The sequence below is a fragment of the Clytia hemisphaerica genome, unplaced genomic scaffold (assembly GCF_902728285.1).
Source record: "Clytia hemisphaerica strain Z4C2 unplaced genomic scaffold, Clytia hemisphaerica genome assembly, whole genome shotgun sequence".
Classification (NCBI taxonomy): Eukaryota; Metazoa; Cnidaria; class Hydrozoa; order Leptothecata; family Clytiidae; genus Clytia; species Clytia hemisphaerica.
Window position 1 is genome coordinate 2,981 of NW_027103571.1, and position 70,105 is coordinate 73,085.

At 35.0% G+C, this 70,105-nt stretch overlaps 5 protein-coding genes across 5 annotated transcripts; 1 reads left to right on the top strand and 4 right to left on the bottom strand.

Annotated features, from left to right (window-relative positions):
* Positions 1-12,805: 12,805 nt before the first annotated feature.
* LOC136801068 (zinc metalloproteinase nas-14-like) lies at positions 12,806-19,013 on the bottom strand. Its single transcript, XM_067057693.1, has 6 exons — positions 18,962-19,013; positions 16,535-16,698; positions 15,148-15,446; positions 14,523-14,636; positions 13,515-13,756; positions 12,806-13,391 (listed from the first exon to the last, which is right to left on the bottom strand). The coding sequence occupies exons 1-6, from the start codon at positions 18,992-18,994 to the stop codon at positions 13,275-13,277; spliced, it is 969 nt and encodes a 322-aa protein (XP_066913794.1). The 5' UTR covers positions 18,995-19,013; the 3' UTR covers positions 12,806-13,274.
* A 7,940-nt stretch (positions 19,014-26,953) lies between these two features.
* On the bottom strand, positions 26,954-29,285 carry LOC136801069 (uncharacterized). The gene is made up of 2 exons (XM_067057694.1): positions 29,054-29,285; positions 26,954-28,533 (listed from the first exon to the last, which is right to left on the bottom strand). Exons 1-2 carry the CDS (start codon positions 29,262-29,264, stop codon positions 27,398-27,400), a joined length of 1,347 nt encoding a protein of 448 aa, XP_066913795.1. The 5' UTR covers positions 29,265-29,285; the 3' UTR covers positions 26,954-27,397.
* A 13,363-nt stretch (positions 29,286-42,648) lies between these two features.
* Positions 42,649-47,008, bottom strand: LOC136801070 (uncharacterized). Its single transcript, XM_067057695.1, has 4 exons — positions 46,948-47,008; positions 45,935-46,069; positions 44,391-44,510; positions 42,649-43,216 (listed from the first exon to the last, which is right to left on the bottom strand). The coding sequence occupies exons 1-4, from the start codon at positions 47,000-47,002 to the stop codon at positions 43,035-43,037; spliced, it is 492 nt and encodes a 163-aa protein (XP_066913796.1). The 5' UTR covers positions 47,003-47,008; the 3' UTR covers positions 42,649-43,034.
* A 4,699-nt stretch (positions 47,009-51,707) lies between these two features.
* Positions 51,708-55,386, top strand: LOC136801071 (uncharacterized). The gene is made up of 4 exons (XM_067057696.1): positions 51,708-51,841; positions 52,370-52,528; positions 53,825-53,950; positions 54,939-55,386. Exons 1-4 carry the CDS (start codon positions 51,787-51,789, stop codon positions 55,127-55,129), a joined length of 531 nt encoding a protein of 176 aa, XP_066913797.1. The 5' UTR covers positions 51,708-51,786; the 3' UTR covers positions 55,130-55,386.
* A 1,162-nt stretch (positions 55,387-56,548) lies between these two features.
* On the bottom strand, positions 56,549-58,799 carry LOC136801072 (calcium-regulated heat stable protein 1-like). Its single transcript, XM_067057697.1, has 3 exons — positions 58,585-58,799; positions 58,039-58,161; positions 56,549-57,040 (listed from the first exon to the last, which is right to left on the bottom strand). The coding sequence occupies exons 1-3, from the start codon at positions 58,773-58,775 to the stop codon at positions 56,881-56,883; spliced, it is 474 nt and encodes a 157-aa protein (XP_066913798.1). The 5' UTR covers positions 58,776-58,799; the 3' UTR covers positions 56,549-56,880.
* Positions 58,800-70,105: the final 11,306 nt, after the last annotated feature.

Below are 70,105 nucleotides of genomic sequence, written 5' to 3' on the forward strand. Positions count from 1 at the left end.
TAGATGAGGAGGGCGGCGTGATGCCAAGGGCACAGAGAGAATTTTTAGTTTTTAAGCCCCAGGGCTTGTCTCAAATATTTAGTGGATGATTGCTTGAAGAGGTCACTTGATCGAAAACATTTATAGTAGACACCTCTACCTTGATTTTTGGGGGTTGCAATTAATTCAATTTTTGGGTTTCTATCTATTACTACCGGCTCCGCCAATTTCGCGAATAAGTTCCCTTAAGTAGGGAGGAATCGAAATTGTTTTGTTCTGTTGCAGCATGTCTTAAAAATACATGCTGGCAGTCGTGCAATAAGTAGTTTTTTCTACCAGGGAACAATTTTGCGCTTGGGTGTTAAGCGCAAAAATAGTTCAGCGAAAAAATTTTTGTCTAAACTTTCGAAACACCCCAGGAAAATGAAGGACTTCGGAAAAATGGTATCACCGCGAAATATTCCATTTAAATATTATGCGCGAATTAAGTTTTAAGTCGTCTAGAACTCCTCTTCAATAACATTAAGCTCAGAAAATAAGCCAAAGTATGGTGCAAAAAGTAATTATTCAAGGTAACTATTTGCTGAGGCAATATCAATGATGTTGATTCAACCACAACACGTCAGAACACCCTAGAACTTTGGCGGAGGCCGCTGAATCAATGGTAGATCCATCTATGCCAGTTCAACAAACACTTACCATCCTCGATAACACCATATGCAGTTGCAGTCCATCATCCAATTCATCTATAACAGTGGGCGCTGAAGCTTCTTCACTACCACTCGTTCACAACAGAAATTGCTTGCGCTCTTGGTCCTCTCTACAACACACTGGTATTGATCTTCTTTGAGTGTACCATGAATGAATTATGAGCTTCTTTCAAGCAACTTTGCCCGCAAAGGCATTAAACAAGGCCGTAAAAATGAGTCTGAACAAGATGCCATGGTGCTTGCCCGGCCCAGACAGGTCAAACGATGGTGCGCAGTGACAGTTAAAGACAGGCCGGCTGGTTTTACGAGGTAAACACAGACGTTGAAATGGACAGAGATTTGCGCGCATTGTGACTAACCAACTTGCCTATACCCAGAAGAAGGGAGCACGGGCTTCGAATCAAAAATAAAGCCTCCAGTGACGCAAAGAAAGCAGATTACAAACATGAATCCTTTCTTCGTCAAAAAAATGACATCACAAATCCAAGCTTGTAATGGTTGCAGAGGCTCTATGCAGTCTGATAAGGGCATTTCATCACCGCCATACGACTTTTGTATAGCCCGCAAAGAAAGTCGCACATACAAAGACAAGGTCACTGGGAGTGACAGGAATTCTGCTCCTTGCGATACACACTACCACCTACAGAAAACTTGTCTACCAAATGACTTTTCTTTGCATTTCTTAAAAATGGACGGTGAGGTACTCGAATCTTATGCTAATTATATTCGATTGAATTTGGCTTAAGATTTTCAGATTGAAGATTTGTTTTGAATTTGAACATCAGTTTAATTGCATGAAAATTAATTATGCTCTCTGGAGATTTCTTTTTGGACCTACCCGGTGGGGTGGAGGTCTATAAATTAACCCGTGTTCGTTAGTTAGTAGTTAGTTAGTTAGTTCGTTCGTTCGTTCGTTAGTTACCAATTTCGGATTGTCATTCAATTTCTGATTTTTTGACAAAGTTGCATTCTATAAACCCTCGAAGTACGGAGCCGTTTCGAAAAAAAAATTTTTCCGGCGGTAGACCGGTAGCGGATTATTTTAACTCCTGTAACTTGACCCCCCGTTAAATAACTAGGATAATGACTCCCTAGAGTAGAAATTTCTAGGAAATATTGACTCTCTTAGTAAATAATTGACTCCCCGTAAAAAGCCGAGGCGTCAAGATAAACTATTTTTCTGCCCCCCCAAGAACTGAAGTATTGCCGTGCTGTTCGATCGATGTTCGAATTTTTGAAAGATTCGGACAATACATAAACATCAAATGAAGTAAATGAGGACTATTGACGTGCGTTCAATTCAGTCAATCAATGTCCAAAGTACAACAACCCCACCTCATTCTGCTCCTTGCAAAATCTAGGCAAAAGTTTCCTAATGAAGAAAATGGCACCTCCAGCAAGAAAATACCACCACACCGCCAACAGAGTTTTTATCCCGATCCGGGGGGGGGGTACTAGGCAAAGGGTGCCGGGTATGTCGAGCCATAGGTACCTTTTCCATTCTCAAAAGTCTAAAGGGTCAAATTCAAAAGTTAGTCTGAAAGGGTCCCAAAACACGAAAATCAAAATTTCTCTTCAACGGTCCGATTTCAAAAGTTTTGCCAAATTTGTGACAATCAAACCAAAATTGGAATGGCCCAAAATTAGGAAAGTCTCTCAAAGGTCCAAATCACCAAAAATTTTGTCTCTCAAGGGTCGATTTCGATTTCGGCTCGGACATACCCGTCACCTCGCCAAACCCCCCCCCCCGGGTCTCAATCATTTTGAACAGAAATACTAGTAATGGATCATTTATTAATTCTAGTGACTCTGTGAGTAAGTCGAGATAGTTCTCAAAAGCAAAAGCAGAAAAAGCTTGTTAAAAAGCATTCTAGTCAAAAAGGCGAATCTCAGGACTCCACCTTAAGGTGATAGTAGGGGAGTCTTTTAAACAAAGGGGTCAAGATTCTAGGAATAGCAACTCTAGGAGTCTCATTTACTGTTATTTGAGGGGGGAGTCACTTTAAGTTTATTATATGGGAGTCATTATTTAGGGGAGTTAATTTTGTGTGACACGGAATGTCCCGAAAAAGCGGTTTTTGAGATTTTCTCGAGATTTTCATAGTTTTGCGATTTTTTGCACATAGATGCACATTTAGTATGCCGAGAGGTGTCGAAACTGTTTGCCGAAAAACAATTTTTCGGTCTGTAGAACCGGAATGGCGGACTCGTGTTTTTTCACATTTTTGCCATTTTTCACTTATTTAATTGTTCTTTACCGCCAAAATTAGCATCGTTGATTTCAAAAAAAATCAGCCTTGACCGGACTCCTTAAAAATCGCCGGAACAGCGAAACGGCTAAAACGGTTTTCTCATTTTTTAACTATACTGGACAGATTTTCAGATTTTTTGCACAATGATGTAAAATGCAATGCCCAAAATGTGACAGAGCCCAATTTCGAAAAGAAATTTTTCCGGCCGCTAGAACCGGAAATGTCCCGTTAAACATCGAGCGTTCTTAATGCTTTCTCGTTCCAATAGATATATAATCGAAATTAAAAATTATACATTACTTCCATTAATTTATTTCGTTTTAAATAGGTAGGTCCATTAATATTACTTTTTTTTAAGAACAAGTCTTTTTGGATGTACTGATTTTTCAAGGATGTTGAGTTTTCATCATTTCATCGTATTTTGTTATGTACTCCTCATCCTTTCTTAAAAACTGTTTTTCTTCCCAAAGTTCCATTTTTACTGAGGCGAGCAAATTGGAAAATGAGCATTATGTAACGTGTGCTTTTATTCATGTTCCATAAATAAGACCCATTTTACGAACTACTCGTCTCAAACGCTTTATCTCTCAATAAATGGAACAATAACCTATTTAGCAATGTTGGATATAGAGGTTTGTATTAGGATGAAATCTACCTATTTGCCCATTTATATCCAAGTTTATTTAGTCAATGAAAAACAATACCTTACGGCATATCACAAGACATCATAAAATAAAGTTTATCATCATTTCCAAAAATTGATCAATCAATACCCCTGATAAAGAGATGATTGTGAATGTTTTTCTCTTTGATCGCTATCGATATAATAAACCCCGATATAATAATAATAAGATTTCTTTCCAAAAACACTACTTTTTCGTGTTGTGAGATCAAAGATTAGGCTATATTTGGAAAAAATATAAAAAAAATCATATCCGCAGAATTGCTATTCCGTCCGGCACTTCGTCATTAGCGTTTGTCTCTAGCCCTCTTTAACCCACAGTCGATGAGCAGTTTAATACTCTAGGGAAAAACCCACAAAATGGAATGTAGAATCTTCTAATTCAATCAAACATTGAAAAAAACCGTGGAATATTGATATTTTATTATATAATTGCACACATATAATGCGCCAAGATTTTCACAATTGAAAAAAAAACGATGTAAAAAGTAAGCGTTATATCAGTTGAGATATATGAGTTGGCAAAAGTACTTAAAATTATGCCTAATAGTGTTCAAAGAAAAAAACGGAAAAAGCAGCGTACATTTTTGGGGACATTCAAAAATGTCATCGGCCAGTTCTCCATTCTAGACCCCTCTCCCTTCTTTCGTCGGCATTCGTTTCCTTTGACGTTGCTTTAATCTCAAAAAGATTTTAACGCTATAATTAAATTGATGAAAAAGTAACTGAAAAACTAACAAGGTAACCTCAAAAGACTTTTTATAAACACTTCATTTTGATATTTTTATTATTCAATAGTCGGTCGTTGTTAAATAATTGCATGCCAACCATAAAAATTATCAGCTTTCTTAAATGAAAATGTCATGTCTATTTTTCCAAAACCGGAAGGTGTTTGCGACATTGATGAGACAGATATCCTTTTTGTATTTGTACAAAGGTACTTGGAGCGTTTTAATACCAATTTCTGGTAAATAACCATGAATATTAATGAAACCTCAATTAGCAGTTTATGCATCAGCTTTTTTCAAAACACCTACTGTTCTTTCAGTTAATATAGATTGCGAGGATAGGCATCTTTAGCCATGATGTATATGTTCTTAAAATTTTGTTTCGTGCAAGGTCGAATCGCTATTATTCACAACGGCCACATTGGCAAAAAGGAAGGAGATCTGAATTGATTAGTATGGATGTGGGTGGAGTATGTAAATGTGGATTATATATTTATACCGATTAGCCAAATATACGGTGTTGAAAGTACTGGACTTATTGTAATACGGTTGAGTTGTTCAAGGTTAGAGACGGATCCGCACTGAGAGAATCAGAAATCTTCATCAACTTGTTCGGTGAATGCATTTATTACGTTTTAGAGAAAATGTACTTTGCCTAAGATTTGTTACGTACATTATTCAAGTTTTCAGATTCGCGTGCTATTCAAAAGGGTTGCCGAAATAAGTTTATTTAAGTCGATATTAGCACTCTCAGACAAGAAGGAACTGGGTGATGATCAGATCGTCCAAAAAGAACTAAAAAGATACAGAAGACCCAAATTGAACTTAGCACAAGAACAAGCCAGGCGATACTAAACAGCTGATACAGGTGAAAACCCATTTATATCTATTCCTATGATGGACAGAAAGAACCTTGGCCAACAAAATTAGATCGAGAACAGTTTAAAAAGCAAGACGAGAACGTAAATTTGACTTGAAACTGAACAACAAAAAACAAAGCAAAAACTGGACATTGTATTTAAATACAAAGTAATAAACTAAATTACAATTTTCCTAGAAGGTCTGTGCGAGTGAGGAAGTTAGTGGAGCTGGATCCAAGAAAGGCTGGCCAGCGCTTGAGATGACGAAAAGGTCTCAAAACGCCAAAAGTCATCGTCTTGCAGAAAATCCCAGGTGTTGGGCACTGTTGACGAATATACACAACTGAAACCGAATGCGACAAGCAGAGAAAGGGCCTACCTTTCACATTACTCCCTATCCACATGCTTTTAGTTTACAGCATTCTCCTTCGACTTTACTAGATTGTTAGGGAGATATTCCGGTCGTGTGGTGGCTTTACACGTTGTTTTGCAAATTGCAAAATTTAAAATTTAATTATCTGATAATTTTGGCCTACCTGGAGGTCCTATAAATTACCGATGTCCGTCGTCCGTCCGTCCGTCGTCCGTTCTTCGTTTGTTCGTCCGTCCCTCTTGTTACAGTTTTCAGGATTGGCTCATTAGTTTTTTTCTGATTTTTGGCACAATGATGCAAAATGAAATGCTCAAAATGTGCGGAGCCCATTTTCGAAAAAAAAAAATGCCTGAAACAACATTTTTTTTTGATTTTCGAGATTGTATTTTCGTTTTTCAGATTTTTTGCTCAAGATGTGTATTAACAATGCCCAAATATGGCCAGTCCGATTTTTAAGAACATTTTTTCCGGCGAAACGCCGGAAATATGCGGAAATTGCCGTTTTTTGGACTTTCCTGATACTTCTATGTTTTTCAGCAAAACACTATTGATACATGCCCACCATCAGTATGTTCAATTGTCATAAAACTGATTTTTGAAGCGGGACTTCTAAAAATCGCCCGAACAGCGATATCGCCGAAAAACGACTTTTTCATGAAATTTTGCACACTGATGCAAAATGACAATACTAAAATTGACGAGCCTGACTTTGAAGAAATTCATCTCCGGGAAATATGCCGGAAAACTGTTTTCTGGATTTTCTCGAGATTTCACATCAGTTTTTCTGAAATTTTGCTCAAATGCGTTTTAGCAATGTTCAAAAATGGCAATTCTGCTTTTGAGAAAAATTACTTCGGCCAAAAATGCCGAAGATCCGGAAATCGCCGTTTATGCCTATTGAATAGAGCTTTTTCCTATATTTCTTTGTTTTTCAATTAATAATTATTGATAACAAGCCATCACAAGATGATTCCATTGTCATAAACTTTTGCAATTTGCAACCGGAACTTTCTTATTATTTTTCCCTACTTCCCCTTCCCTTCCCCCATCACAATCATGATGAAACCCTATATTTTCTAATCGACCGCGGAGCGGTGTATTCAGAGACGTTTTGTATGGTGAAAAATCTCGCATATTTGCGCGCGGTAATCCGTTCTCTAAAGTCACGGAAAGCTGACGAAATCAACAATCTCGTTTCTCTATCTTTGAAGTCTCTGAATAACACTCGCTCGGAAAAAGTAATTATCTTCCTTAGATTTCTGTATGTGCAAAGTATTACGGAGATAAAACAGTTTTAAAGGAAAAAGTACAATATACTCCATAGTTTTTCGACGCGACTGTTACAACAGCATGAAAACAGTGTCCCCATGTGAATTTGTTCCTTTTCAAAAGAAGATCAAGAATTAAAGACAAGACTAGGGAACCAATTAGCACTTAAAAGTAATTATTTTTTAATTATATTTGTATAACTTTAGAAATACAGCTTAAATTTGGGAATACATGTAGCTTTTCATGTGTTTATTAATTGGATTGCAGTGAATACAAAAATCAAAACTTTAGCTCAAATATTTTGGGTATTCACTAAAGTTAAAGAGTATGGAACACAAAACCTAGCATGAAAGCTGAAAAAGAGTATGAAAACTCAAAACTAGCATGAAAGCTAATATGAAAAGCTCGAAAACGTAGCATGAAAGCTAAAGAGACTATGAAAGCTCGAAAACTTAGCATGAAAGCTAAAGAGAGTATGGCCACTCAATCATCTAATGTGAACAGTTCAATTGAAAACCACCTGAAAAAGCAAAGTATTCCCAGATTTACAAATGTTGTAATTCGTGAGTTACATCTTCCTAATTCGGTACGTTCTACCCCAGGGACATACAGTTGTGCGATTGATTCGTTCATTGATCTTTTTTACCATAGTATATTTGGTCTCTTAGACAGAACTTACGTTAACAGTCCACTTTTGATCTCTCTTCTTGATGTGTGTGACAAATATAACAGAATTAAAAACTCTTCACAAAGATCGCATCTATAAAGAATCAGAACTTAAGTATCTAGTGTCTAATGAAGTTCGCAATCCAATTTGGAGCCACATTATTGATCACTGTCCTAGTTTTCAGAGCAAGAGATTGTCATGCCGAGTTTTCACAAATTTTTCAAGAATCTGTCTTTGATTTTAGAAATGACTTAGAGAGGATAATGTTTTGTAGCACTTATAACTTCAATCAAATTTGCATAAATTGTGGCCAACATTGTGTAGACTCGGTCTCACATTTTTGCAATATTTTTCTTGGAATGAAATAAATGATGCGTGATCAATGATGGCCAGACTTATTATTCATCGAATGTAGTTCAAGAAATTGTGTCAAATGCACCAAAATACCGCAGTAATTTAGAACAATGTCAATTACTTGCAGGTATTTTTGGTTTGACAATTTTGACACACAATTTCTTGAACTAACAAATTCGATGAAAATAATAAGTCTGGCCATTCATTGATCACTGCATCATTTATAGTTTCATTCCAAGAAAAATATTGCAAAAATGTTGAGACCGAGTCTACACAATGTTGGCCACAATTTATGCAAATTTGATTGAAGTTATAAGTGCTACAAAACATTATCCTCTCTAAGTCATTTCTAAAATCAAAGACAGATTCTTGAAAAATTTGTGAAAACTCGGCATGACAATCTCTTGCTCTGAAACTAGGACAGTGATCAATAATGTGGCTCCAAATTGGATTGCGAACTTCATTAGACACTAGATACTTAAGTTCTGATTCTTTATAGATGCGATCTTTGTGAAGAGTTTTTAATTCTGTATATTTGTCACACACATCAAGAAGAGAGATCAAAAGTGGACTGTTAACGTAAGTTCTGTCTAAGAGACCAAATATACTATGGTAAAAAAGATCAATGAACGAATCAATCGCACAACTGTATGTCCCTGGGGTAGAACGTACCGAATTAGGAAGATGTAACTCACGAATTACAACATTTGTAAATCTGGGAATACTTTGCTTTTTCAGGTGGTTTTCAATTGAACTGTTCACATTAGATGATTGAGTGGCCATACTCTCTTTAGCTTTCATGCTAAGTTTTCGAGCTTTCATAGTCTCTTTAGCTTTCATGCTACGTTTTCGAGCTTTCATATTAGCTTTCATGCTAGTTTTGAGTTTTCATACTCTTTTTCAGCTTTCATGCTAGGTTTTGTGTTCCATACTCTTTAACTTTAGTGAATACCCAAAATATTTGAGCTAAAGTTTTGATTTTGTATTCACTGCAATCCAAATTAATAAACACATGAAAAGCTACATGTATTCCCAAATTTAAGCTGTATTTCTAAAGTTATACAAATATAATTAAAAAATAATTACTTTTAAGTGCTAATTGGTTCCCTAGTCTTGTCTTTAATTCTTGATCTTCTTTTGAAAAGGAACAAATTCACATGGGGACACTGTTTTCATGCTGTTGTAACAGTCGCGTCGAAAAACTATGGAGTATATTGTACTTTTTCCTTTAAAACTGTTTTATCTCCGTAATACTTTGCACATACAGAAATCTAAGGAAGATAATTACTTTTTCCGAGCGAGTGTTATTCAGAGACTTCAAAGATAGAGAAACGAGATTGTTGATTTCGTCAGCTTTCCGTGACTTTAGAGAACGGATTACCGCGCGCAAATATGCGAGATTTTTCACCATACAAAACGTCTCTGAATACACCGCTCCGCGGTCGATAAGTATAGCGCTATTCCCTTTAAGGGCTCTGACCATAGTCGGAAAATTGATTTTAGTATTTGAACATAAAAGTTATGTTTTAGGTTCTTTAACACTTTCAACAAAGAATTACCTTTATAAATTGCTTTTTAATCAAATCCCTTCAGAGTATTTAAGAATTTAATTGCAGAAATGACGTTATGAACTTTAAAAAGACGTTAATAATATGTTGCATCACCTTCTTTTATAAAAAGTGCTAAGTTTTAATGGGTAATTAGCCTTTTTGTTTCTAAATTTCTTTACAGTGTCCACAAAGAATTGAACTATTTTATATTTTGCGGAAAATTTTTCTAAAAAGATGTGTCAAAAGTTATGACTTTTTTTTTAAGCAAAATCCAGTTGAAAAATTGATAAAAAAACACTATTTCGAAGATTTCGAGACAAAGAAGCATTTACAAAAATTTTCCGCAAAAATTTTTATTGTTCGGTAAAAGATACACCATCTACTGCGAAAAAATTTTCAAAATGTTTTTTCTTCGCCGAAACTAAGCTCTTCAAAGTTGAAATACTCTTCCTCGCAAAAGTCTTCATTTTCTTCTTCATCAAAATTTTTCAATGCCATTTTTGAATTTTCAGATTCAGGAATAGTTTGTCTAACAGAAAATGTATAACATGCCATAGTTTTGTTGGTTACATCAGTCAGAAAACACATTTTAAACACGGCAATTATGAAAAATTCACTATGGTCAGAGCCCTTAAAACTTATGCTGTTCATTTTTGAAAGTGAATGTGGAGATATTTTTTATGAGAGTTGTGAAAAGTGAAAATTCACTCTTCATCCTCGAAAAATAATCTGGAGATATTTTTTATGAAGAGAAGGAGTATAAAATGTTAAAAAGATTTACTCGTTTGTGGTTTAAAAGAGCCTGGTATCTCGGGGTCTTTTGTCTTCATCATAAAGTATGAAAATTTTATCAAAAGGGACTAAAAAATTGCCCTCGCTGATCTGACCCGTACGTCAGCTAGGTACAGTTGCAAGGAAAATCTAGTTGAGTTAGCAAGCTATCGCAAAGTTCCCTACTGTTACTGTACTGACATAATCGTTCCGTTCCGCCTTTCATTTCTCACAATTTTTCTGAAAAAGCAAATCAGACATGATCCCCAACCTCCTCTAAGCCAAACTGAAGCCAAACGGTGAAATATATCTACTTTGCGAGCGTTTTTCTACAAGATCTTGTATTAAAAAAAAAGTTTGTCTTCACAGCTCGAATTTATTCGCTGTGATACTCACTGTAGATACAGTCTGCTAGACATTAATATATGGTAATATTTGCTCTTCGTCTTTGATTCTTTCTACAGTGATTAAATTGACACTTGTGCGATAAAATTTCTATTATTGGTCGTCAGAGGTTGATATATACTTTAAACACTCAACCTCTGCTACTTAGGGTAACTCCCTCCAACTGGAAACATTGGCCAAAAATATCGTCTACACTGAAAATTCATACTTCAATTATTGTTACAGCTAAAAATAATCAAATAATCAAACTCTTAGTGCAAAAAAGTGCCATTTTCCCATTTCAAGTGACTGTTTTTCTTTTTTTGACTTGAAAACAATTTAATTTAAATCCCTATCCATAGAAACATTATGTGGGAATATCAGCTCCCATTGACTTCCAGAGCGTTTATTTTACGAATGACCTGACCGGGTCTTTTAGAAGAGAAGGGTACTTTACGGTCACATTGTACAAGACAGAGGCAGCCGACGAAACAATTTTTTAGAAATTGGGTTCTTATCTCTAGGAGACCACATGTTATGACCTTCAATTTTCTATACAAATGATATGTTTTCTAATTTCTCGGAAACCTTTTTTGAAATACCTGTCTCCTAAAGCTATCATTACTTTATGGTTGAATGTGTTCTGAATTCTAGGAAAATGTTTTTGCAAAGATATACGTGTAAGATATTTGTTTTTTCTACAAAAGATGTGTTCTGAAATTTTCTAGGGTTACTAGGCAACACAAAGATTACATCAATTTTCTCTTGATTCTCCTCCTGTCTCTTTAAAAGATATGCCCTGGAGCTTTCTAGCGTTACCTAGACAACCAGGACACGTTAGATGACCTTGATTATACCCCTGTCTCGTCAGAACACATCATCATTTCTAGCTGATTGATTTACGTAGCCCTAGAGAACAAATCAAAGTTTCTAGCTGATACACACTCTCAGAACTCATCGGGAAAAAAGGTCGCCTCGCCAGCTGCTTTCGCTTTCGACAAGAAATATTTCTCAAAAGAAAACAAAAAAAATAAGTAGGAGAACTGCGTCTAAGTGAAAAATCTTTCATTTTGTATTTCATATTGAACACAATAGAGTGATATTAAGCAGATATTCAATATGTAAAAGTTGGTTATTGAGATTTATCAACCAAGGGTTATGTATAATATTCAACGAGGCGAAGCCGAGTTAAATATTACATCATAATAAATCCAATAACCAACGTAAACCTATTGAATATATATTTTATTATTATACCTAGAGGCAAAAACAAAAAATAGATTATGTAAATCTATGTACACTCCCCGGGCAGTCTGTGCCACTAACTCGATCAGGAAGATTCTTCCAAAATGGGAAGATTCTTCCGAAATGGGAAGAACCTTCCCGAACGGGAAATTAACTTGACTCCCGAACGGGAAGATCTTCCCGCTTTTTTACTTACCTAGGACTTTTCGATCGGGTTGAAACTTCCTGTTTGGGAAGTTAACGCAGTTTTTTCAAAATTGAACCAAATTTCCACGGTAAAGTTTATTTTTCTTTCGGTGAAAAATCTTAAAATTTGATGCTTTATCAGCTCCAAAATGTTTCAACTTTCGCCGGTCATCGTACAGTTTCGCCAAAGATTCAGTCATTTTTCATCTTCCCAAAGAGGAAGAATCTTCCCAATCAGGAAGAAAAAATTCGCCTAAGTTCTTCCCGTTCGGGAAGTTTCTTCCCATTTCGGAAGAATCTTCCCGATCGGGTTAGTGGCACAGACTGCCGGGGGGAGGTACTTGGGTTGGCGAATGATGGGTAAGTGCGGACGGGACCTCCGAAAACCGACCCTTAGAGAGACTGATTTTTGCTGAAAAGGTGACCTTTAGAGAGACTTTATCACAATTTCTTTCTCTGGAAATTAAAAAATTTCCTTAAAATCCTGAATTTGCCGACCCTTAGAGAGACTAATATATAATTTCTGATTTTTTCGACCCTTAGAGAGACGAGAGAAGGTGGAAAAACCGACCCCTATCGTCCGCACATACCCATCATCCATTTTTGCCTAAGTACCCCTAAACGTTCGATTTTTGGAGTGTACCCGGGTGGGGGTTCGAATGTTTTCCTTTTTTGATGATTTTCTTAATTACTTTGATTCATAAAATTTGCTCATGAAATCGAGAATTATTTTAATGAACTTCTTTGATGATTAACAACAAGAGCAACAAAAAAAAAACTTTGAAAGGAAAATTTGAAAAACAATTCTACCGTGGTATAATCATAGAGATATATCAGGAATTATTCAATGGCTGTTTTTGCCTACAGGTATATAATAATTAAACCTTATCTACAATAATTATAACGAGGCGTTGATGTTGAATTAAATATGTGTGCGTGAGATTCTTTTACGGGGTTTTAACTTTGGCAATTATTCTCAAATAGCCTAATAAAGCAAAAACTATTTCAAATTGATGCACTTCCTAAGTAAAATGGCAAAGAATAGTATGATAAATAAATGAGTAGAAACAAATTAAGCCGTTGATTTTGCACAAAAAGTAAAATTTGCAAAGCTTGGTGAGTTGGATCCGCGAAATTTTGCGAAATTTTATGGTTTTGGTTTAGTGAAATTTTTCTGTTTGCGAATATTTCGTCCCTTAAAGTAAAATAATGTATAAAGTATGTGTAAGGCCTAGGTTGTCGGTCAATTCTCGTTAGGATTTTATCAACGTTTACGTCCTTGCTGTTCTCCACATTTGCCACGTGTCATCTGGAGTTTTTTGAAAGTTAACTTATCGTTAACACCTGCCGACCGTGATGTTCTTCTAGTACTCATCCAGATCTGAAATTAAAGATAAGACTTTGAAGGGTTTTTCTTCATTTGTGACTTAAAAATGGGAAATAATTTATAAGTTATTACTGATTGTGAAATGGAAAATAAAGAAACAAAGAAAGAAACACTTACCCTAATTACTCGTTGGGGATTCACATTACCACAATTAAGATAAACACTTCTTTCAAAATTGCCCGAAAGTTTTGTGTCTTCTCTTCCAAGAATAGTTGGTCTAGGTGCCTTGGTTGATGTCCTATCGTACTCTGTATGTATGCAAAAACCTTCCCGTGATTTTGAGTCGCCACATAAAGATGAAGCCTTTTCATAAAAGAAAATGTATGCAGATCTTTGTGTCGTAGTTTCCAATGAGAATTCTAAAGAAAATAATGGATTTTCACTTTTAACAACTAACCAACTTCAAAAAAAATCAGTAAGAGATTCACCCTACTCTACTACTATTCACCCTATTTATATCGTCCAAATTAGTAGGGGGTTCAACCAACCCTTATGAGCCGTAGCCTCTTTCGTGGGACGCAGCTGCATGTGATTGTTTCGAAAGTAGATAGGATTTTGAAACTTTTTTGAGAACTGGTTCTGTTGGAAAAACTATCTGTTTCGGTTAGCGAGCAGGTTATGTGCCTTAGTTTGTCCCAGTTTTCTGGGACAAAATCTGAGAAAACAAAACCGTAAGAGTGCCCCTTTTTATAATGAAAGATACCTTTGCATTGATGCGTTAAATGTAAAGTCAATTTAGTCGAATTAGATTGCTTAAAATAGCTACGCGTAAAAATGTCTGGGACACGGAATGTTTCCTATCAGTAACAAACCGAACTTCGCGTTATTCTTTCATTTTTTCAGTCAGCGAAGAAGAGTTTGGAACAGACTATCATCTATTTGCAAACCAATTAAACGTAGTTGCGTCCCACGAAAGATGGTGCGGATCATAAGGGTTTCCCCTACTAAAAATAAGGAATTTTTTTTAAGTATTGAGTTTTGTTGAAAAATTCAAAAATTAGATTATTTCATGCGATTTCTTTCCTACTTATTGTTGTTTAATTGCATCCACCAGAGCTAATTCTTAACTTTTGCCCAGCTTCATCATAGAGTAATAACTCTTATAAAAAGCGTAAGTGTGTATACCTCCTTTGCATTTTCCACAAGAAGCAGGACATACTCCTTGAAACCAAGGATGCTTGCATCGATACATCGAATACATCGAAATTCCTGGACAAAATCTAAGTTTGTCTTTACAACCTGAAGAAATTATAAAGGAAGAAAAAAAATTAACATTTAACCACTTTAGGTTTTTTGCCCACTGGTTAGGGCTAAAATGCTCATTATTCCTTTTGTTTTCTTTCTTTTTAATATATGATTTGAGAAACTACATTACAGTTACGAAAATATAGTACTTCCAAAACAAACATAGAAAAAATTAAATAGCCCCCCCCCCGCAAGGCACTAAGTGATGTCGTCAAAGGTACTAAGCCATTAAATAAAAGAAAACATTTAAAAAAGGGAAAAGCATCACTAAAAGGATAAACACAAATATTAAAAAATATTAGAGCTGCGTAAGAAGATCATTAAACTAAAAGATGGCACCGCTGAACCTCTCAGAGTCAAGACTAAATTCAATGGCAAGATTAATCATTGAGTTGTTTAGGTTGAAAAGTAATTCTGGATCATGGGGTGATGATGAAATTGTGTAACAGTGAACTTAAAACACCTCAGTAGCGTAGAATAATGAAATGTGTAAGTATTAACTTACCGTCACCATATATTCGTTTCATTCTATGTGTTCGAAAGTTTGCAGCATTGCACACCTTGGCACTGTCTGCATCACCTGTTACAAGTTTACATGATAGGTATTCATCTGGTCTTCCGGGTTCTTCTGTAGAAAGTGTTGTTGGCGGTTTTTGAGTTATTGTAGTCGTTGGTGGTTTTTTTGTTGTTGTCGGTCCTTCTGTAGAAAGTGTTGTTGGAGGTTTTTGAGTTATTGTAGTCGTTGGTGGCTTTTTTGTTGTTGTCGTCGTGGTTGTTGTTGATGGAGGAGGCGAGCCTGAGCAGCTATAGTTTACAATGGTAAAATTGAAAATTTATGGTAAGACCTGACTAGAAAATTGGGATATCATGTTGAAACAATTAGTAATATAAAGTCCTTTTTGAAGGGAAATCTGCCCTGGAAATGAAATATACGTTCCAAATAATATAGAAAAGGAATGCACTAATACCCAATACAATAACCCTTATCCCCGGGAAATTTATTTCATCAACAGTTGAAAATCAATGGAAAATTTCATTATGAAACCATCGATAGATAGATAGAAATGCCAAAGAAACCATGGGACACGCACTTTTTTCTTGTGTTGGTGGGATGGAGTATGTTGCATTGCACCAAAGCGAAAAAAACTTCTCGTGTCTCCAAGTCTTAAGCCCTCTCTTATTAACATCTAATGTAGATTGAAGCATGAGAAATTGAAATCAAAAATCTTACTAGTTCTTCTTGAAGATAACGTTTAACTGTAAAAATTCTCACATATTGTATGAGACTTACATTTTTGACTTACCTAACTAACTTGTGCTTTTATTAAAGAGACTTCACCAATAAAAGGGCATTTTCTTAAATTCATCATTTAGCGGTAATAAAAGGGGTGCTTAATTAGTACTTTTGCTATTGGTAATCAGATCAAAAAAATTCCGAAAAAAATCTTTTTCAAAAAGCGATAGAGTAACCGTTAAGACTGGAATGCTACCGAAACACTTTTTATGCAGAACCAAAATACTTAAAAACAATGCTTTCTTATATACACCATCGCAACTACAAGGGTCGGTTTTATCGTCTCAAAAAGTCTCTTTAAGGGTTACAAAAATCAAAACGAAATTGAATCAGCCACTCTATGGGTTAGAAATTGTTTGAAACATATTTTAGTTGTGAAGGAAAAAATAAAAAAAAGTGCCTCTTAAATTTTTTCGAAATTCTAAAAAAATGTTTCAAAGGGTCAGTTTTTCACTAAAATTTGATCTCTCAGGGTCAGCTTTTGGATATTCGGTCAGCCACTTATCCAAAATTCTTAAGTCTTAGCACCCTTCCCCCAAGGGTATGCGTGAAACTATGAAAGCCATCCCTAAGGAGCTTTAGTCTCACTGACACCTACCCGTAGACAGCTTGTAACTCTTCTCTGTCCAAATCTGTTAGGCCTGTCCTTTGACCAAAAGTGGCAGGTGCATTAATAGCATTTTCAGCGGCTACGATTGTTTCTTTCCCATTCTTTGAAAACGCCTTTTTCGTGTAATGCATCACTGATTTATAATCGTATTTCTAGTGAAAAAATAAAGGGATAATCAGCTGATTTGAGATATTTTGCTTGCAGAAACCATCTGCGGTCCTGAGTTAAATCTCTTGGGGGGAGGGGGTAGCTACCGTGAAAAGCATATGCCAAAATCATAAGTGAGATTATGTATTTACGCTTTTGAGAACGGAAGGTGGCTGAAACGATTTGGAACAACCCGCAACCTACGATAAAATCATCGATTTTGGACGTCTATGACCTGTTAGATATTCAATGTCCACTAATTGGAGAGCCAAAATAGGGGTTTTGGCCATTTCGTGCGAAAAATTTTGTCCGCTAATCAGAGGGTCCGCTAATTGAGTGTCCGCCTTTTAGAAACTTTTTTATGTGGATTTGACTAAGAAACGGCCGGGGAAAATGAAATTGTCCGCTAATCAGAGGTGTTCGCCTTTTAGAGTGTCCGTTAATTAGAGGATTTACTGTAGTAACAAAATGAGATTATTGCTAAAAGTTCTAAAAAGTTTTGGATGACATTAAAATTATATGAAATCAGAGAAAAAATTTATTTCGTTTCACCGTTCGTTTCAAAATATTATCTTTTTTCAGTTCAATTATCTTCTTTTCTTCAGTAATTATCTGAATATATTCGAAACGAATTCGAAACGAAAGCTAAACGAAACGTAAACTAAGCATTCGTTTCTTTTTCGTTTAAAAATTAAACAATATTTGGAGACGCTCCCTTATCGTCAGAGGTTGATATGCCAGCCTCTGATACTCAGGGTAGGTATTAGCTTTCCAAGGGTGACGGATGTATTCGGACTAAAAATAGAAAATCTCCTTTTTTGGGGCCGTTAGATCGAGAGACTTTTCCCAAAAGTTTTTCTCGATTTCCACCAAATATTTGAAAATCACGACCCTTTTGCAAATAAAGGAACGGGTTTGTGCCGCCCTTCCGGCCTTAAAAGTTATTTTGGTCCTTTAAGAGAAAATTGTTTTTAAAGGATACTTTGATAATTGGTCATTTGAAGTAATGAAAATAAAATGCGTTTTTTAGAAAAAGTGGGCGCGTTTACACTGAAAGGTTTCCTTGATAGAAATGTATTTATAGCATCTTTTATGTTTTACAATAGAATCGTGCACGCAACAAAAGGTTAAATGAATTGCTTTTTCATTTTTAAAGTCCCATTGTCTTAAAGGTAGGGTAGAAGTAGCCTTTGAAAAAAAAAATTTATTAAGGAAACATAGAAGAAAGAATGCGCACAATAAACAAAAAGTTTTGCGATTTCAAAACCGGATGACATGGAGAAAGAATCTCGAAACAGTGCAAGCAGTGTTGTTGATGTATAAGACGAATGAAGTTATTGAGTAAAACCATTCCCATTATGTTTACAGATTTCGAGTGATGTATGGATATCAATATCATTCAATTACAGGCTTCTTTGGAAATATCAATAAAAATCAACCAATGAGAAACCTTTGGCAAAATCAATTGATATGTTATAAGAGATCTCGTGAACCTACAAAGAGCTGTCATAAACCAATGTATTCAACCCTAATCAATCTTTTTGTTTGACTTTGATGGATTTAATTTTAAACCCTTCCAGTGTAAACGCTGTAATTTGAATTTAGTTCAACAAAAAAAGCGTCGTTTAAACCAAAATTCAACTCTACAGGGTGTCCCTAATAAAAGTATCGAGTTTGAACATGCGATTGAGTAAAAAAGTTTGTGTGTGTTATCGCTAAAATATAAGAACGTTCTCCATCACATTTATTGTTACGTAATGACAAAGAAAAAAGAGGGAGAGCTTAAAATACAATTTTGTGAATACACACTTAAAACTTTTCTACTCAATCGCATGTTCAAACTCGATACTTTTATTAGGGACACCCTGTAATATTCGAGTATGGCAAATTTTGTCGAACCTAATTTTAAAATTCGACATAAAAACGGGTTAATTTGCTGCCACTCTTAATTCAAACAATAAAGGTTTTATGTGAAATAGTACGAAATGTTTTTGTTTCTTCTGTTAAAGTGGTCGAGTTCAAAATAGAAGCTTATTTAAAGTCAACTTGACTTTAATTTTTAATTTATCTCTCTCGTTTTTTTTTTCTTTCGTTTATTAATTAGCAAAATTATAGAAACTGCGTGACACTCACACAAAATGTACAGAACGACGTATTTTAAACTTGTCAGTTTTTTTTTCCGGACACCCTGTACAATCAAAACCAGTAAATATTTATCTCACCTAAAATAGATATTAAATAAATGTTAAGATAATTTAAGCTAAATACCGATTTTTGGCTAACCAAAGTCATATCACTCATCTTTTTGAAGTTGTTATCCATTCCTAAAAGTGAATTGAAGAAAGGTGATCTCATGATTGATTGAAATTCGATTGATGTTTTTGCTTATATTAAAGTCTGTCCAGATATAATTGGCAGTGGAAACAAAAATGCTTGTAATTTTTGATAGTCAAATATAATTATGGAAATTGTTTTTGTTTGTTTTAGAAAACCAAAAGCGCTATATTTGAATGTATTTTTGGTTGAAAAATTCGCGATTTTTAGCGGTTAAATTTGCGATTGTAAAAATTGAGCTTTTTTTCTACTTATGCTATAACGTTCATTTTTACACCAGTGGTAGTTCAACCTTAGGTTAAGAAGTTTGTTAAATTTCAAGGCGAACAGAAAAGTCCTTCGGAAGATATGGAACCCGAAATACCCCGTTTTTAGTAATAAGTTGGAGATTTGATATTTCACAGAAAAGTGCTACCAAGGGGTATTTCGGATCTCATATCTTCCGAAGGACTTTTTTGTTCGCCTTGAAATTTAACAAACTTCTTAACCTAAGGTTGAACTACCACTGGTGTAAAAATGAACGTTATAACATAAGTAGAAAAAAAGCTCAATTTTTACAATCGCAAATTTAACCGCTAAAAATCGCGAATTTTTCAACCAAAAATACATTCAAATATAGCGCTTTTAATTCTCTAAAACAAGCAAAAAAATTTCCATAATTATATTTGACTATCAAAAGTTACAGGCATTCTTGTTTCCACTGCCAATTATATCTGGACAGACTTTAATTTGTAATTTGCCACGAACTTGTAATTTTCATCCTAGCTTTTGTAATTTCCCTCCTACATTTTGTAAATTCCCTCAAAAGTGAAATTTCCATCGTTTGGAACTTCAACCTTTTTCGAATTTGTTTATTAACTTCGAAAGTATATGGAATTAATATCCAATTAAAATACTTGATTTGCGTTTCTATGACTTTTTTGAAACCCCTTTTTAAATTTCAGATTGATTGATTTCCAGTGTTAAATTGACGTCTTTCAGAATTGTTAGAATTTCAATCCAAACCATGAGATTAACCAGGAATCCCATGCTTGTTTTTGTGAAGTTCTGGATAAATTACCCTCGATCCAATTTCGAAATGTTTTAAATTTCAAAAATTTCAACATTGACCTCGAGAAATTTATCCCGAATTTCCCTCATAACCATGAGATTACAAAAGGGTACAAATTGCATAGGCGTAGCGAGATACCCTGCAAAATTTATGGATGAGAGTGGATTTTACGACACTGTTATTGTCTTTGTTTTATGAAAAGATAATGAATATTTAATAAACGTCTGCACTTTCTCATGAATTTTGCAGGGTATCTTTGATTACCAATCATTGATAGCAAAAATCAATCAAAATATAGATTATAAGAACAAAAGTGTCAAGTCCAACGAAACCTCGTATTTCTAGGTAAAATGCGAATTTTTTTCGATTAAAAATTTCTTTATAGTTTTAAAAGAAGTTATTCATTTTATCGGAAAACTTTCGAGAGGTAAACTTCTTCAAATTTTGCGAATTCTTTGTTATTTGTGGAAGCTTCTTTACTATAAATATCTTTAGATCTAAAATAGCTGCTGCCTCGAAATTTTGATAGAATTTAGTTGAAAGAATCGCATTAGTAAATATGTAAATATTGACAAAATTTGCCGAGGATTCCCTGAACAGTAACCTGATAACAGCAGTTCGTAATTTTCTTACACGCACGGTAAACCTCTGAAGGCGCTTGAAAATTATACATCTGAGGAAAATAGTCCTTCCGCGGAAAATTCTACAACAAGAATCTTTTTGTGCGCCGGAAAGTTAAAAACTGATACGGCGCCCTATTTATAAACACAATCAGGCAACTTTGTTGTCGTTTCTAGTCCTTTTAAACGAACGCGGTCCTTACGATTTCGATATTGCATATTCGTCTAATTCTTATGTTTTCACAGATCCCTTTAGAGCTTCAGCGTGGTGTGCAGAAAACATATTCACAATCTGACCCGAACATATCAAATTTGATGTTCTGTGCTTATTCTCGCAAGGCTTTCTTATGTTCTATCAACAAAACTGTCATCACACAATCAACAAATTAAAAATTGTAGCATGATTTTATTCAAACTCTCTAAAACTTGAGTATTCCCAAATTCTTAATTGCTATCAATGATACAATTCAATAGGATATTAGGAGTGGTATCTCCGCCTATTTTTTTATTACCTCTATAGTTCAACGGTGGCTACAGGCAATGCAGTATAAGCCCGAAGGGCTACAATCGAATCTCCTTGGTAGGATTTGAAGCCAACAAATCCTACCAAAGTTGCGTGGCCTTGAGCGGCTCGCTTTTTTACAAAAATGACTGATTGAAACTAAAATTTATCGCTAAATTTCGAAAATAATATCAATCGTAAACAAAGTAATTGCTAGATTCGCAATCTGTCGTCAAAAATACGGCGCATTTTTTTAAGGCTTCACTTTTTCTTGTCTGAGAAAGGTTAGAGATTCTACTCTCTATCAAAAATGTTCACGACGTTAAAATTCAGAATTGTTTTTGTAAAAGTTATTCACAAAAGATGTCTCATAACAATTAATATGACACAAAGAGATCCTTTGATAAACGTTGCAAATCTAGTGAAACACAAACAAGAACTTTCTATACAGGGTGTCCCTAATCATGGAGGTATAAAGAAACAGGAGAAGTATGCTATTGTAACCATGCTCGCCCTACGATTAAAAAAATTACGAGGTATGCATGCTCATAATCTCACATATCGTTCATTTTTAATGAGCTCTTTTGTTGATAGGTGAAATCTTATTGGCTAACTTAAGTGTTGGAAATAAGATGAGACGAGATTCATTGTTTCTGACATTGGTGTAAGAAAATATTTGGACTAAAAAAGGGCCTGTAAACTTTGCAATCCTTCATCAAATGACAAGATTTTTCGATCAACATTTTCTTCAAGGTGAACTCTAGTGCTTAATACTTTCCTCCAAAATTCTCCAGCGACTTTTTGTCTACAAATTGGGTCTGAAATTGTGTGTGCTTATACATAACTTTTTATTTTCTGGCTGGAGAAAATATCTTTTCAAAACAAAATTTAATGGATGACAAAATTGAACGCAAACTTATTTCGTGGAGCTAAATTTTATTTTATTCTCGTATATTAGAAGGCTAGAAATCTTCGATGCTGATAGTAAGAATGTTCAGAGCAAACTTGAGTTCTACTAAAAAGTCGTATTTCATCGGGCGAGCCTAGAATTTCTTTTGATTTATTACATAAAAGAAATCAAAAGACTTTAACGACCAATTACCGACAAATTCATCTCCTGTCTTTCTTTATACCTCTATGCCCTAATTAAAGAATCGAGTCGAAACACAACTATGAGTAGAAAGTTTTATGTGTACACGTTTGGCTGCATAAATCGAAAATGATGATTTTGCCATACAAATCGATGACGTCATTGAATTGATTTCAAATTTGGACCCACACTTTGGTGTGTGGTGTGGTACCAGACTGCAAAATTTGAATGTGCTGCCATCTTCCAATCAAAAGTTACCAGCATATTTCTTAAATTAGTATTTTGAGAAATATTTTCTTTCTCAAATTACGAATTTAAGAAATATTCTTATAAAAAGTACTAACGTCAGCAAAACGAGATAAAATTTTGCAGAAGCCCTCCTCCTATCAATACCAGCTTGTGAGCAAAATTTTGGCAACTGGCTATTCCTAGTTCAGAATTTATGGCCATTTCTAGCTTTTGGCCAAGTTTACACGTTTGGCTGCATAAGTCGAAAATGATCATTTTGCCATATAAATCGATGACGTCATTGAATTGATTTCAAATTTGGACCCACACTTTGGTGTGTGGTGTGGTACCAGACTGCAAAATTTGAATATGCTGCCATCTTCCAATCAAAAGTTACCAGCATATTTCTTAAATTAGTATTTTGAGAAATATTTTACTTCTCAAATTACGAATTTAAGAAATATTCTTATAAAAAGTACTAACGTCAGCAAAACGAAATGAAATTTTTCAGAAGCCCTCCTCCTATCAATACCAGCTTGTGAGCAAAATTTTGGCGACTGGTTATTCCTAGTTCAGAATTTATGGCCATTTCTAGCTTTTGGCCAAGTGTACACGTTTGGCTGCATAAATCGAAAATGATGATTTTGCCATATAAGTCGATGACGTCATCGGATTAATTTCAAATTTGGACCGAGACTCCAGAGTATGATGTGGTACAAGACTGCAAAATTTGAATTTGCTGTCATCTTCCAATCAAAAGTTACGAGCATATTTCTTAAATTAGTATTTTGAGAAATATTTTATTTCTCAAATTACGAATTTAAGAAATATTCTTATAAAAAGTGCTAACGTCAGCAAAACGAGATGAAATTTTGCAGAAGCCCTCCTCCTATCAATACCAGCTTGTGAGCAAAACTTTGGCAACTGGCTATTCCTAGTTCAGAATTTATGGCCATTTCTAGCTTTTGGCCAAGTTTACACGTTTGGCTGCATAAATCGAAAATGATGATTTTGCCATACAAATCGATGACGTCCTTGAATTGATTTCAAATTTGGACCCACACTTTGGTGTGTGGTGTGGTACCAGACTGCAAAATTTGAATGTGCTACCATCTTCCAATCAAAAGTTACCAGCATATTTCTTAAATTAGTATTTTGAGGAAATATTTTCTTTTTCAAATTACGAATTTAAGAAATATTCTTATAAAAAGTACTAACGTCAGCAAAACGAAATGAAATTTTTCAGAAGCCCTCCTCCTATAAATACCAGCTTTTGAAAATTTTGGCAACTGGCTATTCCTAGTTCAGAATTTATGGCCATTTCTAGCTTTTGGCCAAGTTTACACGTTTGGCTGCATAAATCGAAAATGATGATTTTGCCATACAAATCGATGACGTCATTGAATTGATTTCAAATTTGGACCCACACTTTGGTGTGTGGTGTGGTACCAGACTGCAAAATTTGAATATGCTGCCATCTTCCAATCAAAAGTTACCAGCATATGTCTTAAATTAGTATTTTGAGAAATATTTTATTTCTCAAATTACGAATTTAAGAAATATTCTTATAAAAAGTACTAACGTCAGCAAAACGAGATGAAATTTTTCAGAAGCCCTCCTCCTATCAATATCAGCTTGTGAGCAAAATTTTGGCAACTGGCTATTCCTAGTTCAGAATTTATGGCCATTTCTAGCTTTTGGCCAAGTTTACACGTTTGGCTGCATAAATCGAAAATGATGATTTTACCATATAAGTCTACGAGGTCATCGGATTGATTTCAAATTTTGACCAAGACTCCAGAGTATGATGTGGTACAAGACTGCAAAATTACGAATTTAAGAAATATTCTTATAAAAAGTGCTAACGTCAGTAAAATGAGATGAAATTTTGCAGGAGCCCCCCTCCTACCAATACAAGCTTGTGAGCAAAATTTTGGCGACTGGCTATTCCTAGTTCAGAATTTATGGCCATTTCTAGCTTTTGGCCAAGTTTACACGTTTGGCTGCATAAGTCGAAAATGATCATTTTGCCATATAAATCGATGACGTCATTGGATTGATTTTGACCCAGACTCCGGAGTATGATGTGATACAAGACTGCAAAATTTGAAAATGCTGCCATCTTCCAATCAAAAGTTACGAGCATATTTCTTAAATTAGTATTTTGAGAAATATTTTATTTCTCAAATTACGAATTTAAGAAATATTCTTATAAAAAGTGCTAACGTCAGCAAAACGAGATGACATTTTGCAGAAGCCCTCCTCCTATCAATACCAGCTTGTGAGCAAAATTTTGGCAACTGGCTATTTCTAGTTCAGAATTTATGGCCATTTCTAGCTTTTGGCCAAGTTTACACGTTTGGCTGCATAAATCGAAAATGATGATTTTGCCATACAAATCGATGACGTCATTGAATTGATTTCAAATTTGGACCCACACTTTGGTGTGTGGTGTGGTACCAGACTGCAAAATTTGAATATGCTGCCATCTTTCAATCAAAAGTTACCAGCATATTTCTTAAATTAGTATTTTGAGAAATATTTTATTTCTCAAATTACGAATTTAAGAAATATTCTTATAAAAAGTGCTAACGTCAGCAGAACGAGATGAAGTTTTTCAGAAGCCCTCCTCCTATCAATACCAGCTTGTGAGCAAAATGTTGGCGACTGGCTATTCCTAGTTCAGAATTTATGGCCATTTCTAGCTTTTGGCCAAGTGTACACGTTTGGCTGCATAAATCGAAAATGATGATTTTGCCATATAAGTCGATGACGTCATAGGATTGATTTCAAATTTGGACTGAGACTCCAGAGTATGATGTGGTACAAGACTGCAAAATTTGAATTTGCTGTCATCTTCCAATCAAAAGTTACGAGCATATTTCTTAAATTAGTATTTTGAGAAATATTTTATTTCTCAAATTACGAATTTAAGAAATATTCTTATAAAAAGTGCTAACGTCAGCAAAACGAGATGACATTTTGCAGAAGCCCTCCTCCTATCAATACCAGCTTGTGAGCAAAATTTTGGCAACTGGCTATTTCTAGTTCAGAATTTATGGCCATTTCTAGCTTTTGGCCAAGTTTACACGTTTGGCTGCATAAATCGAAAATGATGATTTTGCCATACAAATCGATGACGTCATTGAATTGATTTCAAATTTGGACCCACACTTTGGTGTGTGGTGTGGTACCAGACTGCAAAATTTGAATATGCTGCCATCTTTCAATCAAAAGTTACCAGCATATTTCTTAAATTAGTATTTTGAGAAATATTTTATTTCTCAAATTACGAATTTAAGAAATATTCTTATAAAAAGTGCTAACGTCAGCAGAACGAGATGAAATTTTTCAGAAGCCCTCCTCCTATCAATACCAGCTCGTGAGCAAAATTTTGGCAACTGGCTATTCCTAGTTCAGAATTTATGGCCATTTCTAGCTTTTGGCCAAGTTTACACGTTTGGCTGCATAAATCGAAAATGATGATTTTGCCATATAAGTCGACGACGTCATCGGATTGATTTCAAATTTTGACCAAGACTCCGGAGTATGATGTGGTACAAGACTGCTAATTTGAATTTGCTGCCATTTTCCAATCCAAAGTTACGAGCATATTTCTTAAATTAGTATTTTGAGAAATATTTTATTTCTCAAATTACGAATTTAAGAAATATTCTTATAAAAAGTGCTAATGTCATCAAAACGAGATGAAATTTTTCAGAAGCCCTACTCCTATCAATACCAGCTTGTGAGCAAAATTTTGGCGACTGGCTATTCCTAGTTCAGAATTTATGGCCATTTCTAGCTTTTGGCCAAGTGTACACGTTTGGCTGCATAAATCGAAAATGATGATTTTACCATATAAGTCAATGACGTCATCGGATTGATTTCAAATTTGGACCGAGACTCCAGAGTATAATGTGGTACAAGACTGCAAAATTTGAATTTGCTGCCATTTTTCAATCAAAAGTTACTAGCATATTTCTTAAATTAGTATTTTGAGAAATATTTTATTTCTCAAATTACGAATTTAAGAAATATTCTTATAAAAAGTGCTAACGTCAGCAAAACGAGATGAAATTTTTCAGAAACACTTCTCCTACCAATACAAGTTTGTGAGCAAAATTTCGTGCAGATACCATTTAGGTTCATTATATTTCTCATTTTCGTAATTTAAGTATTGAAAAATTTAGAAAATCAAGCATTTCCTTTCAGATTTTATTCTGATCTTAGATATCGAAGATAACAAAAGTGAAATTTTGATCCAGATATTTTTTGAAAAACATTTTCGGTACTTTACCAACCCTGATAAATGAAAAATTCATTCTTATTTTACCGACCAACCGACCCATATTTTGCTAACGATCTGAACAACAAATTGAATTGGTCTCGCCCTAATTGGTGAACGATAAACCATATATTTAACGTGAAAAATTCTTGTCGAATATCTGCTTAATATATTTCGTCACAACAGCAAGTAAAAAGATATATCGTTCTCAAAAGTGGTATCCGAACCTCGGTCCGAACATGACCCTTTTCCACCGGCAACTCCTCCCAAAATCAATGTTGGAGTTGAATTTTCGCACGTTCATCTCACGTTCAGACTCGCCTCACCATCAACATTGATACTGGGGAAGGTGGACAAACAGTTCTGTTTAGGATTGTAGCTACCATATACGTTACAAATTCCTGGCCTGACCGCATTGTTTGCTTCATTTCGAGATTTTATCTGACTGTTCGCTTCATTTTCACGTTTTATCCAATTCAAAACGACAGGGACTGAGTACCAGTACCCATCCATCAATTCGCGGGTGGATGACGGGCGTTTCGACACCCGTGATATCTGCAGCATCGATCACCAAACAATACTTTTCATAATTTATAACTCTTTATACTTTAAAATAAAAGATAGACTCCTAATTAACATAACCAATGAGGTTGACAAGCAAAATAATGTCAAAATGATATACGCTTTATCGATAACAATGAACAAGAAAGCAGCAGAAAAATATCCAAAAAAACACGCCAATTTCATTGCCATTTGTCGCAGTCCTAACACAGAACATCTTGAATGATGGTCTACCACTACAGAGAGAATGACAGTTGTAAAAGCAGTTGCAGGATAGCTAAACAGGATATTAAAACACTGTGTCATAAATATTGCAACGTTCCTCAAAGCGTCATTTCCAATACACTCCTTAGCTAAAGGAAGAATAATTGTCAGATTAAGTGCGTTTCCAGTCGTACATAACACAAGCATGTAATACGCATCAATGTACGTGTTGAATCTTTCGATATATTTCAATGTTAATACTGCAATGATAACTACTGTTATGGTCAAAATACTCAGATGTTGGATGCTCCAATGGAATAGATTAACAGCTACAATGTTAATCACTAACTCAGATTGAGCATAAACAATATTGATTAAAAATATTACATACAGTGGAACTAGAACGTCCACATTTTTCAATAGCTCTGTTAGTGTTAACGGTTTCGGATTGAGATCAACAATTTCTGGTTTATTAGCTACTGGTAGAAGTTCTGCTTGGTCATACTTTCCAATTATCTCCGATTCTGTAAACGGATATAAACTATGGTCCTTCTTTGCTATTGCCTCTGGTTTGTTAGACGAATATAGACTTTCTTTTGAAACTTCTTCGTTTGATATATCAGTGTTTTTCATATTGTCACCGCTAAATTGACATATAGATACTGATTTTCTTGATCCTACACTGAGTTCTTGATTGACTTTTAAGTAAACGTGATAACCAGGGTTTTTAGTCAAATCAGTTAACAAGAAGTAAGCGGCGACCCCGTATGTTAGTGTGCACCCAGCCAGAAACAGAGCAACACAGTTGTATTGATTGATTTCATGCCCAAATAATTTGAAGTTGACCCATTTGAATATGATAGGTGACACAGGGGCTAAGGCGTGGCAAATGATGGTTAATGTTTGTATCTTTGTGACCAGTACAGAAAGTTCTTTAGAAGGGTATGTTCGAGTTAATTCTCCTAAAAATAGAATGATTGTAAATTAAATCATGTTTTTAAACATCTTTCTTTTGGACTCTTCCAAAAAATGTCTGTACATGGGGGGGGGGGGGTGGTGGATATAGTGTTCGGGCGCATTGTGAAAAATCAACAAAATTTGCCTTGTCCGGGGGGTAAACTTGCTCTGTTTGAGGGTATTTTTAGTGTCATGCTTGTCCGGGGACCTGCTGTCCAGGAGGTCAAAAGTCACAATGTCCGAGGGGGGTTAATTTTCAAAAAATGTTATATATGCCAAGGTTAGGTAGGAAATTCTATACCTAGGTCACGTGACATTACAATAGAAGTTCAGTGCTTGACCAGTTAGATGCTCCTTGGGCTTTCAAAAACAATAGCAGCAATATTCTTTGCGATATTCACTTTTTTTTACTTGGAAGAGCTTAAAGTACGACATCTAGCACTTCGGGGTTTATAAATCTGTGGCACTATGAGCATCATAAAAGGCGAACAAAAGGCCTGAGTGCGAGTTTGGTTTTTGACTAACCTTGATAAGCTGGTTTGATTCCATCTGCTATTCCACATAAAAATCGACCAAAGATTGGGAACCAGTTTAAAACCGGTATCAAATATATTAAATTACCAGCAATGTTAAACCAAGCCATCGCCAGAGCCGTGCTCCGAAGATTACGATAATGATCCATATATCGACCAATCACAATCGAGGATAGAGTTGCCGATAAAAACAAAGCACCCATCGTCAAAGAATAATACAATTTCGCATTAGCCTCCGTCTCGGAAGAGGACTGGGCCCGAATTTGCGGACGTTTTCACAGTTTCACTTTCGTTTTCGGATATAAGACAGCGTTTTCAAGCAGAAAGCAGAGGAAATCTGTGAAATTATGGCAGGGAATGCTAACCTATTTTTCCAGTGTTTCTCAAGATTGGAGCAAGATCATTGTTCTAGAAAGTTCATAAAGGCCTAATAGTTTCAGATTAGTATGATTTCGTCAGAAAAAACATTTACACCAAAGCTCCTTATTGATATGTGAAGGCTACCAAAAATAGCAATGTCCTCCATCAGAACAACTTTAACATAAGGGACAAGGACAGTCAAGAAATCTACTTTGTTGAAATTTGCACAAAATACTTAGAGAAAATGGTACTATGGAAGCCCATTCTATACTCCTAAATGATAGTTGAAAGATGTTGAGAGGGTTGATTAAAATAGAACTCAAAGCACACAATAAAGTATAATATATTTGTCCAGAAAGAACTGGCATGTTGTTTGCTTTGTTTTGGTGTATAAAAATATGTACTTATTAGTCCTAAAAAAAATACAAACTCGAATATAATGAGGGCAATGAGTCTGGTTAAATGTTACTATATTTACAAGAAAGGATTACTGAAAAAATACTACTGTATGTACTACTGATGAACTAAACTCAAAAACTAAAACTTTACCATAAATTTACATCACGACAATTTAAAAATCTATCTTTAATAGCAACAAACAGACAAAGAAAAAAACATGGCTCAAAGTTTTAAAAACAGAGCTAGTCAGAGCTTCAATTCAGTAGGTATAGAGCTTTCAAAATTTGAAAACAGACACTGCATTGGTTACTACAAGACATACTACTATCCACACGGTTTTTTCGATTCATGAAAAAAATAAAGTATTTATCAAAAAAAGGTTCTCATTTTCTTTGGAAATCAATTCCAACAAACAAGAATCAAGAAACAGTTTTTTGAAAACCATCCCACAGTGTAAACATTATCAACCAACTAAACCCACACCGCCAAAATTGTAAAATTAAGTCAATATAACTTCTATCGACAATTTCTCGTAAAATGTTTTTTTTCCAACATTCTGATACCAATCATGGCTGGAGGCATCATGTGTAGAGTGACTGTGTGGCATTTCATCGCTTTTAATGATCCTGAATGATCACGATACCAAACATTAACCAAACAAAACTAACGCCAAGCCAAATCTGTCGATTAAAAATTTCCATGAAAATTATAATTGAAACTCATCTCGTAAAATGCTTTTTTCAGCATTCTGGAGGTGTTCAAAGTTAGAGGTATCATATGTAGAGCCAAGCAATACATGAAAAGTCATTTGCTATCCCATTTGCCATGAGATATACGAGTCAACAAATCAAACAAAAACCAACAAATCATGTCTCTTCACTTTCATGTCACATCGTGTTCAGAAAGCCAATCTACAAGAAGAGCCACCTTCCTTTATTATGGAGTGTTTCAAAACTATTGGTAGGTTGTTTGGAACTAAAGAAACCCACACAGTTTGTTTTATTTTGAAGATTTAACTTGAAAACAAACTGCATCTTTCCAGCAGAAACTCATGTTTCAACCTGCTACATGACATTGGTCAGTCGGGTCTGCTACTAACATGTAATAGTTTTATTATAGCCGAGCTTGAGAATCCGTAGGCAGAACTTGTAGCATGTATTATGTGTATAATTATGTCAGTCGACTTGAATCATGATACATTACTCACATTTCACTGGATGCATTTTCGCTGTGAAATTATCCGCAAAATTTTCTGACCGCGTTCTGAGACGGAGGCTAGTGTAGAGCTTTAGCGATGGTATAGATGATTAAATTATATTTACGTTTTTTGTACCAGTCACATAGTAAGCTATCTTCTGAGGATGTCAACATGGTTCAGATTTAGATTTCTAAAAGAAAAAAAATGTTAAACAATACTCAGATTAGGTGGTGTTTTTAACTTCTCAGCTTTTCGTAAGTTGGTTTAATGTCGAGATCCCTCTTCTTCAGAGATAGGAATAAGTGGAAAGGTCGGAATTGCTAATGGAAACTATTTTTCTTTGCTTAGTGATCAGAGAGGAAAAATCTTTTGTCTATAAGTGATCCTGACCTTCCTATTATTCCTATCTCTAAAGAAGGGTGTCGGAATTAGAAGAGGGATGTCGACATTAGAACAACTCACGGTACCTAAGAATATTGCCGGGGCGTGGTTGATAAGCTGAATTTTTCATTATACCAAATATAGTGAAGATGAACTGGTTAAGAATATTTTAACCTACTTTAGCAAATACTTGAAAAATATTACTCGTCAGAAAAACTCTTTATTAAAAACTTTGAAACTTTGATGGCCAAAAAATTAAGAATAAGCTAAGAACATTTTAAGGCATTTGGAGTCTAAAACCCTAAATTGCACAATAATGATCACAAAATGGTATATGGATATTTTAAGAACCATATTAAGACTTAAAACTCAAAACTTTTTATGTTCTTGTAAATAAGCTTGCAGGTTGAAAAAATCGTCCTCTCTGATCGCTAAGTAAAGAAATCTGCTTCTGCCTTACAGCCCATCTCCATATATCCCAGGCTTTATTTGCCATACTGATGAACGCCGGGAAATATAAGATACTTAGTAAAAAACTGGGTGTAACAAAGTAACAAAGTAAAAGAAGATAGCAGCCAACATCATAAATTCATAATTCATCGTATCGTACCATTATATTTCAGCAGCATCCAGCACAAAATTTTGCATAAGAATATGTTGACGCCTCTTTGTCAACAATCTGCAATCTATAGTTTACCATTTTACCAATCTAAATTTTCACCACAAAAGACCACAAAAGTTAATTACCCCCTTCTTTATCAGATTAAATGTTTTTATTTATAAGAACACCGAAATATAAGAAAAATATTATAAAAGTATAATAATTTTGTAGAAAATGAGACTCAATTTTGGCCGAAACCTAAGAACAGATTAGGAGGGCAATCCAAGCCACAGAAAGAGGTATTTCAACCTGAGAATTTAAACAAATGAAAATCATTCGAGCTGAGAATTAATGATTCTTATAAAGAGACAAGAAACTTAAAAAGAAAACGTATACAATACACCTTTTCGACCGTAGTCGTGCGGTCAGGCGCGTACCACTTAATTATTTAATTACAGGTTTTTTTTTTTAAGAAACACACTTTTAAGAAACATGAGGCTCAGAATGCCTAAAAACTAAGAAACATCTAAGAAACATGCTGAGGCTGAGAATGAGAAAATAATTTTTTTTTAATTCGGTTTCTTTTAAGAACCTTCCAATCCAGCCTTCCATGAGGCTGATTATGTCAAAAAGTTTAGAAACATGTAAGAAACATTTAAGGTTCAAAAGGTCGATTTCTTAAGAAACATCGAGGCTGCTTGGTAAAACTAGTTTCTTAAAAAAAAAAAACGTGTATACCCTTAAACTCGATCCAATCCTTTTTTGACACATTTTTCTATTGTCTCTAGGTACGAAAAAAGAACTGGGACGGTTTTAGTGGGATAAAGCAGACACGAAAATGCACATGCGGTAATTGGCGGCTACGGTCAAAAGGTGTATCCAAGTCACAAAAAGAGGCATGTTAAGCCTGAAAATCGCAAACAAATGAAAATCATTCGAGCTGACAATTAATGATTCTTATAAAGAGACAAGAAAACGTTTGCCATTATAAGCATGACGCTTCTAAACATAAATTGGTATTTTTTTATTTTGATCATAGTATTATACTATGTTTTGATCCATTACTCTTAAACTTTCAGTGTCCAATAACAGATTCTACACCAACTTGAAAAATTCTCGACAAGACGATATCAAGTTACTTCGAAAAAATGAGCAAGAGATTCATTAAAATCAAAGTTAATTTCTTATTTTTTCGTACTTTAGCTTTTTTATCTAATTACTTTAATGGGATAAACTTTCGCGGGGATTAAATTTCGCAAATTTCGCGGATTTGGGTGTCATTCGTGAAATTCCACGAAATTAAGTCCCAATGGAAATTTGGAAGGGTCTTATCCGTGAAATATTTCGTTATTTCTTTAGAATCGGTAGAATATTCTGAGCAAGAAAATAAAGCTAACTTTTAGTCTGAGCGAAGTGTTCCCAAAACCCCTAAAGTTTACGCATAATTAGACTGAAAACAAAAGAATCTCGTCACATCACGCTAATTATACAGATTTTTTTATTAACAACCAAAGAAATCCATTAAACTCCATCAAGGGCAAGGTGCTTGATATACGACGAGCCCCGTATGTCCATTGTTTTCAAGAAGTTTTTCCATCTTTTTACATTCCTCTGGCGGAACAAAGTTTAATTTACCTTGTGTACGCTCATGGGAAAACTGTTGTGAAAATAGATACATACTAGCCGTATGCGCAGCGTCGCACGCTGCGTGTCCCAATCCAGCGAATCACTATACATATAAAAAATCTCTGTAGGAAGAAATATAGCTGCCGAAATAGTGATACGATTTTCATTTAATGACAAAAATAGATAAAAGATAACATTGCATTGCAATTTTTAACCACAATTAAGTAATTGGCTTACAATCCGTGCCATAATATATTTGCACTTTTGGCTAATTTACCATTTTTCGAAAATTGAAGTTCGAGCGAGAATGTCAATTTTAGGCCCTCAACTTGATTTCATCGATTATTACGATCTGGGAGGGATTTATTGGTTTCTAGGCTATATTTCAAGCCCTACTGGACCATTTTTGAACTTTTGGATCCTCAGATCAAAGATTTATTATACACTGGATAAACGACTCATGAAACGATGGAGAGCGATCATTGTATTTCCTTTGTTTCAGAAAACAATTGACGTTCTAGCTTTGTCCGCAAAGGACAACTGTCATGGCGGCTCGAAGATGTCTGATTTTTAAAAATGTTTATCAGTCTTATTTTTAAAAAGTTCTCTAGCTCTTTCTTTTTGTACATTTTCAGAAAAAAAGTTTGAAAGTAAGGCTAGCATTCCGAGCTGGATACATTTGTGAAATGTAATGTGAGAAAAACATCATTAGACAAGAAATTCAGACAAAATGCTTATAGTGACACGAAATTTTCAATTGGAAATATCTTTCCAAGACTGTCCCCAGAAGAGCTGAAATTAAAATACATAACACTTGAGTGTCCTGGCTCCACTGTGGTATGAAAATCCTTTGGAGGCACGTGGTGGCAAAGTGGTTTTTTTGAGGTTGAAGTTTGAAAATTTCCGGTGTCAACATTCAATTTCTTATACACATCACCTCTTTTGCATTTTTCTCACAGCTTGAAACGTCATAACGACTTATAATTAGCAATTAAGTGGAAGAATCTGACTCTCACAGGAAAGTTTTAAGTCTCTTTTGGGAATTGGATGAGTGATTTTCGATAAGAAATGCAATAAAAATGCTTCGAAAAATCATTTAATGAGGGAAGGAGAGTGAACAATAATATCATTACTGCGGACATAGCTAGTACACGAGAAATCGGCAAAAATCTGTTACTTGTATATCCAGTGTATAATAAATCCTTGCTCAGATCCTAAGGTTGTAAGTCTTAAGTCTAGCGTTAAAACTCAGAGTTAAAACTCTACCCTTCGAACCTACTTTAGAGCACTTACAAATCGATTGTGGTTTCAAAACACCCCGGTGAATTTCCCTTTTGTGCCAAGTATTTTGTCCTCGATTGTAGAAGAATTATATTTTCGATCTTTTTAGCCATCGTGGCTAGCCATCGTGGCTGGACATTCGAGAGTGACTTTAAAAGACTTTGAAAAGTTTTGAAAGTGATAGGGAGTCGCTATAGTAAACAGAAAGTTTTAAAGATAATCTGAATTAGGAATCTTCTAAAGCAAAAAATATATTTGTGAAGAAGGTTGATTTTAACCCATCTAGCTCCAATGTTGCTGTAAAGAAAATAGTATATTGGCGTCTCAAAGTTAGTCTAGTGGTAGGAAAACTGCGCGGGGTGCAAAGAGACGATGGTTCAACGCCGTGAAGAAGAGACTTTGTAGAGCTTTGTGAGAATTTCGAACACTTTTTACAGAACGTTGTAAACACACACGTTTAAGCGTATTAATATATAGATTACTAGATTCCTTTTTTATAAGAACCAGTGAATTTAAAATGAGACTCGGCCGTTCTTTATTTTTGATACATTGTGCCTGAAATTGTTTTTATCCTGTTCTCACTTCTAGGGTGAAACTGAGGTATTTTAAGATTAATATTCGTGTTTACTAATATGACTTATCATTTCATTAAAAGTTAGCCAATCCATCGGGCCTAGCATTATTCTTAAAAAAACAGCTCTCATTTTCGGCATTTTTAACCTCACTATTCTTTTTAAACTTGTTCTTGAGAATGTAAAATATAGTAGTCGTGTGATAGGATAAATTTCTTGATCTACAAGTGATACTATAGCGTGGTGCTACCCTACCTTCTAGAGGTTGTAACTTCAATGAATCCAGTGGAAAATTTTACGTATTCGTTTACCCCCGCTGAAAGTATCAAGTAAAAAAATCCTCACTTCTAAACATTTTGCTATTTTCCCATCCCCATTGAATATTTTGACAAAAAAACAACAATGGAATTCAAAGCCCTACAGTATGTGGCCCCCAAAACGGCGATCAAATTTATAATTTCTCTCAAAGCTAGAGGAAAAGACGTTTTACAAAATTTTTTCTTGCATGCAAAACTTTAACATCTCTACTTTATTTCCCGACAGTTCTTTTTCAAAATTTTCAATTTCAACAATATTTTTCAATCGCTTAAAGATAGGTAGCTTTTTTCTAATGGTCCCCAAAACGGAGGTTTGCAATTTTAGCGATTTCTCGTGATATCTTTAAGATATTAATACAAAATTTTGACCATAGTTTTGAAATGTGATTTAGAGGGTTTTGGGCATAAATTAGTTTGATAAAGTTTTTACAGTATACCCCTGGTTGTCAAAATGCAGGTTTGGGGCAACCAAAACGGAGGTGTACTTAAAATCAAATTATTAAGCCCGTTGGTAATAGGAGGAAAAAATATGAACATATTTGTGTTTACCCTTAAATTTACGACCCGATAGATGTAAAATTTATGATTTTTATGAAATATTTCAAGATTTTCGATATTGCAAAGTCCAAACTGAAAATTTCGAAATTTTCAAAATGACAATTTAGATTTAACAACGCCTTAATCAAGTTTCGGAAAATCAATGTCTTTTGAAAATAGTTCCATTCATGTATGGAATAAGCTGTGAAAATTTTTCTGAAAATATTAAGCTTTAAAGATATTTTTCTCCTATATTTTGCAAAAAAATGACAGAATTTGCCGTTTTTGCTGATTCAGCGAAAATTTTTATATATAATTTTAATTTTTTGTTATAAACTTTTAACTCAAGGTGATAGGAATGGAATTCCAAGATTTTTTGCTGTTTCTCATATTTAGAATTTTCGGTTTTATCAATGCTGATTCTAGGGCTCCAAAATACTGGTTGACCTTCAAGATGCTATATCTTTTACCCATCCTCTAAAGTCACAGAGGTATCTGCATTTTCTGAACGGCATTAGGTGTAGAAAGTTTCCTATACCCCATTTTCATAACTTAATATCTCAATATCCAAGGAGCTAGAGTGAGTTATATGCAATTTTTATCTAATTTTGGTGTTAAAATATCTCCTTCATACGCAAATATGTTATTTTGAATCTGTCTCAAACCATCAAAAACATGCTCATTTTTTAATATAACCATCATTCTTTCTAAATAAACAAAAATCGTTTAATTCTGATGAATCTACAAGTCAGAATCTTCATTTTAATGACAACCTCCGTTTTTGGGGCCGTCTCCGTTTTGGGGGCCATATACTGTAACATGTAAAAAAACATGGTAATATCGATCACTGTCGATGTTCAGTCCTTTATTTTCACTCCACTGGTCTGGAAAATCCTACTGGGTCTGTGAGAACGGAGTGTTTAAGAAAATTAATCGTGGGATTACTTAGCCAAAACGGATGCCGGGTATGTGCGAGTCATAAGGGTCCCTTTTTATGCCTTTTTACACCCTATAAAGTTCCTCAAAGGGGTACAGAAACCATTATAAAGCAATTGAATCATTGTAAGGGTTCCAAAATTACGAAAGTCAAAAATCGACTCTCTCAAAGGGTCACAAGTTCTTGAAATTTGGATTAAAATAGTCTTTCGAAGGGTGGCAAAAACGTCGAAAAAAAAAAATCCGATGTGATGATTTCACCCAAAAAGATGAGAATATTCATGATGAAATTGGAAAAACATCATTCTTATAAAAAAAAACGTGTACTACACAGTCAAATTTTAATGAAATAGGGAAAAAATATAGTTTGTTATTTTAGAGCCTTTTCAAAACAAAAGCATATCTGATAAAATGTTTCTTTAATTTAATTAGTATACACACACAAAGTCTCAGTAGGAATTTATTAGCGGGGACGGTTTGATGAAGCAAAACTTTCGATATTTATACGTAATGATTTTACTGAATACAATAGGAGTTGCTAAAATTGTTTTCATTAGAAATTAATAGAATCTATATGAAATAAAAATTTTCGAAACAAATATTCTTCAAATTCTTCAAAATTTGTCAAAAGAACAACTTGAAATATAAGAGATCGGCAAAAAAAGAAAATTCTTTTCGCCCCAGATGAAAATAATTTTCTGATAATTAAAAAGAAAGGTTTCATATTTCAATACCAACACATCTAATTAGAAATTGAAGAAAAGAAGATTTAAAATTAATTAATAATATGAAAATGATAAGATAAAACGAGGATGGGCAGATAATTGCGCAAAAGTTCTTAGTACTTTGTTTTCGAATCGTATGGTATATGTGTTGTTAACGTCACTTGTACCAGAAGTATGACGTAAAAAACGTTGGAAAAATTTATTTTGATTTAACCGTCAGAAAAGGTTAGAACAATGGAAATGTTACATTTAATAACATCTTTTATGCTGCTCATTTGCTTCAATACAGTAGAATCACGTTTCAATACTCTGGCGTTATTTAGTATCAGTGACTGTCCGAAAGATTTCACAACTCATTGCCGTAATGCTGCATACAATGAAGCACGATTGAAAAAAACATTGAAGAGAACAAAAAGTGATTCTAGCCTGTGTACCGTGGATGTTGGTGGTCGTTCTTGTAATGCAGTCTCTAACATTTTACTAGATCTAATCAACCAAGATTCAGTAAATTTCCAAGGCCGTTGTATTGATAAAAATGAAAAAGTTGTATTATCGCTCAATAAAGATTTGTTGATCTTTACGTATGTTACTTTCGATATAACAAGGTATATCAGCTCTTTTTTATCAATCAAAGATGTAGATACCACTCTGGTTGCTGTAACTATTAAAGCAATGTATCCTAATGCCATTTTAAACAGACCGAATTTTATATTCAGTCATGAAGCAAGTTTCGAGGTTGAAGTCCAAAAAACAGCGGTAGGGCAGTTGAAAGAAGATTACGTTATCACATATGTTGGGTTCTTGTATTTGAAAGAAAGTGAACGAGATGTTGAGACAGTTCGAAAATCGTGTGATAAAAGACCAAATACTGCATATTGTTTTTATAGAGAACTTGATAAATTCAAGAGACGAGATTGCTTAAAAGAGAGAATAATTGACTATACAAACGATACAATAGTTAATCAGACCATGTATGAAATGATTGAAGATCCAAACTTACGAGTTATACTGATGAATGGATTCGGAGGAGCTATTCACGATTTTAATTACAATCCTATTGTTTACAATCACACACATGAGTTCGGTAATTTCTATTTTGCAGCATTCGAAAAATCACTAACTAACGAACATAATTTTACAGTATTGAAAAATAATGAACTATTAGACTGGGAAAAAGAAAGAGTTATCATCAATATTCCTGGTGAACATGCTATTAATGAATTTTTAAAATATGTTTATTTCATTGAAGAGCACTTTGCAACTAATGAATTAGTTTTTGGTGCCCTCAAGGAGAGTCCTAAATTTCGCGAATATGAAAAAAATCCTCTTATAGCAGTTCTCATAAAAGGCTGGAAAACAGGTGACAATTTAACGTATGAAAAATGGTTGAATGCCGACGCGAGGATAAAAAACTTTGTTATTCAACAACTAGTTGAAGATAGGAACACTATACTCCAATTTATTGACTATTGGAAACGTGCAAATTATATATACAAGCTGACAGCTGATAGATTAATTTCTATGAAGTATTTTAACCCTATCAAAGCAATAGAAGCAGCACCCAATTGCAGTTTGAAGATACCAACATGTGGTCTAGGTACGAGTTTCTTTTGATTCTTTATTTGTAAGACACCCTTTCCTCTCTGTGACCAAGGATTCACCCCACTGACCACCCCAATGAAATTTTCTTTGAAGAATGGCCAGTTTTTCCGCCCGTCCCACTGGACACTTCACTCAACCCAATAGAATGTTGTATTTGAAAAATGGCCCCATTGAAAATGAATAAAAGTTTACACACACCAACTCAAAATGTTCTGATTTTAACATGCCCCAGTATAACTTTTTTTTCTTCAAAAAATTACTCAACTAGAATCTTCTCCCTTCTTCTAGAATATATTATTTGAAGGTAAGACACCTAAAAAAGGCTAAAAAACAATTTTTTTATAATCTGAACTAGTCTTCGTGAAGGAAAAAAATAGATAAAAAAACTTCCCATTATTCGAATCACTCTGTAATTTCGAACAAATTTGATTCCACATTCAAGTTCCATTTAGCGAAAGGCAGCTGTAAAGTTCCTTACAATAGCTGGAGTTTAATGCAATATAAGTTCTATTTTTTTACAGGTGAAGAGCTTAGACATGGCGATTACAAAGAAGCAGGTTGGGACAATAGTTACGGTTGGCATTGCAAGAAATGTTCTCCCAAATCATACAAAAATATCCCTGGGAACACTGACTGCATCCCGTGCCACTACCCACTCACCACAGATGATCAACACACCACATGTTACGATCCGTACAGACTAAACTATTCCAGGCTAAAAAGTAGCCTCGGAATTAGTGTTATAGCAGCTACCGGAGCTAGCATGTTATTTATTATGTTCACAATGTCTGTTTTGATCAAATTCCGTGATACGCCCATTGTGAAGCATGCCAACCGTACAATGTCTATCTTACAATTATCCTCGCATCTCCTATTAGCTTTGGCATCAGTTTTCCTGTTCTTCGGTAAACCAAACAAAACAATATGTATCATTCGGCCACCCATTATAGGTATTTGCTTCACAGTGAATATTTCAATTAATCTAGCTAAAACACAAAAACTCCATATGATTTTTACATCGAAAACAATTCATACGCAAAACAAAAAGAATTTTCTGGGTATGGTGGAATGGGTTATAATTTGTGTGTTAAGCATCTTTGATCTATGTTTATCGAGCGTTCTATACATTAGCGGACCAGTTAACGTGCAATATGTATATCATAATCACACGCTTATTAAAGAACTAACATGCAATAACAACCTCAATATCATTGTGCATCTCTGCTTTGTGCTTTTGTTGATCCTAGCAAATGGAGTCCAAGCTTTACGTTCAAGAAAACTACCATCGCATTTCAAAGAAACCACACATGTTATTTATTCATCATTTATTTCAATCTTGGTCTTGTCAGCTTCAGCTACCATTTACTTTCTACAGCGCATGGCAACTACCCGAAATCACGTTTTTGCAATTGGTATATTGAGTTTGAATGCTATTCACTTCGCGTTGATTTACTTGTACAAGTTATACGTGATTCTGTTTAAACCAAACTGGAATACTATTTCAGCGTTCAACCAGAGACGCAAAAGAAAATTCGATAAAAACTTTAGCAAAGTGACTTAAAGGGACAATCAGATGGTTTGAGATACTTTGCCTTTAAATTACTTCAATGGTTCTAAGTAACACTTTTGATTCTTTTTACAAAACTCTTGAAATAGTTACAAGTTTTTGAAAATAGAATTTTGACGTATGGTAATAACTGTAATTAAGAACCCATATCAAAAGATTTCAAATTGTCATTACTCGACTTGGTTGAAGACTTAGAAAAAAAGAATAGGAGGTTTCGCTTCGCAACTCCCAGTGATTTGCGTGAATAACGTCTTCATTGATGCAGACAGGTGGCATCACTTAATGCATTCCATTGAAAAAATTTTTTTTGAAAGTTTCCTTTTTTGCCCTAATTCTGCTGAATTACTCTCCTTTTTTGAAAATTTTCTAAACCCCCCCGGCTATTAGGTACCCGAGAGTATCTGGATACACTGCGTGGGTGTGTTTGGGGACTGCTGAGTTGACTGTGAAAATCTGATGTATCTTTATAGTTTTGACTCACATCCATTTTAATTTGTTTTGCACATTGTGTTGACATCTCAGACTCATTTTCAGATGACTTCAGGAAAATAAAATATGAAGTCAAAATACACTATCAAGGTCAGAAATGTTCAGTAAAATGCACTGAAAGTGTACATTTCTGCTGCTCAAGGGCTGCACTGTGAGGATCCAATTTTGAAAGCCGTTTTTTTGGCTGGCACATGCCGTCGTTTAGAAACCGAGTGCCTCCCCCCTGATTTACAATTACATGGAAAATCTTTCCCCCAGTGAATATTGCTGTACAACGAGTGGGAAATTTCCCTAATCTCGCTTCTTCCTTCTTACGTAGTTCCCGTCAAGGGGAAACCCTCGTTAAATACTTTCTACAATTCGAATCTCTCTGTAATTCAAAAAGATTGCAGACTTCCCACTTGAGCTCGATTTAACTAGGGTTGACTGTAGGGATGACACGACCATCTAAAAAGTCTTATTTCATCGGGCGAGCTTAGAATTTCTTTTGAATTTGATACATTTTATAAAAGAAATCAAAAGACTTTAACGACCGCAATTACCGACACATTTAACTCCTGTTTTTCTTTATACCTCCATGGTGTTACAAAGATTTTTTGTTTTTGAATTACGTAACCTTCCACATTTGAAAAGTAGAAAACGCGACGTTATTATTCTGGCGCTATCCGTTAGCATAAAAAGTCGATTATACACAAGGACGAGGTTGGGTGTTTTAAAAAGGCTAAAACTTTTACATGCATGCTTTTTTTTTGACTTTTAGAATAAAAATTACAATCAATAACGTATTCCATATATGTTGGAAAATACTAAAATGAAGAGATAATTAAATTCACAATAAATTCAACCAAACACTGGGTATATATGCTTCAAAAATGAATTTTTTTAGTCTTCGATAATGCATCGCTGACGCTATATATATATGTTCCTGTTCTCGAAATTCACTGGAAATTTTGGCGAGAAATCCGGGGGGGGGGGGGTAGTTGGATAGTAGTTGGATAAAAAGGGGTACGGGATGTGCCGCTGATCAGGGTACCTTTTTCACCTCCAAGAGTCCCAGGTAGGGTCGCGAAAACACCAAAATAAAAAAATCAACCCCTCGTAGGGTACGTTTTTGGAGGAATTTGGAAAAAAGTAGGACATTTTGAGAATATTTTGGAATTTCAGCCCCATTCACGGCTACTTAAAAAATTCAGCGGCACACCCCCGTCGGTCGACAAGGGTAGTACCCCCTTTCGCAGGTGAAAAATGATGTTGTTGGATTTGGTTTGATGTTGTTTGTCTAGGTAAGTTGAAATTATTTACTAAAATGTTAAAAAAAATAAAAGTAGGTTTGTTCAAGATGTTTGTTTTGACTAAAGAAATTTCAACCATTGTCCTCATCATCAAGCGGAGATGGGTACGACTTCATATGAACTTTCAACCTCATAATTTTGGATTAGTCCACCAGAATATTGAGGTTGACATCTTCTTCCGTGTCTACCACGTCGACAGAAATTGCAACGGTTTCGAAAAACATACTTACATCTTCTGAAGATTTGTCGAAGAATACATCTTCTTCCGAACCCTTTGAAATAAAGATAAAAATCATCAAAGGGTCTGTGTTTATAGACTGGGGTCGTTTATAATGCGTGTAATACAGTAGTATAGGCGTTATATGATATCACGATTATTGTTACGGGATTTAGTTTGTATAAACTACTTGAAGAATCCGGTGTTCCGGCCTTTAGAATCTCCGGCTCGCTACGCAGAAACTTGCGTAGCGAGAAAACGATTTATCAAAGCAACAACAAACTCTTAAAACAAAATCAACTCAAATGAAAAAATTTTAACACACAAATCAATGCACATTTCTTTTCGTTAAGAATCTTTTTTAAGCAAGATTATAATTGCAAATTGACAATTTTCTTTTGTTTTGAGTTAGTGCACAAAGGTTTCTAGACGATTAAAATTGTTCCCTCCAGTATTTTTTGCTTTATTTCTACTATGTTTGAATTAGTCGTCTAGCTCGCTAGACTACTGTGTCTATAACTTCCAATGTTAAAATAAAGAAACATAAAAAACCTTAACTGTTTAATATTCACAAATTTTTTTAGAACTTTGCAAAAAAATATACTTTAGGTGTACAAACTTTTGCGAGCAGAAACTTTCGTGAGGTCGAAAAATCGCGAAATTTGAGGAAAAAATATTTTTCGAGAGCATAAACTTTTGCGAATCGTTGGATAAAAATGGGAATTTTCGACTGAAAATTGCCTTATGAGTGAAAAATATTCCTTAAGTCCGATAAATATGGTTGCTCTTCGACTTTAAAAATGTATTAAAGGATAAAATTATGCCAAAATTTGATATTTATTACGATTTCGAGGTTTTAAAGAATTTTTCACGAGCATAAACTTTCGCGAATTGTTCTGTTAAGAATTTTCGAAGAAATTTACTTTTGCGGAAAAGGCCAACATTTGTGAAAATCACGAAAGTTTTTGTTAAAGTATTGGTTGTTAGACAGATATACTTTAGACGCGAAAAATATGAATTATCGGTTATCAGACAGCTAGCATGAACTACATGGGAAAAGAGTTATATCGGGGCCGTGATGAGACAGAACTGTGAGTCAGAGGTGTGATATAGTATCCCAGCTGGCACAGAACGTTGTTTCGACGTTCATCTAACGTTATATGGACGTTGTGGTTGTGAGCGTTAGATAAACGTCGAAAATACGTTGTTTGGCAGCTGGGATAACTTACCAAGTCTTTTACATAACCTTCTCAAAGTACGGCAAGTCCTTCTTATTCTCCTCAATCTGCACGATCCTCTTTCTTGTACCCAACCTCCTGAAATAGGAGCCTCTATAGCCTCTACAGCCTCTATAAAAAAGTTATGTAAAATATTTCATGTAAGTAATTCTTCAGTCTTTTACAGTGCTCGATACATAAGTAGAGCGAGAATGTCAGTCAGAACGAAAAGACACTTTTTTATTCTGCTACTGGCAGTTTCATGCCACTTTTGTGAAAATGTTTGAAAAAATGTTTTTAGTTGCCTGAAGATTGTCACAAAAGTGGCATGAAACTGCCGGTAGCAGAATAAAAGAAAGTGTCTTTTCTTTCTTACTGTATAATATTTCATAATTTAATAACGTCTAGTACACTCTGGTTGGAGGATCTTCACTGTGTGTATGGTTAATTTCGTTAAGTAATACACCCCCTTCTCACCTATCCACTTAAAAAATTGACCGAAATATCGTCCCCGGTAGAAAAATTATGCTTCAATTATTGCCCCCACCAAAAATAATCAAATAAATGTATGCAATTTTTCCCATCACCACTGAATTTTCTGCCTTGAAAACAATGGAATTCAAATCCCCAGCCATAAAAAATGAGGAAATATCAATCACCATCGAGTTTCAGACCGTTATTTTCATCGGCACTGGCTGAGAAAATCCTACCAGGTCTGTGAGAAGTGAGATGGAGGTGTAGTAATCGAGGTTCAGGAAATTAAAATGTAGCGTTGGAGTTTCAAACACGCAACGGGAATACAAATCTGCTCGAGTTAAAGAAATTTCAAGATATGGAGTAACGTTTATAAGGAGACTAGAAAACTTGTTCGAGACATTCGAGTTATAGAGGTTCGAGTTAAAGAGACTCCACTGTATTATATTGATATTTAAGGTAGTAGATTGAAAGCGATCTTAATCCGTTCAAGATATGATCGGCTGTGAAAACTAAAAAAAAACAGCATAGTCGGGTTTGTATAGTGAGCCCTCTCCCCGCACAAAAGAAGTCAAATTTTATATGATCGGCTGTGAAAACTAGAATAGACAGTACAGTAGGGTTTGTATACTCATAGTCCGTTCATCAAGAATGTCTTAATCTAGAATTTCAGAGCAATCTTCGTTCAGGAAGTTGAAAAATATTTCAAGTAGCCATTTTTCGTTCAAAACTTTTTTTCCCGTCTGATGTTTTGCTAGATAGAGTCGATATTTTACGTGGATAGCCCAGTAATCTAGGACTTTTAGACATTCTTTCAATTGTTTTCACGAGGTCCACTGCCAGCCGGCTTCACTATCTATGAACTGAACGGAACATTGGAAGGAGAACAATAGAAAAGAACAATAGGCTTCCAGACCAGAGTTTTCTATACAGACTATGGTATAATGGACCCTCTCCCCGCATGAAAGAACTAATACATCGGACTGGAAGTCAAACTTTTATGAAAATATTCGAATAAGTTGCACGATATTTCAATTAATGGGTCGAGGCCTATCTTCTTTCTATAGTTTGTGATCTCGTACCTTTGGATAAAATTTGTTTTGTTTCAGCCGCTTCATCTTCGTCATTTGTTTCTTCGTCATTCGATGTTAAAGCAGGTGTTTCTTCAATGTCAGCAACATCTTCCAAGCTGTTTTCAATCTCTTCAGTTTCTTCACCTTCAAAGATAAGAGAACAGGTTTACAGGCTATAATCTTAACTGCAGAATAACTCTATAAAGGCCGGTCTCCACTTGCGCGCGCTGCAATCGCACTTTTTGGCTTCAATCCTTTTTGCTTGGAAAAAAGATTACGTCATAAAAATGTAGCGCGCGCACGAAAAAAAAGTTGAACACATTTCAACTTTTTTCAACCGTTACGTCAGATCGCGCCAATGGACTTGCTTCATTTTTCTTTTGACCAATAGTGTGGAAGCTTTTCTCGAAAAGTGCGATTGAAGCGCGCGCAAGTGGAGACCGGCTTTAAATGAGAATTTTAGACACCTCTGAGATTCTGAGTATCAGGCCATGTTTAGACGTGACGGTATAGCATCGCTTCGGTTTAGCTTTTGTTACGGATAGAAACTGTTCGTATTGATTTCGAAACGTTTCTAAGCAAGAAAAAAGAGCAGTTCCGTTCCGATGAAAAAAGTGGAGTGTGACTATGACTGTTTCAATTCGTTTTGCTTTGTAACGTCCTGAACGTCTTCTATTTTGAGAGTGGAGTGTTGGAACTTTGAATGGTTATATTTTTTGTGTGTTTGAGAATGAGACACTGTAGTATATTTTTTTGCTCAGAATTTCATGCTTCATGTGATGATGACAATCAATTTTGCTGAATTCGACTTTTAGAAATCGTCAATTTATAACTCATTCTGATTGGTATACAAAATCGGCCATAAAAACCATTTGCCAGGTCTAATTCGCGGGCCCCCTCTCAAGAAAGTATCAAACTCCTAGCTTTTTCGGAAACAATCACATGCAGTTGAATCCCACAAAATATGCTGCAAATCATATGGCCCCTTCCCCTACTATAAAAAATCCTTAAAAAAAACTCACAGTAAACAGTGTACACTAAGAAAGTGAGGAGTAACAAAGCCTTCCAAATCTTCATCTTCAATTCTTCTTCTTCTTATGATGAAGTTGATTGTGTTTTAAGTTTGTCTTCTTTGTTGATGTTGTTTGCTTCAGACGGCTTGAATGATTTTCCATACAAAATTTTAGCTCTATTTATACTTATAATACTCCAAGAAATTAAATCAATTTAAGACCTTCTTGGTAAGGCTCAAAGCAAATGTCAAAGCAAACATCACCCTGACATTACATGAACGTTGAAATAACGTTACATAATGACTTCCTTGTGTTTTACCCAAATATAAACATCACACCACAGACATCTGACATACAAATTATGACTTCTTACTTATAAGTGAAGTTCCAGCTTTTTATTATCTGGCAAAAGACAATTAAACGCTTTTGTTTATAAGAATAGTGTACTTTGGCTGAAGGTCAAGTATTCTTAAGAAATTACCAAAATTGAGGGTGAAATATTCTTAACGTATTCTTACTTTTTCAAACTTGACTTTTTTACAAACGAGAAATGATCAATTTGAGAATTTTGGACTTTTGAATGAACATTTGGAGCTAAAATTACATTTCTGCCTCAAAGTTTAAATTCAAGTCTAACAAGTGATACTTTTATGGACCTACCTGGTTATGCATTTAACACATATATAATTGATATCTACGTGAGCATATGAACGTTAAACAATCATTCAGAACACAAATAGTGACGATTTTATTAAAATTGGTCGTTTGTTTCTTATAAAAAAAACGTTTAGAAACCAAAATTTCATGCTCTTGAAATATTCTTTCATATTCAAGACTTCGTGAGCAAAAAAACATCTATCTCATCAAAAAATTGAGTAATTTTGCTAAGAACATTGATGCATGCTTATTAATGGTGATTCTTATAGATAAAGATGCGTTTTTTGAGCTGAAAAGTTCTTTTTTTACAAAAATCTGCTTGACACATCTTTTACCTACTTTCAAAAAATCAGAACAAAAACACGATCCAATATTTCACAAAGTCCCAAAAACCCGTCCTTAGCCGTTTTTTNAATATCATCCTGGCAGTACATGAACGTTGAAATAACGTTACATAATGACTTCCTTGTGTTCTACCCAAATATAAACTTCACCCCACGGACATACAAAATATGACTTCTTCCCAGCTGGCACATAACGTTTTTTCAACGTTAATCTAATGTTCACAACGTCTATATAACGTTAGATGAACTTACTTTTAAGTCCCAGCTTCGTATCATCTCGCGAAAGACAACTATTGTAAGAGGGGCCTAGGTTCGAAGTTTGTAGCGTAACCGCTAAACCGCTAAATTTTCTAGACGTCCAGTAGAATTATAATTAACATTATAATTACTGGATAATTTGAATTTTTAAATTATTGGGTCAAGACATGGGTTTATATTTATGTTTGCATACCCAAAATAATTCCAAATGACCACTAATGACTTCCTCATAGTTTTTCTCACATATTGCACGAAAAACCGTACTTCAAACAATTACAGCGTCAAATTCCTATGAAATATGGGTGGTCATTATAAGGCAAAATAACTTGATATAAAAAAATATTTGATCATATAAAAACTCACAAAATTCATTTGCAAACACTCTGTGGCTATTCAGAATATTTAAAGCAAAATAAAGGACTCTTCTTTTGACATCTGAAAATATTTTCAAAAATTAATAGATGGAGGGTGGGAGTCCTAATAAGGTCTGGTGGTGTTGCAAAAAATCGAAAAATTAACAAGCAGGGAGCTGTTTATAAGGCACCTGAGAGTATGCTTGCTACAATCCCACACAAAACATTTGAGACGATTGGGATTTCCCTGTGAAATTTTAAACACCACAGAGGATTTTTAAGCGCGTTATACTAGAGTTGGAAAGTAGAGTTTTAACTTTGAGTTTTAACGCGAGACTTGAGACAAGGAGATTAGGATCTCGGGATTTAATATCTCAAAATTGTTTCGATCAGGCTTGGAATATAGCCTAGAAGCCACTGAACCCCTCAAATATATATTAGACTTTAGTGTCTTGGCTTCACTGGTGTCAGCATTTAATTTTTCATACATAGAATGTTTTTCGCATCTTTCTCGCGACTTGAAACCTCATAGCGAAACATTATTAGCGATTATTTTGATAAGTTTGCCTCTCTTTAAATTTAATTCTTAAAGAAAAAACCTAGCTTGATGTTTATCCAGTGTCTACATTAAATTCATGTTTCTACGAAAGACTTGGACATAATAATATGTAAAGGACTGGTTAATAAAAGGCCACCTTATTCAGCATGACTAACCTGAGATCAGATTGTGATTATGATTGCCCATCACACTGAAGCTTAAAAGGGATGGTTGAAAACAAAACAATCTGACGAATATGCAATCTCATTCTTGAGGTCAGTGCATCGCCAAGAATAGGCAAATTTAGTTGACTTTCCGGCGCACAACAACATTCTTGTCGTAGAATTTTCTGCTTGAGGACTATTTTCCTCAGATTGTTTAATTTTCAAGAGCCTTCAGAGGTTTACCGTGTCCGTAAGAAAATTATGACCAGCTGTTATCAGCTTCAAGATGACTGACTAAATCTTGTTAGGTCCTAGCGATTTATTAGGATTCAAATTTTTCAGTTCCTTTCCGAACATGTCGATTATTAGATCAAATGCTACCTTTTTCTGTTCGTGATGGAAACTCAGGTTGTGAGCCAGCAGATTCATTCGTAAAAACACTGCAAAAATATCCTCATCAGTTAAACGAAGCAAAGATTAATCGTTTGAATAAAGTAGAAGAGGTTATAAAAATTTTCTTCATCGATTCATGCTGGGGGACAATTTTTTTCCCAAAGTTTATGACAACCTTACTTTAAAGTATTTGCCGGGCTCATGCGTGTGAAAATGATATGAATTTCGTAACGAAACATGCTATTGAGCTGTTTCATTAAAAACCTTACAGGGGGTGTACGAACCTTTTTTCAAGTAAGAAAATAATTATTGAAAATGTGTGGATACCCCCTGGAAAATGGCAAAATTTGCAAAAATAACCTTGGAAAATTCTTTTTATACCTTAATGAGGACGAACTAAAATCAGTCTTTTACTCCGTGGAAATTTTAGAATACCTTTTTACCCTCTTGGAAAGAATGAAAAAACACCCCCTAAAAATTTTTCTTGGATTACCCTCTGGAAATGTTCCTCCACCCCTGTATGAATATAAAATAGAATGGCCCATTTGTGAGTCTTTTTGACACTCGTACAAAATTGATAATAACAAGAGCCATCTTCTGTGAGTATCCCTTTGAAGATAAACTGCTACTCTCAATGTCCCATTTATGTCAGGTCATCAAAATATAAAGTAATCCCCATGCCAAAGACAACTACAGTATACTTCTAAAGTTTAAGATTTTAAATCTAAGATCGGGTTTTACAACTGGCCGATTTATGACACACCCCTGTGTCACAGACCCGGTGGAAGTTCCTCTTAGGTTATCCCCTGGAAATGTTCTTCTCACCCCCTTCTCACAGACCCACTGGGACCCCTTCCAACTGGAAAAAATGTCCAAAAAATCGTCCCCGGTCGAAAATTATCCTCCAATTTTTGTCCCCACTGAAAATAATCAAATAAACTAATCCTCACTGCAAACCATCCAATCCTCACTGCAAACCATTATGCTATTTTTCCCATCCCCTCTAAATTTTCGGACTTGAAAACAAAAGAATTGAAATCCCCAGCCATAATTGGAATATATTGGAATACTAATCACAGATCTGTAAAGCCCGAAGGGTTAGATTTGCGGCCTTTATCGAAAAGTGAAGCCACGGTTTGCAAGGATTTCCTACCAAAGTCACGTGACTAAAATATGCAATTTCACCAGTTTGAGAGATGTGAAATAGCGTTTGCCGCCTACTTTTTTTTTATCTCGCGCTCCAAAAACAATTAAATTGCTAGATTCTATCCGCGGGCACGAAATTTAAAAAGTCAAATTTTTGCTTCACTTTTTTTTTGCTGGAGAAAGCTTAAAGTTGCTTATCTAGCCCTTCGGGCTTTACATATATCTGTGATACTAATCCCCATCGAGTTTCAGACCGTTATTTTTATCCCCATCGGCTGAAAAAATCCTACCGGGTCTGTGAGAATAAGGGGTGTTTCTTCCACCACCCATTAGAGATTTAAAATGGAATGGCCCATTACGTGGTATTGTATGTGAAAACTATATGGAAGTCATTTGCAGTTACTTGAAATTCTTGCTGGTTATCAACAAACATGTCCTGGTGTCATTTATAATAATTAATTGAGTTAACTACTTTGCTACTATGTTGCATATTGTAAAATTATCAAATAATTTAATTCAATTAAAATTTTATTGGGGGGTCAGTGCGTCTACCTAGCCTTCCTTATATCCATACAACGTTAGATGAACGTTAAAACAGCTTTTTATGCCAATTTGGATATTAATTTGGTTAAACCATAATTATTAAAACGCCATCTTGCGCCATATCACATGAGGAGGGGAAAATTCTCATTTAAGAAGCGGGTCATTAGTGTGGCGTCTATTTTTGGATGAAACACAAGGAAGTTATGGATTGTAACGTTATTGTAACGTTGTTCTGACGTTGACGTGATGCTTGGACGACAATTGTTTTGGCGTTTTTTTTTACAATTGAGTTTAGCCTTTATCTAAACGATCTTAAATTGATTTAAATTCTTTGTGCAGTATAAATAGAGCTAAAATTTTGTATGGAAAATCATTCAAGCCATCTCAAGCAAACAACATCAACAAAGAAGACAAACTTAAAACAATCAACTTCATCATAAGAAGAATTGAAGATGAAGATCTGGAAGGCTTTGTTACTCATCACTTTCTTAGTGTACACTGTTTACTGTGAGTTTTTTTTGGCATTATAATTTCTTTTTCACAGATAGAAAGAAGAGTTCTTTTCCCGGCTCTAATTGAATTATATATAATATTTAAGAGCATACACTACACAATATAATTGTCAGGCAATATATTGATGATATATTGCTGAATGCCAGCAATATATTTAAAAGGTGTCCGCAATATATTGTACAGCTCAATTTGCATTTTATTTTCCAACAATATAGAAGGGGGATTATTTACAGAAAAAAAAATTTCTTTTTATAATAGAGTACCTGTTATTTACTTCGTACATTACGGTCCAATAACGATATTATCAACTATTATTCGTCAATATATTGTGTAGTCTAAGTAACCCTTAACATTTTCAAGTTTTTGAAAAACATATTTCTCAAAAGACATTCTTTTAGCCTCTAAAAATCTCTTTCTAGGTTTCTAGTATCAACGTTGTTTATAGAAAAGAAGTTAAGTTGTGTATTTACCAAGTCCATGTAGAGAATTATAGCCTGTAAACCTGTTCTCTTATCTTCAAAGGTGAAGAAACTGAAGAGATTGAAAGCAGCTTGGAAGATGTTGCTGACATTGAAGAAACACCTGCTTTAACATCGAATGACGAAGAAACAAATGACGAAGATGAAGCAGAGGAGAATGACGAACAAGAAGAAAGTCAAATTCAACAAGATGAAGAAAACGGTATGAAAAGATTTCCATCCCATTAAGGCTTTGCATGAAATAGCAAAACAACCAATGACCAATGAACAAGAAAATCACAGTCTAAATATTCAAACTGAAGTGGGAGATCGCTTCCAACCCCCTATTTGACAAAGGAACCCCCCCTGAAAAGTATTAGCCTATTTCATAGGATTCGTGCATCGGTTTTATGCCATTTTCTATTCAAATTACACGCCACAATGCACACAAATACGAACATATTTCCCTTTAATTAATAACGCGGGGGATTACCCACAGATATCTGTAAAGCCCGAAGGGCTAGATAGGCAACTTTAAGCTTTCTCCAGCAAAAAAAAGTGAAGCAAAAATTTGACGTTTTAAATTTTGTGCTGATGGATAGGATCTAGCATTTTAATTGTTTTCAGAGAACGAGATAAAAAAAAGTAGGCGGCAAACGCTATTTCGCATCTCTCAAACCAGTGAAATTGCTTGTTGTCACGTGATTTTTTGGTAGGAAATCCTACCAAAGCCTGCTTCACTTTTCGATAAAGGCCGCAAATCTAGCCCTTCGGGCTTTACTATCTGTGGGATTACCTACTTTTCAAAAGTACAGCCTTTTTGTGTTTCCTGCCAACTACTAGGTGGCTTAAAGAGACATAAAAGCACTGACGAAATTTGTAAACAAACCGTATGCAGCGCGATACAAAATCGAGACAAATGTCACATGTCAAAACAAAAAAATAAAAACAAATATGTCTGATTTTGATTGTTTTGTTTCGAATGTTTTACAAGTTTGTTTTGGACACGTGATTATAATTGTTCTCTTTAATGACACGTGGTTCGCACAATGTTAACATTTTACTACTTTTATGTTCCTTTAAGGTCGCTTTCAATCTTCTAACATCAAATGTAATGAACGCTACACTTTGTTAACCATCTCCCAAAGCTCATCTTATTTCATAAAATCAATCCCACACATAATGGGCTCCAGAAAATATTTGTATATTGGGGGTGGAGGATATAAAATTTTTTGGAAATTTATTCCCCGGACATTGTGAACTTTGACCCCCGGACAACAGATCTCATCCCCCGGACAAGCATCGGTTGACCCCTGGACATTTAAAATCACCCCTAATCAGAACAAATTTGCCCCCAAAACAACGCAAATTTTGAAGATTTTTCACTACCCCCCGGACAAAATATCCAATATATCCTCCATCCCCCATGTACAAAAGTTTTCCGGAAGAGTCAAATGAAGTCTCAACCAAATTTAAGACACAAATAAGTTACTCTAGAAATAATATAACCTGTTTATAGATCCTGGACGTCGCCCTCACCCTAGTTCAGGGGGCTGGCAACTAGTACGAGGAACATGCAATTTAAAAAGATTATCGAAATCGTGCCATGTTACGCGAAGAAGATGTTTAAGATACAGATACCATGGTAAGTTATAATATACACGCTTTTTTTATAAGAATGCACTTTATAAGAATGTCCATGATGAAAATGGCCAAAAAAATAAGAATACTGTAATGCTAAGAATATCACCATCATGGAATTTTGCTACTCAAGCTAAGAATGCGATTTTTTAGAGCATTTTCAATTATACATTGTCAATTACCCCCAAGAAAGGCTCACTCCTTTCACAAAAATGCCATTTTATGCTCGAGGCGTATGTACTAAACTTAAGAATGCTGTAAGAATATTTTAGGATTCTTTTCCCAATAAAGCTAGGAATATCCATGTTGAAATAAAAAAAGCGTGTACATGTATAATAGGCAGATATTCAATAAGTAAAAGTTGGTTATTTAGATTTATTAACCCGAGGTGATGTGATATTCAACGAGGTGAAGCTGAGTTGAATATACATCACCGATGGTTAATAAATCCAATAACCAACGAAAACCTATTGAAATATATATTCTATTATATACTTAGAGGCAAAAACAAAAGTATAAAATATATAAATAGTCGAACGATTCACATAAAACACTCCCATAATCGAACATTAGAATGCTTTTCTTTTTTAATGATTTTCTTAATTACTTTGAGTCATAAAATTTGCTCATGAAATCGATAGTAGATTTGTTCAAATAAATTTCTTTGATAAGAGCGAAAAAAAGACAAACTTTGAAAGTCGAATTTGAAAAAAAAATTCTACTATGGTATAACAGCCGTGGTATATTAGGAATTATCCAATCGCTGTTTTTGCCACAGAAAATTAATCTTGTTGAATAGACCTTATCGGAGTTTTTGATTTTTCTAAAAAAGCGATGCATTGTGGAATTGTTTCGAGTGTATTACAATAGAAATCTCTTAGGAATTCTTCGAGGGAATTCTATTGTAATACACTCGAAACAATCCCACAATGCATCGCTTTTTTAGAAAAATAAAAAACCCCGATAAGGAATATTCAATCTTTATCTTAAAGGATCATACGGAAGAAGATGCATGATTCGAAAAATTTTCAGAAGTTGTACAACCGTTTCTCGAAAGCGATGCAGATTCTGTCGCCGTACTAGACACGGTAGAAAATGTGAACGTCGATTTATCGGTCAACGAATCAGACGAACAAGACCCGATAATAAAGTTGTAAACATCCCCCCACCACGATATCATTAAGGAAAAATTATAATTATCAAAAATGATTGAAATTTCCATTTGACTTGAAAACTTCTTGAATCGATTTTTATTTTTTCTAACATTTTGTAAATAATTTCAACTTACCTAAACAAGTAGCAATCCATCAACATCTTCAAACATTTCCAGCGAAATTCAGGAACAGGAACATATATATTGTCATCTTTACTTGAATTTATTTTCCACTTTATTTTTAATATTTCCTCCATTATATACGGAATTCTTCATATTGTAATTTTTTTTCTAGAGTAAAAAAAAAGAAGCATGCATCTAAAAAATTAGTTTTGTTTTCTTCCATAAGCATCGTTCATTACCAACAAACTACAAAGTGAAATAAAATTTCCACTTGTTTTTTAAAAAAGAAATTGTCTTGGACTAAGATTTCCAAAATATTTCAAAAAGACACTCTACCAAGGACGAAATTAATTTATTTTCGTCTTTTTTTCGATGCCCTTATTTGAACGATAGACCTTTTCATAAATTAGGTCGCGAGCCAACGCTTACCTCGTTTTCAAAATATTGATAGTAAAGGATTTCATAAGATATTCACTATATTTATTAAGGTACATCTGAAGACACAAGGGATTGATCACTTTGGTAATGGTTTCAAAACGAGGCAGTTGTTGCTCAAAATAATTTATGAAAAGGTCTATTAAATGGTGCCGTCACTTGAAAGACATTAGACGCCAACAAAAATGAAACAATACACAGATACAATTTTTTTTTCAAGAAAAATACCAATTTTATACTTTTTTTATCACAAAACAAACTCGTCATTAAGTTGTATTATTCCCCCTAATAATATAAACATTACAAGTATAGCGTTACACGAGAGTATATAATCAAAATTAGCATAATTTATAAATGGAGTGAATGCCTAGATTTTGAAAATAAAAAATGTATCATATATATAATTTCAGCCACTTTGAGGAAAGAATTGAAAAGACCTTGTTCAATGACTGTAAAGGTTCTTCAGTGAATCCAAATAGTACGCAAAGATTTTCCAAAGATTTGACACCCTCTCCTTCTTTGTACGCAGAGAACAATAGAATGAGGTCATTCAAACAATAGACGTACTATATGGATGCCCACCCCAGGGAAAAGAATGAGTAGCGCGTGTAAAAAATCTTCTTTTTCCACCTCCTGTTAATAAAGGTCTGTACAAAATGGACTATTCCAGAAGTAGTCTGTACCCCCTATATTGAGGAGGTGTGACGTCTGGAAAATAAAAAATCCAGGGCGGTCAGTAAAATGAGGTGGAAATCCTGGATGGTAGGTAAAACGGGGTCAATAATCCAGGGTGGTCCAAAAAAAATTCAAGAGGGTTCTGAAAAATTGAAAAAAAGATCCAGAGGGGCCACCTTTCCCAAAAATGACCTCCTCAACATTGGGGTTACAATTGTTTTCTGAAATAGCCTAATAAAGAGTTGAAAACTTTCTGATATCTTATACCCAACTAGTCATCTTTATTAAAGTTCATTTGTGAAACCCAAGAAGATAGAACAGAAAATTTAGCAATTTTGACTCAAAGCCCTATTAATATAATATTAAAATCATAAAATGCATGGTGTTTCTCACAATGTTACTGTTAATACCTATCATACAATTAAGGGCCTTAAATCCCTAACGAACTATATCCGATAACCGGAAATAATCATGAGATAATCCGACTTTTATCGGAATCACAAAAATTAGTCTTATTATTAATAAGATTTACGGAAAATTCGGTTTATCTACACATCAGGTTGGTTGTCCCATCTTTCGTGTGGCGCACTTTCATCCAATGAAATTAAATGAACTTCGACAGCCATGCGCTCAACTTTTTTTGGTGGCATGGGGATGGTTCTAAACTCGACCCGGTCTCCTTTTCGGACGACATAATCGTCTTCGATACTATGTTGTGAAAAAAGTCATTAGACAGTTCATTACAAGTCATTTTGAATACGCTGGTTATGAATTAGTTCTGTTTTTTTTTCTTCATTAAAACTAACTCTCTGATCAGGAATTATTTGAGATATATTATTATGTAATTATTATTCAACATAATTGACATTGATTAAAAACAGCGATAGAAACAAGTGTAAGATAATTATAGATAATGTACAGAATAAAACTGTAGGCGTGGTAGTGTAGTGGTTATCAACCTTGATTCCTGTCTGATAGGTCAGGGTTCGATTCTCACTCGGTGCTATGATTCACTTGGCAAGTAGACCAGCGGCCGAGGTAGTGAATTGTGTCACTTCGTAGGACACCCTTTAGATCAGGGCAAATTTTTGATGTTATGTTCCTAATAGGAGTATAATATCTAAAATTGATAAAAAAAATTCCCCCTTCAAATCTCCTGCAGTTTTCGAGTGAATCGATTTTTAGTTAATGGATAGAACTTATCAAGGGTCCCTTTACCAACGGTTTTTTGAGGTCTCAAAATCAAATATCTGATGCTACTAACGGATTCTGCGTGAATAGTAGATAAAGAAAATGGGGTTATTTGTTCAGTTTCGACCATCTGGTGCCGAGAAATGGCATTTTTAAGGCGAAAAATTGACATTTTGGGCGTTTTGTGATGACGTCAGCATTTTCCTAGAGCATTTTTCAGAAAAACATAATCCCCACGGCTGCAAAGCCCTGAGTTTTTAGTATCCAAAAATGGTATGGTTTGTTATGCTTTAGTGTTTAGATCTCGAAATAATTCAGTTTGAGTGGGTAAATATGCTGAAAACTGCTGACTCAGCAGAAAATATCGATAATTTTTCAATATTTAAACTAAAATATCTCGGGATCTAGACATCGAAAGTTAAAAAACAATAACATTTTCTTAGAGAGAATACAAGGAAAAAAGGAAAAAAAGGTAAAGACTTACATACTTAAAACGTATAAGATAAAAGGCTTACTCAGAAATGTGTAGAAAAATTGCCTTCTCTTCATCATCTGGCTTGACAAATCCATGTCCCTTTTCACGACAAAAGCTGACCACAATTCCTTGCTGTAATGGACTGTCTGCTGCTAATCTCGACCTAATAAACGACAGAAAAAGAAATTTCCAAATGAATGAATTCTACATCTCTCCTATAGGCCATTTCGAAGTCAAAATGGATCATGGGTAATCAAGACTGATTGCGCCTCTGTTGGCTAGACACAAAAATTTTCAAAAACGTTTGACCAATAGTAAGTCGTCATTAACGCGCAGTGGCCTTGATCACCCATTACGCTTTGTGACTCTAAAATGACTTATGTACTCATGGCAAGAAAAAATGTAGATACAAGTCTAATATCTATATACAACCAGCCCTCTCCAATTTAAATATAATAATTGGTCTTTTGAATATCGAATTAGACTTACAGAGTCGACACTGTATCAACAATTTAAATCATTTAATTTCTGCTAATAAGTGTGCAACAGCACCCACTTTTGAATTGTTTATACTCTTTATACTTACACAGATGTGGTTCGAGTTCTTCTACATGGTATAGGAGATGGTACTGTCAATCCATGATGTTGAAAATATGGATGATGACGTGGCGAGGTATGTTTTGGTGGGGTGCTTGGTACAGCAAACTCCCCTCCACTTTTTCTTTTTTCAGGAGTTGTTGTCTCCTTTTGAATGTTTATTGGGGGCGTTCCACTCATATTTCTATTATGTTCAATCTATACTCTGAGTTAAGAAAAAATCAAAAAAACTATATTTGCAAATAAACAAACTAAACTAAATGGCCCTCTACTAAAACAATAAGGTGGTTTTGATCAGCTAATCATGCTTGGACTCTGCCAAATGCAATTCTATAAAGAATAATATAAAAGTGCTTTATCATTTGCTTGACTTACGAGCAAAAAATGTGCAGTATAAAATGCATTTATTATAAGCTGAGCTGAGCTGAGCCAAGCTGAGCCAAGCTGACCCAAAATTCACACTATTATGCCAATTCTATTTAGATTCTACGCCCTCACAGCTAAAAAATTCGATTTTCACGAACACATTTTTTCAAATATGTATCATCTGATAAGAGAGAACATTCTAATTTACACCCTAAAACCTTACAACCTTTTTTTAATGAAGCTAAAATCAACCCTTTTGAATTTCAGAGTTCCCTGGATATATACTCGGGTCTATTTAGAGTAGTTTTAATAAATTACTGAATAGAGGGGCTCTTATTCTATTTATAAACATTTAGAAAACCAGATATATAGTTAGTCGTAAGTATCCCGGCCTAACCCTTCATATTAAATTTAAAGGAAACGCAGATTTGGACTTTGTACCCAATGCTGCACGCAAGCTCTTAAGCTAAAGTCAGGACAAAAATCAGTTTTTTTAAATTTGCAAAAAAAAACACAACATAGAAGATCTTTCAAATTCAGTATGTGAATAGAGCAGTAAAAATACAACTTTTCTATTTTCCCTTTTTTGCAAAAGTTCCAGAAATGAAAATAAGGGACAATGATAATTGAATACTATCCACTGATGATCCGCGGCACTATCGTAAAGCTAGAATTAATTTGTGTACTCTTTGCTTAAGAAAATTATTGACAGCAACCTTGGCCCAGTGTATTCCAGGCTTTATTTACGTTACTGACAGACACTAGAGAATACCCTACTGTTGGCTGATGCGAGTGGGGACTTCTCAAAACAATACGTCATAAAAAATTCTGATGTCATATAAAGTAACACTGCAATGTCAACGGCTTCAAAAAAGAAGAACAAAATAAATTAATTTTGAATTATAAAAAAGCCTAGTGCTATCACTAACAGTCTATACTAAACTCCTATATCAAGGTTACGGGATTTGGAGTGCGGGCAGATTTTAATTTCATTTTCAGTGGTTTCACTTTCGATTTTGAGCCAAAATCTTATTAAAGAGGTGCTTGCCCATAGTTAGGGGTTTGTGCAAAAAACCATACATAGAAAGTTTTCCAGATCCCCTATTTCGATTGAACCAAAAACTTTTCCATGTTTCATTTTTTTGCACCAATTTTTCAAAATGAAAATATTTAAGATTTAAAGTTCTTCTTTTATTCAATGATTTTTTACGACACTTTGATGACAATCTAACTCTCGCATCAAATTCCTGCTTTCTTCTGCTTTCTTCAGTAAATTGAAGATGAGAAAAACCTAAGCCTTAGTATCACGAATTGAAACAAATATATGAAGGTTGGGATTTGACAGCCGCCTGTCATGCTAGACAAGGCATTGAGAGGTCACAGGTGCCAAAAAGAAGAGTCGTGTGAATTGCAGCAATTTCATTGGTGGAAATTTAACAAACAGCTGCGAAGGAAGCACCAGGAAGCAATCAGTAGGAGAGACCACACAAGTTTTTGGGTAATAAGTAATAAGTTGGAGATTTGATACTTCACAGAAAAGTGCTACCAAGGGGTATTTCGGGTCCTATATCTTCCGAAGGACTTTTCTGTTTGCCTTGAAATTTAACAAACTTCTTAACCTAAGGTTGAACTACCGATGGTGTAAAAATGAACGTTATAGCATAAGTAGAAACAAGCAACATGCTGAATGGACCTACCTAATGATTAACATCAGATGAAAATAAGAAAAAAGTGACAATAATTGTACAAAAATTCAGAATGGAAAAATAAAGCTTGTGTGTTGAATAATGTAAAATGGTAAAAAGGAATGTCCCCAAATACGAGAATCACTTAAACCATTCAGACCCAAAAAACCTTTTAAGCTGTTTTTGGCCCAGATTTGCCCAAAAAAATTTTCCTTAAAAATCTGGCTCCGTCACATTTTGGGCATTGTCATTTTGCATCATTGTGCAAAAAATAAGAAAAAAATTATGAGTCAACATTGAGAAAAGCTATATTTTCTTATTTGGTTAAAGGGAATTTCCCCAAAATACGAATATCCGTCTTTTAAGGCGAATAAGAATTTTCCAGGAAAAAACACTTCAGCCATTCTTTAAAGAATCTTGCCCTCCATCTTTGTACAAAAAATCAGAAAAAAGTAATGACAGGATTTTGCACAAAGTCCAAAAAACCCTATTTTTAGGTAGTTTTTGGCCCAAATTTGCCCAAATATATTTTTTTTCGAAAATCGGGCTCCGTCACATTTTAGGCATTGCCAGTTTGCATCATTGTGCAAAAAATCAGAAAAAAATAATGAGTCAACTTTGAGAAAAGCTATATTTTCTTATTTGGTTAAAGGGAATTTCCCCACAATACGAAAATCCGTTTTTTAAGGCGAATAAGAATTTTCCGGGAAAAACCACTTCAGCCATTCTTTAGAGAATCTTGCCCTCCATCTTTGTACAAAAAATCAGAAAAAAGTAATGACAGAATTTTGCACAAAGTCCAAAAAACCCTATTTTTAGGCAGTTTTTGGCCCAAATTTGCCCAAATATATTTTTTTTTCGAAAATTGGGCTCCGACACATTTTAGGCATTGCCATTTTGCATCATTGTGCAAAAAATCAGAAAAAAATAACGAGTCAACATTGAGAAAAGCTATATTTTCTTATTTGGTTAAAGGGAATTTCCCCATAAATACGAAAATCCGTTTTTTAAGGCAAATAAGAATTTTCCGGGAAAAACCACTCCAGCCATTCTTTAGAGAATCTTGCCCTCCATCTTTGTACAAAAAATCAGAAAAAAGTAATGACAGGATTTTGCACAAAGTCCAAAAAACCCTATTTTTAGGTAGTTTTTTGCCCAAATTTGCCCAAATAAATTTTTTCTCAAAAATCGGGCTCCGTCACGTTCTGGGCATTGCCATTTTGCATCATTGTGCAAAAAATCAGAAAAAACTAATGAGCCAATCCTGAGAAAAGCTGGTAACAGACGGACGGACGGACGAACGAACGGACGGACATGGGTTAATTTATAGAACCTCCACCGGGGCACCCGGAGGTAGGTCCAAAAAAGCTTTATTTTTACAATCGCAAATTTAACCGCTAAAAATCGCAAATTTTTCAACCAAAAATACATTCAAATATAGCGCTTTTGATTCTCTAAAACAAGCAAAAAAATTTCCATAATTATATTTGACTATCAAAAGTTACAGGCATTCTTGTTTCCACTGCAAATTATATCTGGACAGACTTTAATATTTTCCTGGCTGGCAAATCGAGAACAGCTAGATATTTTCAAAATAGCAATGCCTTTTTGCCACGGTGGCTGCTTCTGTAGATTGTGAAAACACCTTTCCCGTAATTTGTAAAACTAATGCGCACGCATTATTTTGATGCTCTCCACCGTTTGGTCTCTGGAGGTAAACAAACCCGTTTTTGCCTGCGTTCCCTTAGGGAAAGTTGGTTTTTTGAGTTTTTCTTAAGTTCTGTCGAACAAAACCCCCTCAAATTTTAATATGTTCAATCTATTCATGATATTATACCAGCCTGAAAATATTTTTCCAAAAGAAGATCGCTGTCAAAAGTTAGAGGCTCAAATCCCACTTTCCCTAACCCCTTGCAGGCAAAAACGCGTCTTTTACCTATCAAACAATTTTATACACAACAGTGGAGCGCACATTTTCCCGGGCAATTTCTGAGAACTTTGAATTACGGGAAAGGTGTATTCACAACTGTGCCGTGGCTTCAGGTGGCTTCGTGGTCTAGTACCGTAACTTGGTCTAATATCGACATCCCTCGTCTAATCCCAACCACCCGGGTCATATTTTTTGCGTGGGTCATATTTTTTGCGGGGGTCATATTTTTTGCGTGGGTCATTATTTTTTGCGTGGGTCATTATTTTTTGCGTGGGTCAAAATTTTTGCGTGGGTCAAAATTCTCTCTGTAATTCGAAAAAATGCCTTCCCTTGAAGTTCGAACTGGTCACATCCAAAATGTTGGATGTGTTTTACATAACACGTTTTGGTTTATTTTGTTTATTTTGCATAGCTGTAGCTGTCTTTTTATAAGAGGAAGCTTTATAGAATCTTTTTAGAAGCTTTAAAGCTTCTTATAGCACGCATTAATCTTTTGGGTTTGCTTTGAGTGTTAAAGAACAAAGCAAATGGTGACAAAATCTGAAAATTTTTCTACAAAAGTTATATTCATTAGGCGACGGATTACTAAACAATTTAATCGTTGTCAATTATTTCGTCCACCCCACTTGTAATTTCTTTGATTTAAGTACATTAAAAATTGGACGAAATAAAGACGCTGTACTTTTTTTCAAAGCAATAGAAAAGGGAGGAAAAAATTAAAGTTACATTGTTTATTTCCATGACACTGGAATCCTGAAATATAGCATGCTAAAATTCAAAAGTGTGATCCTGAAGTGTGTCTACAAAAATTAGACGGATGTGTGTTGATTCTGTATAATGTTATAGTAAATAAGTGAAGCTATGTAAAATAAACCACAAGGTGTTACTACATAAAAACTGTGTGCTTTTGTTTAGTTTTCGTAGATATATACACAACACATTTTTGTATAAGATAACTTGAAAAATTTTAATTTGATAAAAAAAACGTCTTAGCTAACTCGAAAGTTTTAATATGGTAAAAAAATCGAGTTAGCTAAAAAATCACCAAAAAAATAGTGACCCACTCAAAAACTTTGACCCACGCAAAAAATAATGACCCACGCAAAAAATATGACCCACGCGAAAAATAATGACTCACGCAAAAAATTATGACCCACCCAAAAAATATGACCCACGCAAAAAATATGACCCACGCAAAATTTTTTACCCACGCAAAAAAAATTGACCCACGCAAGAAAATAATGACCCATGCAAAAAAATGACCCACGCAAAAGATTTGACCCACGCAAAAAAATTGACCCACGCAAAAAATATTTTGACCCACGCACCCACGCAAAAAATGACCCACACAAAAATATTAACCCACGCAAAAATATTGACCCACGACCCACGCAACCTACGCAATTTAGCAGACTCTTTCAGAGAGAAAGGCTTCAAAATGAGTGATGTAAGAAAGAGTAAGGTGAACATAGGCAAAAAATTTAAAAAATTAGTGAGAATAAAAACATGGGTGGAGGCTAACCTAAACTTGCAACAAAATAGGAAGTTTCATTAGCTTCATGCAAAATAAAAAGGTAAGATAAATTAAATAAATAAAAATAAATCACTAAAAGTTAGAAATGCTAGAAATTATACTAGAAATTACTCCGTTAATTATTATTACTAGAGTTAATTAGAAAAGGCTTCAAGAACGTAAATTGATACTGACCTGGGAATTAGTGTTAAACGAGCTTGAACTAGGGCCAAGGCAACCTGGTGTTAGTGATTAAGAAAACACAAGAGTTTGATACAAGGAAAAAAAAATACCATATGATCTAGTTTCTGTCAAAATAAGACGAAATTTCGATTTTAAATTCATTTTCAATATTCAATACTTCTTTTGGCAACTCATTCCACCATTTAACAGTTATGGGCAGAAAAGAATCTCTGTATGCTATTACTCTGCGGTGTATTGGCTGGTATTTAACACTATCACAAACTTGTTTTGGGAGAATGCTCTGCATTTCCAACTTTCCTGATTTTATGTTATGAAATACAGCAACAGAATCAACTTTTCTTTGGTGTTCCAAAGTTTTCCATTTTAGATCATTCAACATTCTAGTAGGACTAGCATCCCACGACCAATTCGAGAAAACAAAGTGGGCTCCTTTACGTTGGACTATTTCAAGATTATCACATAAGGTTTGGCTCGATACTGGGTTCCACACTGGAGATGCATAGGACAGGATAGGTCTAACATATGTATTGAATGCTTTCGCTTTGATTTTACGTGAACAATTCCTCAGGTTCCTTTGAAGAAAAGATCTCTTTTGATTTGCCTTTTTGCATATTGTGTCAATATGAGTGTTCCACTTGAGCTTATTGTTCAGGGTTACTCCAAGGTATTTGGCGTTAGATACTTTCTCAAGCTCTGTTTGATGGATAGAATATGTGCTTTCTATGGATTTGGTTTTATTTGTAATTGGGAGATGTTTGCACTTTTGAGGATGAAATTCCATATCCCATAGTGTCTCCCATTGCTGAAGTGCTGTGAGGTCATCTTGAAGTGTGATTGGGTCACCAATACTATCAATTATGCGATACAAGTAAGCGTCATCTGCAAATAAGCGAATGTTAGATTTAACGTATGATGGCATGTCGTTGATGTAAATCAAGAATAGTAGTGGTCCAAGTACGGTGCCTTGGGGTACACCAGACAAAACGTTAGCCGTATCTGAGGATTTCCCGTTTAATAAAACTTGTTGCATTCTGTTTGATAGGAATGGTTTTATCCATTTAAGTGTGGTGCCTCGAATACCATAGTGTGATGCCTTTAGACAAAGTTTGAAGTGGTTAACTTTGTCAAATGCCTTGCTAAAGTCCAGTAAGATAGAGTCTGTTTGTTTCTTATAATTAAGGTTCCTAGCAAAGTCGTTCACGGTGGTTAAAAGTTGACTCATACATGAACGTTTTTCTCTGAAACCATGTTGGTAGTCACTCAATACATTATTGTCATTAAGGTGTGTCATTACATTGCTATAAATAATATGTTCCAAGCACTTGCATCAAATCGATGTGAGTGAAACTGGTTGATAATTTTCAGCCTGGTTCTTATCTTTGTTACCCCCTTTGTACACAGGTACAATAAATGCATGCGACCAGTCTTTGGGAAGGGTACCTGATTTGAGGGACAGTTTGAATATCATTGTGAGGGGTGAAGAAATCTCAGCTGAAAATTCCTTTAGGAATCTTGATGATATGCTATCCGGTCTTGTTGCTTTCTGTGGATTAAGCCGGTTAAGTAGCGCTTCGACACCACTTTTGTTTGTTTCAATCTCGGACATTGAATTCTCAACAGTTGGCGATCTAATGGGTGGTATATCTATTGTTACAAATAGAGAAAACACTACAATACTGTTCATTAAGGATATTTCTTTTTTCTGATCGTCGATGATAGACTCCCATTCTTCTTTAATGGGGCAACTGTGATATTGTCTTTTTGTTTATCTTTGATATACTTGTAAAAGCGCTTGGTGTCAGATGATTCTAGGATGTTTTCATTGATGTACTTGTCATTCATGTGCTTTACGACACTGTTTTCGGCACTCATTGACAACATTTCGAAACCTGGACCAATCTGATTCGAGTCGTGTTCGTTTTGGGCGTTTGTATAGGCGTTTCTTTCTGCGGGATAATCTTCTACACTTCCGATTTACCCATGGCTGGCTGAATCTTTGACGTAGAGTTTTGGTTGGTATCTTTCTCATGGTTTCGTTGATAATGTCTCGCCCCATATCGTGTCAATAGCAAAATCTCCATTGTCATGTTTAGCACAGAATAGTGCACATGTTGTTTTTAGGTCTTCTTTCAGTGATGGAATGTTCGCTCTACTCCATACATGGACTGTTCTTTTAATTGAGCGCTGACTGATAGGATGGCACATAACGTCAATTACGCCAATAGCAGTGTGATCACTTATCCCTGGGAAATCCTTCACATCTGACAGGAGTGAAGAGTTATTTGTCAATATTATATCAAGGGTATTGTTTATTCTTGTTCGAAAGTCAATGATTTGGTCAAGGTTACAGTCATAAAGTATTTTAATTGCTGTTTCGTTGATTTGTTTTGAGTAATTGTGACTGACGATTGAGTTTGTTGACCAGTCAATTCAGGTAGATTCCAGTCGCCCCCAATCCAGATTGGACTTGTCTCGTACTTTGAGGCAATTGATTTAATGTCCCTTGTTAAATTTTCGAGGTATGGCAATTTTGTTTCTGGTGCTCTGTAAGCAGAAACTAATAGTATAACAACTGGTTTTTAAATGTTTCAATTTTGACTGCTATACACTCAGTTGAAAAAATTCAGAAGCTGTTATTGCCGAAAACAGCAATTTTTTCAACAATGAAATGCTGAAAACCGGCCCGATGACTGTTAAACTTTAGCTTATCGCTAATGAGCTGGAAATGATAGCTAAGGGGCCGTCGACAAACGATATTCCTTTCTTTTAACGGCTTCTGGCCGTAAGGGGTGGGAGGGGGTCACTGCAATGCCGTTAAAAAAGTTAAAAAAAAAAAGGAAAGTCTCACTTACAAATTTCATCAGTCCAAAAAGTAAAAACATGTGAAGAAAGGCTAAGACCAAAGCAACCACACGAAATTCACCTTATTCCCGGTCACCAATTAATGCTTCGACGAGAAAAATGACCGGTCACTTGACGAAAGTTGGCAATTTTTCCCTCCGCCTCAGTTGACTCCTTGCTCCACCCATCCCGCCCTGACTTGCTGCGGGGCTTGGAGTTTCAAAATTGGAAAGGTCACAGCTCAAAACCACATGTTTTTTCCGTGCGAAAAGAAGAACTTTGAGGATTACGAATCGAAAGAACATGACGACCATGGACCAGTGAAAGTATTTACTTTTGAAGAATTTTCTTGGCCGCTAAGACGTAGGGGGGGAGGGGGTCTGAACCTTAACGGCCTCACTTACAAATTTCATCAGTCCAAAAAGTAGAAACATGTGAAGAAAGGCTAAGACCAAAGCAACCACACAACATTCACCTTATTCCCGGTCACCAATTAATGCTTTGACGAGAAAAATGACTGGTCACGTGACGAAAGTCGGCAATTATTTCCCTCCACCTCAGTTGACTCCTTGCTCCACCCATCACCTTCCAGACATACATTATTCTGTAGCGCTCTCTTCGCCTTTGAAGTGAGTAAATTTTTGTCTGTTTTAGACACTCCCAATAATTGTTTGGGGTGCCATTTATCTTTCGTAAGAAGGACTTTTGAATATCTTCAAGTCTCTGAATGAGACCAACTGCATTTGGGCTCCACAGAACGGAGCAATATTCTAATATTGGTATTACCAATGATTTATATAGTACGATCATACAATTCAAAGATCGCGAAGAAAATGTTCTCAGGATCCAAGATGTTAAGTTCTTAGCCTTTTCGATTACTGCAGTAATTTGCTTCTGAAATGTGCAATTACTGTCCATCAGGATTCCAAGGTCTTTCACAACATCTTTTGTTTCAATCTCAACACCAGACGGTGATGTATATCTTGTTTGAGTCTTGATCTCGTGGTTCTTTCCATAGCGCAAGAGTTCAAATTTTATATCATTTAGCTTCATATTGTTGTCATCCGTCCATTTATATATTCTATCAAGATCGTTTTGAAGTAGGACAGCATCTTCTAGAGTTTTGACTTCCTTTGTGGCGCGAGTGTCGTCAGCGAAGGATTTGAGAAAGCTGTGCACCACTTCCTTGTCAATATCCCCAATCAATATGAGGAAAATCAAAGGTCCCAAAAACACTACCTTGAGGGACTCCTGAAATGACCTGTTGTGATTCAGAAGTGACACCATTCACTAGCACTGATTGTTTTCTCTCTGTTAGGAAGGACTTTAGCCACTGTAATAATTTTCCATCTATTCCTAGTTTCTTTATTTTTCGTAGGACAATTGAATGGTCTACTTTGTCAAAAGCCTTTGAAAAATCTAGGTACACAACATCCGCATTAGCATCTTCGTCCAATATATTTAGTATCAGGTCATATTGTTCCAAAAGCTGACTCAAACATGAACGCCCGCTTCTGAATCCATGTTGATTGGGATTGAACAGATTATTTTCATCCATGTGCTTTACAATATGTGCTCTGAGTACTTTTTCAAATATCTTGATGACATGGGATGTTAGGGCTACTGGTCTATAATTTGATGCCAGTGATCTGCTACCTCCTTTGTAGATTGGTGTGATTGTGCATCTTTTAAGTTCGTCTGGGACAATCCCTTTGTCCAAACTTTGTCTCCAGAGGATACAAAGAGGAATAGAAAGTTCTTCTTTGCATTGTTTGAGAAAGATTGCAGGGAAACCATCGGGACCTGGTGCTGCAGTTTGGGACAGATCGTTGATTGCTTTTATTAAATCATCTTCTGTAACTTGTAGATCTGAAATGATATCTACGTTGACTTCATCATTTTCAATCTGCATTATATCAAATGGTTTTGGTGCACTGAAGACGGAAACATATTGTCTTGACAGAATTTCAGCCATTTCTTTGCTTCGTTGCGTTAATTCACCATTTGAGTTCAGCAGAGGGCCAATTTTCGTTTTTATCTTTGCTTTCTTTCTCGCATAAGCAAAGAAATATTTTGAGTTTTTCTTTATGGAATTGATTGCTATATTTTCAACATAACACTTGGAATCCCTAAATGATTTTTGTAAGTCCTTTTCAATTTTTCAATTGTCAAAAGTTCCTTTGTAATTTTAGTCTTCTTTGATTGGGACGTGCATTTTAAAAATTGCTTTGTAATTTTTCTTCTTCTTTTCGTAAGAGAGCGGCGATATCTTTCAACTTTTGATTTCTTCCTGGTATCTTTGGTTGTTCTGACTGGTATTCGTCCTCTGCATACGTCCAAACATATTTGATTGATACTTTCAAGAATTTCTTGTGGATCATCACTGTTAGAAAGTTTTACATCCCAGTCAATTTGATTCAATTCTTCTTTTAACTTATTCCAATCAATTTCATCTGAGAAGAAATTCAAAGCGTTGAATTTGGAACGTGGTTCTGGTTTATCATCATCACTAGCAAAATTTTGAACTTTGAGCCTAGTTGATACCATAACAATACTGTGATGTGAAGTGCTTTGTAACACTGGTAAAATTGAGTAGTCATGTATAAGATCTTCATTATTTGTGAAGACAAGGTCTAGGGTGTTCCCATCTTTGTGTGTGGGTTGATTGACATATTGAGACATGAACAACTCGTTGCAAAATCGATTTAGATCATTCAGCATTGATCTTTCTTCCATAGAGCATCCAGTTTTGGGTAGTCCATCAGGCCATGTTGACTTTTGAAGATTGAAATCGCCACCAAAAATTATGTTTGGGACAGGTTCCAAGGCGGAAAGGGCTTGTTTCGCACCTTTGAGCGGTGTAAGAAGGTCTTTAGCTGTTGATGGATTTCCATTACTCTTGTCATCAGGTTGTCTATATATTACAAGCATAGCCAAGTTTTCAGTTTTTGAGTAAACACAAAGGAGTTGT

Excerpts from the sequence above, each read along its gene's own strand:
- LOC136801068 (XM_067057693.1), bottom strand. The coding sequence starts at position 18,994 with ATGAGTGATATGACTTTGGTTAGCCAAAAATCG. Across the intron at positions 14,637-15,147 it reads GAAACGAATATATGGTGACG|GTTGTAAAGACAAACTTAGA; the intron begins GTAAGTTAATAC and ends TAATTTCTTCAG. Across the intron at positions 13,392-13,514 it reads ATCCCCAACGAGTAATTAGG|ATCTGGATGAGTACTAGAAG; the intron begins GTAAGTGTTTCT and ends CTTTAATTTCAG.
- LOC136801069 (XM_067057694.1), bottom strand. The coding sequence starts at position 29,264 with ATGGGTGCTTTGTTTTTATCGGCAACTCTATCCTCGATTGTGATTGGT. Across the intron at positions 28,534-29,053 it reads AATCAAACCAGCTTATCAAG|GAGAATTAACTCGAACATAC; the intron begins GTTAGTCAAAAA and ends TTCTATTTTTAG.
- LOC136801070 (XM_067057695.1), bottom strand. The coding sequence starts at position 47,002 with ATGAAGATTTGGAAGGCTTTGTTACTCCTCACTTTCTTAGTGTACACT. Across the intron at positions 46,070-46,947 it reads CTTAGTGTACACTGTTTACT|GTGAAGAAACTGAAGAGATT; the intron begins GTGAGTTTTTTT and ends TTATCTTTGAAG. Across the intron at positions 44,511-45,934 it reads AAAACAAATTTTATCCAAAG|AGGCTGTAGAGGCTATAGAG; the intron begins GTACGAGATCAC and ends ACTTTTTTATAG.
- LOC136801071 (XM_067057696.1), top strand. The coding sequence starts at position 51,787 with ATGAAGATCTGGAAGGCTTTGTTACTCATCACTTTCTTAGTGTACACT. Across the intron at positions 51,842-52,369 it reads CTTAGTGTACACTGTTTACT|GTGAAGAAACTGAAGAGATT; the intron begins GTGAGTTTTTTT and ends TTATCTTCAAAG. Across the intron at positions 53,951-54,938 it reads TTTAAGATACAGATACCATG|GATCATACGGAAGAAGATGC; the intron begins GTAAGTTATAAT and ends TTTATCTTAAAG.
- LOC136801072 (XM_067057697.1), bottom strand. The coding sequence starts at position 58,775 with ATGAGTGGAACGCCCCCAATAAACATTCAAAAGGAGACAACAACTCCT. Across the intron at positions 58,162-58,584 it reads AGAACTCGAACCACATCTGT|GTCGAGATTAGCAGCAGACA; the intron begins GTAAGTATAAAG and ends GTCGTTTATTAG. Across the intron at positions 57,041-58,038 it reads ATTTTTCTACACATTTCTGA|TATCGAAGACGATTATGTCG; the intron begins GTAAGCCTTTTA and ends TTCACAACATAG.